The sequence below is a fragment of the Arachis ipaensis genome, chromosome B5 (assembly GCF_059453495.1).
Source record: "Arachis ipaensis isolate K30076 ecotype BB chromosome B5, ASM5945349v1, whole genome shotgun sequence".
In the NCBI taxonomy this organism is placed as follows: domain Eukaryota; kingdom Viridiplantae; phylum Streptophyta; class Magnoliopsida; order Fabales; family Fabaceae; genus Arachis; species Arachis ipaensis.
Window position 1 is genome coordinate 33,112,699 of NC_142440.1, and position 72,089 is coordinate 33,184,787.

At 32.6% G+C, this 72,089-nt stretch overlaps 2 protein-coding genes and 1 pseudogene across 2 annotated transcripts; 1 reads left to right on the forward strand and 2 right to left on the reverse strand.

Annotated features, from left to right (window-relative positions):
• Nucleotides 1-23,775: 23,775 nt before the first annotated feature.
• On the reverse strand, nucleotides 23,776-24,390 carry LOC107640443 (uncharacterized). Its single transcript, XM_016343966.1, has one exon. It carries the CDS (start codon nucleotides 24,388-24,390, stop codon nucleotides 23,776-23,778), a length of 615 nt encoding a protein of 204 aa, XP_016199452.1.
• A 6,809-nt stretch (nucleotides 24,391-31,199) lies between these two features.
• Nucleotides 31,200-35,327, forward strand: LOC107643430 (hydroxyproline O-galactosyltransferase GALT6). The gene is made up of 7 exons (XM_088488037.1): nucleotides 31,200-32,349; nucleotides 32,874-33,106; nucleotides 33,190-33,480; nucleotides 33,579-33,707; nucleotides 33,826-33,999; nucleotides 34,505-34,612; nucleotides 34,871-35,327. The coding sequence occupies exons 1-7, from the start codon at nucleotides 31,536-31,538 to the stop codon at nucleotides 35,078-35,080; spliced, it is 1,959 nt and encodes a 652-aa protein (XP_088344163.1). The 5' UTR covers nucleotides 31,200-31,535; the 3' UTR covers nucleotides 35,081-35,327.
• An 18,027-nt stretch (nucleotides 35,328-53,354) lies between these two features.
• On the reverse strand, nucleotides 53,355-56,130 carry LOC148563790 (protein FAR1-RELATED SEQUENCE 5-like; annotated as a pseudogene).
• Between the last annotated feature and the right edge of the window lie 15,959 nt (nucleotides 56,131-72,089).

Sequence of the window (72,089 nt, forward strand, 5' to 3'; positions counted from 1 at the left end):
TAATCTGTGTTTTCTGGGTTGAAAACTAGGTCAAAAACAGCCCCAGCGATTTCTGGTACGTACAGGTCACTGCAAAGTCACGCGTTAGCGTCGTCCACGCATTCGCGCGGATTGCATTTTTTCCAGGTCACGCGTCCGCGTGATCCACGCGTGTGCATCGCCTATCTTCGGAGCAGCTATGGCAAATTATATATCATTGCGAAGCCCCAGATGTTAGCCTTTCAACGCAACTAAGACCGCATCATTTGGACCTCTGTAGCTCAAGTTATGACCGTTTGAGTGCAAAGAGGTTAGGCTAGACAGCTTAGCAATTTCTTCAACTTCTTGTATTCCTTCCACTTTTGCATGCTTCCTTTCCATCCTCTAAGCCATTCCTACCCTATAATCCCTGAAATCACTTAACACACATATCAAGGCATCGAATGGTAATAAGATGGGATTAAACATAGGAAATTTAATGCCAAAGAAGCATGTTTTCAATCATAGCACAAAATCAAGAAGGAAAACGTAAAATCATGCAAATCATATGAATAAGTGGGTAAAGAATTGATGAAACCACTCAATTAAATACAAGATAAACCATAAAATAGTGGTTTATCAATCTCTCCACACTTAAACATTAGCATGTCCTCATGCTAAACTCAAGAGAAACTATAAGAGTGAAGAGAAATGGTAGAATGTATGAAATGCAACCTATCTATATGAATGCAACTACATGCAGAATGCTTTTTCCTACTTGGTTAAAAGTATACAAATCTTTTTAGAACAAATATAAACTGGATTTCACTAATTCAAATCACAAAATAAAGTACAAGTAAACTTGCAGAAGAAAAATAGCTCATGAAAGCCGGGAACAAGGAATCGAGCATCGAACCCTCACTGGAAGTGTATGCACTCTAATCGCTCAGGTGTTTAAGGTTCGATCTCTCAATTCTCTACTAATCTTGCTTTCTAGGGCTTGCTTTTCTTCTACCAATCAACAAAGAATTAATGCATAGATACACATATCAAGAGGTCTTTTAAGGGTTGTAATGGGGTTAAGGTCAAGGTAGGATTGTATTTGGCCAAGTGGACTAAAATCTGAATCCTTAATTAACTTAAACTTTTCCCACCTAACTTAAGACAATCCATGTAATCACAATACAAAACCTAACTATCCATTAACCATGTTTTCCACATATTCATGCATCTTAATTTCGAGTACAGTACATATGCATTGCTTTCACCTCTTACTTTGGGGCATTTTGTCCCCTTTTTACTTATTTGCTCTTTTTCTTTTCTTTTTCTCTTTTTCTTCTTTTTTGCTCTTCTTTTTTTTAATATATATATTTTTCCTTTTATTTTTCTCAATGCATATGATTAAGTTATTGAATGCATGAACATGTCCTAAACATTTCTTTCACATTTTCAGAAAATTCTAACATACTCAATTCTCAAACCAAATGTTTCCAAACCCAATTTCCCCACACTTAAATCATAAATACTCTCACTAGTCTAGGCTAAACCAAGGATTCAAATTAAGGACATTATTGTTTTCTGCTTAGAGTTAATGATGAGCTAAAGTAAAGAATAAAAGGGGTAAAATAGGCTTAAATTAGTTTGCAAATGATAATGAAAGGTTAAGGCCATATGGGTATGTAAGCTTAGTGAAACAAGGCCTCAATCACATAAGTGCATGCATACATTAAACAATGGAAATATAGAATCAAGTAAGACAAAAATCACAATTTTAGAGAGAACAACACACACCAAAAATAAAATATTGGTTGATAAAATGCAACCAATTCAAATAGGCTCAAAATCTCACAGGTTTAGTGTGTTCGAGCTCTAAACCATGTTCCAGTATAATATTTCTTCAAACAAGTTCAATAAAAATTTTAATTCAAATTAATGAAATGCTATAAAAAGTTTCTTGAAAAAAAATTCGTTACTTCAACCAAGCAGTGGTAGAATATGCACAAAATCAAACAAATATGCAATCAAACATGCAAATACAACAATGAACAAACAAAGAAGATAGAATATTGGTGTTGAGAAGAAAATAACTAACCCATGGAGATCGGTATCGACCTCCCCACACTTAAAGATTGCACCGTCCTCGGTGCATGCTAAGATGTGCAAGTGGACAGGTTGCTTCAACTGATACTTTTTCTCCAAAGATTGTGTGGCAGACTTGTCTGTCGCCCCTATTGAAAAGCTTCTCGTTTCCCTTCTCAGTGGCCATCCTGAAAGAAGAGGAAAGAGAAGAAAAGTAACCCAGAAATAAAAATAAGAAAATAAATAAAGTATGGGTGGGTTAATGCCGAATAATGAGGGTCTCAATTACATGGTAGCTACAACATGCAAGTGAAAAAATAGTAGAAGCAAATGGCATATCAATAGTGCAAAAGTTACAACAATGGGGGAGAGAGTGTGGGTAATGCAAGATAGTATAAGTGCATATCAATGCAAATGGAATGCAAGTATCATAAAAGAATAGCATTGTCTTATGAATAATAATACCCAATCAGAATAAAACAAGTCATGAAGCACCAGAATAATTCAAGAAAAGATGTAATAGTTGAATAAGAAAATTTAACACCAATGGAAAAATAATAAATTTAGAAAATAAAATAAAAATATGCACAAAATTAAAATGCAATAAATGAAAGCGTGCAAATAAATTAAGTAAAATAGAATGAAAGAGAATAAGGATGAGAAGTTAAAGAGATGAAGAAGAAGAAAGTAAGAAAGGAAGAAGAAAAAAAAGGAGAAATGAGAAAGAAGGAAGAATGATAATAGAAAGATAATTGGGATTGGGAAAGAAAAGATAAGAATTCTGGCACAGATCTAGTTAAACTGTGCGTCGCATACGATGCAGACGCGTGGTTGGCACTATTTTTAGGTGACGCTGACGCATGGGTGACGTGGACGCGTGACCCGATTTGTGCTATTGGTGCGAGTGCAGCCTCGCGTACGCACAACTCTCTGTTTTATACGCATTTTGCCAAAAATTTGGGTGACGCGTGCGCGTGGGTGACGCGCACGCGTGAATGGCCATATTTTGAAAAACGACGCGGCCGCATGGGGCACGCGTTCGCGTGGTAGGTCTTGTGCTTCCAGCACCATTCCAGCCCCATTCCATCATAATTTTCTGCCATACACCATTTTACGTCGATTTTGCAGGGTCACGCGTGTGCATGGGCGATGCGCACACGTGGGAGGCTGATTTTTGCAAACGACGCGGACGCGTCAGGGACACGTTCGCGTGGGCGTGTTTGTGCCTAAGGCACGCCTCCAGCCACGCTCCCGCGTGACTCTCTGCTTCTTTACTTCTTGGTTTGAAAGCACATATGACGCGGACGCGTCAGCGACGCTTGCGCGTCGCATGCATTTTTTTTTAATGCAGTATGCAGATGAATATGCAGGAATTATGAATGAACACTAATAAAAATAAAATAAAATAAAAATAAGCAATAAACAAATTAAAATAAAACTAAGACTGAAAAAGAACGATCATACCATGGTGGGTTGTCTCCCACCTAGCACTTTTAGTTAGAGTCGTTAAGTTGGACATTTGGTGAGCTCCTTGTTATGGAGGCTTGTGTTTGAACTCGTCTTGAAACTTCCACCAATGCTTGGACTTCCAATAAGCTCTATCAATACCAGGTAAATTCCTCAAGCTTTGATGGAGTTCTTCACAAGCTTTGAGCTCCCAAAATTGATCCTCGTGTATGCCCGGATCCCAAATCTTGTTTCTGCACCCGTCTTCAAGTGGAACATGATGATTCCATCCGGGTGGTAAGCAATCTAAATTCTCACTAAGGCATCCAAACAGCTTCCTAGACCCATTCATTCGAGCTCTACACCAACCCTTGCATTTAGACTTTGATCTCCCAACCACAACGAACCTAGGATTGTGTTGCCAACCACTAACCATCTCCCTCTTACTCTTAAAGCCACAAAGAGCTCTAAGCTGACCATCTGTCTCAAGTAAACCATATTCAAGTGGGATGAGAAAGCTAAGGGATATGAATTTTACCCACTTGAATGTTGTATTGGATGGTAATGGCATTGGGGGAGAGGTCTCCAACAGCTTTGGGAAGGTGATTTCAAGCTCCATTCCCTTGTGCTCTCCCTTGATAACTTCCACCTCTTTGCAAGCTTCTTCAGTTTCAATCTCTTCCTCTTGGTAGCTTTCTTCCAATCCAATATCTTCTTCATTACTCACCAAGGGCATGGGAGGTTGTGCTTCTTCTTCTTTAATCTCCATCTCTTGATCAACCTCTTCAAAGTCTTTAGCCATGATATGCCTTGGAGGTTGTACACCCTCTTCAACATCAAATTCAAACTCCTTAGAAGGGGGTTCTATGACTGGGCTTTCTCATGGACGTTTAGCATCTCCTAAGTCTCCAACCACTTCTTCTTCTTCAATAATTACTGCTTTGTCCAGTTATTTTAGTATAAAATTATACTCATCCTTGATGATTTTCTTTCCATGATGACTCCTTTCAACTATTCCTTCATCTTCAAGGGTCTCTTCTATCTCCACATTTTGGGCCTCCTCTTGCTCTAAGACAAAATCAGACTCCTCCTTGATGTCTTCCTTCACTAATTCTTCAACCACTCCTTCGACTTCAAGGGTCTCCACTACCTTCATCTGTAGGGCCTCCTCTAGCTTCTTATAAAGTATGGATTCGCGAAGATGATTCCTTCTTTCTTGTTCCATATCAATAGCATAACTGGGATCATCTTGCTCTTGGATTGATGGATGTGGGTGCTCTTCCATGGAGGGTAGTGATGGGATGGGAAGATTATTATGTGGTTGAAAAGGAAGCGCACTGAAGCTTGATGGTTGAATATTGGAGTGTAGAGGTGAGACCAATGATATTAGAGATGAGTGTGTTGTTATCCAATGGAGGTTGTGGTAGATAGGAGGGTTCAATTATTGGGAGAGAGGTCTCATAATACGGAGGTGGTTCTTCTTGATAAGGATATGGAAATGGTAAATATTGAGGTGGTGGTTCAAAGGTATGTTGGGGAGGCGGTTCATAAGCATATGGCGGGGCTTGTTGATAACTACAAGGGGTCCACCATATTCATCATCTTGGTATGCTCCCTAGAATGGCTCTTGACCATAGTAATTTGGTGGAGGTGGTTTGTCACTAAAGGGTCCACCATAACTATTGTCTTGGCATGCATTGTAAGATGGTCGTTGTCCATGGTATCTTGGAAGGTGTTGTTGCCGAAAGGGTTGATCAGATCCTCGTGGTTCCTTCCAACTTTGATTGTTCCGACCTTGATGCATGTTCCTGTTATAGCTTCAATTCCTTCCAACAACATTAGAACCAAACTCAAAGCGACGGGGGTGAGAACTCATAGTAGCTAATAAAAATTAAAAACAAAAATAAAAATAAATAAACAAGCAAAATAAAATATTTATAATAACCAATAATAAGGCACACAGTTGCAATTCCCCGGCAACGGCGCCATTTTGACGAACTGATTTCTGTCGGTAAAGAATTTTATAAAAATAATCGCGTTGTAAGTATAGTTTCTAAACCAACCGAGAATCCTTTCATACAAAAGTTTGGTTGTCACAAGTAACAAACCCCTAATAAAATTGATAACCGAGTATTTAAACCTCGGGTCGTATTCTCAAGGAATTGCAGGGAAGTATGATTTATTATTGGTTATGGAAAAGGGTATCGTTTGGGTTTTTTGATATAGAGAACAAGAATTTAAATGGCAAGAAAAATAAATTAATGATTAGAAAAACTCTTGGCAAGGTATGAGAACAAGAAATCCCATCCTAGTTATCTTTATCAGGTGTGATGAGAATTGTTTATTGCTCCCACTTAGTTAACCCTTACTAAATAAAGGAAAGTCAAGTGGACTAATTAACTTGATTCCTCAAGTCCTAATCAACTTCTATGGAAAGACTAGCTTTAGAGGGATCCAAATCAACCAGCAAGAATTCCAATTTTCAATCAACAGCTGAGTTTGACAACTCAAGTGTCATCAATTACTCAACCAAATCTAAAAGGGGAAGAAAATCTACTCAAATAAAAATGCCTTAAATTGGAAGCATCAATAACATAAATAAAAGAAAGCAATCTTATATCTAAAATACCTTAAATTATATTAAATAGAATATTCAAATCTTAACATGAAGAGTTCATAAGCCAATTTGGCAACACAAGTAATTAACAAGTAAAAGCATTAGAGTAAATAAAAGTAGGAGAGAAACATAAAGTAAAGGAACATTGAACCTGGAATGAAGAAGCAATCCTAAAATTAAAAGAAATCCTAAATCCTAAATCCTAAGAGAGAGGAGAGAGCCTCTCTCTCTCTCTAAAACTACATCTAAATCCTAAAATAGTGAATATGAAAGTTGTATATGTTGTCTGAATGGATTAATTGATTCCCCCACTTTATAGCCTCTAATCTATGTTTTCTGGGCTGAAAATTGGGTCAAAAACAGCCCAGAAATCGCCCCCAGCGATTTCTGGTACGTACAGGTCGCTGCAAAGTCACGCGTCAGCATCGTCCACGCATTCGCGCGGATTACATTTTTTCTAGGTCACGCGTCCGCGTGATTCACGCGTGCGTGTCACCTATCTTCAGAACAGCTATAAAAAATTATATATCGTTGCAAAGCTCCGGATGTTAGCTTTCCAACGCAACTAAAACCGCATCATTTGGATCTCTGTAGCTCAAGTTATGACCGTTTGAGTGCGAAGAGGTCAGGGTGGACAGCTTAGCAATTTCTTCAACTTCTTGTATTCCTTCCACTTTTGCATGCTTCCTTTCCATCCTCTAAGCTATTCCTACCCTATAATCCCTGAAATCACTTAACACACAAATTAAGGCATCGAATGGTAATAAGAGGGATTAAACATAGGAAAATTAAGGCCAAAGAAGCATGTTTTCAATCATAGCACAAAATCAGGAAGGAAAACGTAAAATCATGCAAATCATATGAATAAGTGGGTAAAGAATTGATGAAACCACTCAATTAAACACAAGATAAACCATAAAATAGTGGTTTATCAGCCAACCCCACCAGCATCGTTATCACCAATGCTTTTTTTGCCTTCGTACTACTCCATTCTTTCTCCTGTTTTGATTGCTATTACTACTTGCCTACTTCAATATGTCTTTATTTTGTCAAAATTGCTACTTGTTACTCTATCTCTGCTCACTCCTTTGATCTCCACTAAGTCACTGACATCTTTAGCTATTTCTTTGTCGACGTATTTGTTTGTCATTGTTGGTGGTTTGACGTAAAAGAGACTAATATGAGGCATGCTGAAGCAAATAGAGGAAGAAGAGAATAACGAAAGAAAAGGAAAGATAAAGTGATTTGGGAAGAAGAAAAAGGAGAGTGGCAAGAAAAAGTGAGAGGGTGGCACAACTCAGTGAATAGATTAGGATTTATGATATTTTTTTTTAGGTTAAAGAGTATTATAAGATTCTAAATATAGTTAATTGTGTTGAATTTGAAATTTTATTGGTGTAAAGTAGATATATTAGAAATATGGAATCTTTAAGTTCATTGTATTGAATTATTAGGATTTTAAATATATTTATTGTTTTGCTTTATTTTTGTTCGACTTCGGTACAAGTGTCGATCAAGCTTGTATCAATAATCTCAATTTAGGAAATAGATACGACTCCTCTAAAGAAGTAAACTTGATTCAGGACTTATCGATTTTAGTATCAATATTAACTTTCTAAAGAGTAAATATCTATGTTAATCTAGTAACCTTGATTATAGTAGTGCATATTATTTGATCTTGGAATAGAAGTAAGATTAGGACTCATTTCATATCTACAATTCTATTTATCCAACTCCCAACACTCATCAAAGACTCCAAGAATCCCCACCTATACAAATAGTTTATCAAATCAATTGAAAACACAAAAAACTTTGGATTGCTAAATAAGCAAGAAGAAAAATTATTTACCTTAACTTTCTCGTAAAACTTCTTATCCCAAACCAGGAGCTGCTTCAACATAGAAGAAGGGAAATTTTATTAGGAAGTCAATGAGTTTGTAGGTTGTGTAGCACATCTCTTCATCCAGAAGACAACTCAATCACCACCAGCAAAAAAAAAATCATCAAAATATATACATCAGTATAACTTAGAGAAATGGCTTAATCAATTGTACTACTCAAATAAAATCGTGTTAATAAGTTACAACATAAATCATTTTAATTAGAAGAAAAATATAAAAAGCTATAAAACTTCATTGTAAGTCATCATGCACCACTATATCAACAAAGAACACTCAAGCAGTAGGCTGACATCACCTTTTTTCTACGCATAGCTGAATATAGGATTTAGGGTATATGGAGCAAAAAAAAATTCAAACACAAAAGATATTGGGAAATAGGAAAAAATAGGATTTATAGATGTATGGAGAAAGAACTAGTTTCTACTCCAGTAATCGAAAAAAACTCTACTCCAAAACAGGAAAGAAGATGCTGTGAAGTAAAGAGAAATATGATTTACAGATATGGGTAAGAATCTGGATAATAGAATACTTGTGAAATAGACAAATATATGGTTTGATCTAGAAGATATGAAACAAGTTTCGAACTTCAATAAAAATTTGTACCTACCCGCATAAAGGGGAAGAGTGGGCTTGAAAAGAAATCACCCTTTCGGCACCGACGAAAAAAAAAAGAAAGAGATAAAAGATGAAGATGCGTGACCCTATAATGTAGAATAAAAAAGTGATAAAATTTTAAAAAATAAAAAATAAAAAGATCAAACATTTTAGAAAAAAAAAAGAAACAAAATATGTTTTTATAAAATAAATACTCAAGAAAATAAAAATTACCAAAGCAGAAAGTGAGAGAAAGAACAAAATAAAGAATTATAAAAAAACACATCAAAACTTTTCAAAATATAAATTACAGACATCAACAATTGAAATTGCACCTATAAATGCATGACTTGTTTGAAATGAATGACATGTGGATCTCAATAATTAAAAATTATTAAACTGCTTACCTGTTAATAAAATTTGCATGAAGAGTCATGTCTAATTTGACACTGTGTGCAAAGATATGATAGAAATAAATAATTATTCACTGGAAATAAGTTAAAAAATAAATAAAGAAATAAAAAAGACAAAAACAAAACAAAAGAACATTAAAAAGAATAAGAAAATCATTGGGCATGCATTGTGGTGCGAAATTTTAAACCACAACTTACCGATAAGTACATTAGGTCGTACCAAATAATAAACTCGCGGTGAGTGAATGTCGATCCCACGATAATTAATGGACTAAGCAAGCAATAATTGATTAATTGTTCTAGTTAGACAGGTTGAATTGAGAGTTTTGAATGTCAAATAGTATAAAAGACAGTAAATTAAGAAAAGCAAACAGTAAATGGTTGAAAAAATAGTATGAGAGTGAAGTTAAGGCTTTAAAGATGTTTAAATTTCTAAATTAACATTCAATGTCAACTACCTTGATCATGCAAAGATTGAGTTTATAACAAATTCTAAGTGATTGGATCCTATTCCTATGCAATTCAATCTCCTCTAACCCAACCAACCGTCAATTCCTTGATCAATCAATTGTATTAGAGGGTTAAGTTCAAATTCTGATTTATAAGCCACACAAACCCTAATAACTCAAAAATAGTGTAATTATATGTCACATATCACATTAAATCCAGATAATTAAGGAGTTGTGAGAAGATGGTTTCAAGTTGTAATTCCAGTTACATAACTTTTTCAAGATTCAAAAGAATTCAATTTAGAGTAGAGTTATTTTCCAATACACACTAATCCATAGGATGAAGAACGAAACCAATTCTTAAACATAAATCAATGCATTAACCAAGAGTAGAAGAACAAATACTTATCAATCCATCAAAGTAACAGAGCTTTTAACCTTAACAATGGAGGTTTAGTGGCTCATAGTGCAGAGAAAAACCTAGGAGTGAAAAGTGTAAATTGCGAAATGGGGAATAGCCGACGAGAAGTCCCCGCGTGGGCAAATCTCTATCCTATTTATGGTCCTAATTGTAGTTGACTTAAAACTTAAATAAAAACCTAAATATATCTTTTCTAATTGTGTTTTGATGAAAAAAAAATCAAATCTTCAAGCCTTCCGTTGATTTGTTTCATGTGTGTGGTCCCCATTCTAATTCACGCTCTCGGCGCTAAACGCCGGTGAGTGGGCGTTTACCACCACCCATACAGCAACCTTACACGCATGTCAAAGGCCCTGGCGCTAAACACCAGTGAGGTGGCATTTAGCGCCAACTGTCCAGAAAGTTTTGCACATTTTACGAAGCCCTCGGCACTAAACGTTGAGTCGTGGCATTTAGCGCCACCTTTCCAGAATTGAAATTGAAGTTTTAAGGTTCCGGCGCTAGACGCCATTAAGGTGGCGTTTAGCACCAAAGTGGCAGCAACGTCTTCTCTTGTTCCTCTTCTTTCTGAACTCTGTCAAATCTCACTTGAAGGCTACCTGTAATCAATAGAATGCAACAACAACTCAAAGTAGCATCTACTAGGGTAAAGTTCACTGAAATCCTCTAACAAATCAACGGAATACTCCATAAATCATATAGAAAAGATACTAATGATTCTCACACATCACAATACCAAACTTAAAGTGTTGTTTGTCCTCAAGCAACTTAAACACTAAAAACTAAAGTGGGTTTGATTAAAAGTTGGAGTTCTATTGAAGCTCATGCTTGTCTTATGAGTGGGGCTTGGTCATGAATGTTTCCTTTCTTCTCATTGTTCCTTGAAAACCTGGGAAAGTCAAACCTTAAAAGAACTAAAACCTGGATGACGTTATGAAATCTCACTCTCATTAAGTTATGATTGATCCTTGAATCCCTTTCTTTGAACCTAGAGTGAACTCTTCTGTTGACAACTCTAAATGTTCTGTCTCAAGGCGGCTCTTAATAGTGAGCGTTTCATCGGTAATCCCAATCTAGTTGGTCCAAGTTACTGGGTGATAAGGCACCCCGCATATCTAGTTACTCAAACTTCTCCTTGACACGGTTGCACCACAAGCATATAGCTGAGGTTTTGATCCCAAACATCGATGTCCAGAGCCACTTTGGACAGCTAAGTGTCTTGTCTTAAGGTGGCTTGTGTAACGGGTTTTCAATCAATAATCCCGGATCAGTTGATCCAAGTTGTCGAGTGATGAAGCACCCCTCGGATCTAATCACCCAAGCCGTCCTTGGACAATAGACACCACAAGCACATATTTGGGTCTCTGCCATTGATGCTCAGAGCTTTACAACCATTCTTTCTTTTTGATATTTTTATCATTATTTTTGTTTTTCATACTATTTCTTCTTCTCTCTTTTTCTTATTTTTCTTGTCAATTCTTTTGATTTAAGGGTCAACCTTCTGCTTATTTTCGGAGGTTTATAACACTTTTCTAAGTTTCTATTCCTCAAGATTCAACATTCTTTTTGTTCAAGGAATTTTACACATCATTCTCTTAATTCAATCACAATCACAAATATATACCACCACATGCAATGTGATAAAATAATTGTAAAATAAACTCAACTTATAACATAAAACACCACTTTTTTCTTTTTTTTTTTTGAACACTTTTTGAGAACCTTACATGAGGCATCAGTGAAAAGAAAAATAGCAAACTAGGCATCAGTGAAAAGAAAAATAGCAAACTAAAAACAGACTAAAAACCAAAGAAAACAGGAAACTAGATGTCATGCACTAAACAGTAAAGATAAAAAAATTGGAAATAGGAAAATAACATAAGCAATGCAAAAAGAAAAATAGGATGAAAGAAAACTCAACCACCTCAGTCATCATAGTGGCCATCTCCTTTCTCAGACTGTGCTCCACGTGGTCCTCTCAGCCGCCCTATATCTTGCCTCACTTTGAGGAGCTCATGGTGCTGAGTCTCTTGCTCTGTGATAAACCATTATTTTATGGTTTATCTTGTGCTCAATTAAGTGGATTTTATCAACTCTTTACCCACTTATTCATAATATTTGCATGGTTTTATATTTCCTTCCTAATTTTATTCTATAATTGGAAACTTGCTTCCCGAGCCTTTTAATTACCAAAAATTAATTTTCCCTTATCACCATTAGATGCTTTGATATGTGTGTTAAGTGTTTTCAGGGATTACAGGGCAGGAATGGCTCAGAGGATGGAAAGGAAGCATGTAAAAGTGGAAGGAATACAAGAAGTTGGAGAAATTGCTAAGCTGTCAGCCTGACCTCTTCGCACTCAAATAACTATAACTTGAGCTATAGAGGTCCAAACGACGCGGTTTCAGTTGCGTTGGAAAGCTAACGTCCGGAGCTTCGATTTGATATATAATATGCCATAGTTTCCCTGACGCTAGGTGACACGATCACGTCATTCATGCAGACGCATCGCAGTGACGAAAATTCAGCATGTTTGAATTCGCAACCAACGAATTCTGTGCTGTTTCTTACCCAGTTTGCGGCCCGGAAAACACAGATTAGAGGCTATAAAATGGGGGAATACATCCATTCATAAACATACGCTTTCATATTCACAATTTTAGGATTTAGATGTAGTTTTTAGAGAGAGAGGTTCTCTCCTCTCTCTTAGGATTAGGATTTAGGATTCCTCTTAGTTTTAGGAGTGACTCTCAATCCCAGGTTCAATATTCTTTTTATTTATTTTCTCAATTTAATTTATGAACTCTTCCATGTTACATTTGATATCTTTATTAGTGCTAATTGAAGTATTTCAGAATTACGATTGCTCTCTTTAATTTATGTATTCAAATTATTTTCATTCAAGTAGATTCTCTTCTCTTTTGACTTTGGTTGAGTCATTGGAGACACTTGAGTTATCAAACTCATTGTTGATTGAAAATTGGAATTTTTCAAGAATTAATTCGAGTTCCAATAACTCTAGCCTTTCCCAAGGAAAGACTAGGACCTGAGGAATAAAAATTAATTCATCCACTTAACTTACCTTCATAGTTAGAGGTTAACAAAGTGGGAGAAAAATCCAATTCTCATTACAATTGATAAGGATAACCAGGATAGAACTTCCGGTCCTTATACCTTGCCAAGAGTTTATTTTACAGTTATTATTATTTTATTTTACTTGTCATTCAACATACTTTTTACCTTGATCCAAAACCCCAATTTACAACTCATAACCAATAATAAGAACATACCTCCCTGCAATTCCTTGAGAAGACGACCCGATGTTTAAATACTTCGGTTATCATTTTATTTAGGGGTTTGTTACTTGTGACAACCAAAACATTTGTACGAAGGGATTTCTGTTGGTTTAGAGACTATATCTACAACGCGACTGTTTTTATAAAATTCTTTACTGGCAAAAATCCTGACGTCAAAATGGCGCCGTTGCCGGGGAATTGCAAACGTATGCCTTATTATTGGTTATTGTAAATATTTTTCCTTTTACTTGTTTTTTTATTTTTATTTTTATTTTTATTTTTACTTTTTCATAAATTAAGAGGTTATTGGTTTTTTATTTAGTTATTAAAAATTTTTCAAAAATTTATTCTTCATGTTCATCTTGACCTTCAAGTTGTTCTTAGTTGTTTTCTTCGTTTTGATCTAAAAATTTTAAGTTTGGTGTCATTTTATTGTTTTTCTCTTTCCTCATTAAATTCAAAAATCCAAAATTTTAAAAAAAAAATTCAAATTCAAATTTCAAAATTTCAAATTTTAATTTTCAAAATTCAAATTTAAAAAATTTCAAAATTCAAATTTTTTTCAAAAAATCATATCTTTTTCAAAAATCTTATCTTATCTTATTTCAAAAATCAAATTTCAAAATTCAAATTTTAAATTTCATAATTTAATTTTCAAATTCAAAATTTAAATAACCTTTTAATTTAAATTTGTTTTTACTTTTGTTTTTAATTTTTATTTACTACTATGAACTCTCACCCCTTTGGCTATGAGTCTGGTTACAATTATGTTGCAGGAAGAAGAAATTACAACGAGAACAGGCATCAAGGTTGGAACAATCAAAGATGGGAGGAGCCACAAGGATTTGATAAACCCTCATGGCAACAACCACCTCCAATGGACTATCAACAACCACCACCATATGCCTATGAACCCTTTCCTCAACATGACTTTGGACCACCATACTCACAAGCCCCTTTCTGCCATTCACCTCCATACGACCCTAACCCACATCCACCATACCAACCACCCTATGAACCGAATGAGCTGTACATAGATCCACCCCAACCTCCATTGGATAACAATACACTGCTCTCTAACATCATTGGTCTCACCTCTACACTCCAAAATCTTATATCCCGCATGAACCAACCCTCTACCTCCAATATTCAATCCTCAAGCTCTAATGCACTTCCTTTTCACCCACAGAATGATCTCTCCATCCCATCACCACCATCCATGGAAGAGCACCCACATCCATCAATCCAAGAGCAAGATGATCCCAATTATGCTATTGATATGGAACAGGAAAGAAGAAATCATCTTCGCGAATCCATACTTCATAAAGAGCTAGAGGAGGCCCTACGGGTAAAGGTAGGAGAGATCCTTGAAGATGAAAGAATAGTTGAAAGGAGTTGTCATGAAAAGAAAATCATCGAGAATGAGTACGATTTTATACTTAAACAACTGGACAAAGCAGCAATTATTAAAAAGGAAGAAGTGGTTGCAGACTTAAGAGATGTTGTACCTCCATTGGAAAGTCCAGTCACAGAGCCTCCTTCCATGCCCTTGGTGAGCAATGAAAAAGAGATTGAATTGGAAGAAAGCTACCAAGAGGAAGAGGTTAATATTGAAGAAATTTGCAAAGAGGTGGAAGTTGTCAAAGAGCAGAAGGGAGTGGAGCTTGAAATCACCTTGCCAAAGTTATTAGAGACCCCTCCCCCTAAGTTGCCATCATCCTTCACAACATTCAAGTGGGTAAAATTCATATCCCTTAGCTTTCTAATCCCACTTGAATATGGGCTACCGGAGACGGATGGTCAACTTAGAGCTCTTTGTGGCATAAAGAGTAAGAGGAAGATGGTCAGTGGTAAGAATTGTTCTGCAAGGTTCATTATGGTTGGAAGCTTTAAGTTTAAACGCAAAGGTTGGTGTAGAGCTCAACTGCATGGGTCTAGGAAGTTGTTTGGCCGCTTTAGTGAGAATTCAGATTGCTTGCTACCCGGATGGAATAATAATGATCAACAAGAAGACGGGTGCAAAAGCAAGATTTGGGACCCCGGAATTCAATCTAGAAATCAGCACTCTTGGGGCCTTGTCACTTGCTTTAACTTACTTGAAGGCTTTCTGCGCCTAGTTTGGGATCTCGAAGGATATTGGAATCACAAACATTGGTGAAGATTCCTGAATGAGTTCAAGCACAAGCCACCATAACAGGAATCTCACCAAATGTCCAACTTAAGGACTTTAACTAAAAGTGATAGGTGGGAGACAACCCACCATGGTATGATCATTCCTTTTTCATTCTTATTTAGTTTTATTTGTTTTCGAGTTTTATTTTATTTTATTATATTGAACCTGGAGTTTTGCATCACATTCATATTAACACTGCATTCTGCATTTTTTTCAAATTAAAAAAAAAAGAAGCATGCACGCGACGCGACAGCGTCGCTGACGCGTCCGCGTCACCAGTGCAATGGGAAGGAAAGAAAACAAACAGAAAGTCACGCGAGAGCGTGGCTGGAGGCGTGCCAATGACACAAATTGTCCCACGCGACCGCGTTGCTAACGCGACCATGTCATATGGGAATATTGGCCTCCCACGCGACCACGTGCCCCACGCGGCCGCGTGACCTGAAAATCGACGTCAACAGGGTGCATGGCCGAAAGATGAGCTGGAGTATCACAAGCGGCGCACAGAATAACCAGATCAGCCAATTTCCTTATCTTTTCTTCTCTAATCCTAATTTTTCTATCTTTTCTAATTTCTTTCTTCTTCTTTCATCTTTCTTTCTCTTCTTCTCCCCCTCTACTCTTCTATCCCTTTAGATTAATGCATTTTTTTGTTCCTTCCTTTTGATTTCTTTTTCAATTCTTTTTCATGCATTTTTATGTTGGTGTTGGAGTTTTATTTAAATAGTACCTTATTTCATTTGAGCATGAGGCTATTCTGAGGAGAAATTTGACAATTGACATTTACTTATGGCTCTCATATACATTTGGATTACATTATTTTCATCCCTATTTTAATTTGCACACCCAATGTATTTGGGATTATCATTCACAATTGTCATCATTACACATGCTCTTTAATTTGGCACATTTATTACTTGATGCTTGAGCTATGCTTCTCATGTCTATTATTTGCATGTTTTTACCCTCTTGCATCTAATTATTTTGAATTGCCCTTTTTAATCTTTATTGTTGTCTTCCCTACATGTTGTAGCTACCATGTAGATGGACTATCATCTTTCCTTTGGCATTCCTTATCACTTGGAATTTCCTCCCTTCCGGTCTTAGTTTTCTATATTTCACACTCTTCCTTTTTCTTCTTCCTTAGGCATGGGTACCAAGAAAGGAAAAAAGAGAAGGCCACTGACAAGACACCAGCAAGGAAAGGAACCAAGAGATCTCCAACTAAGGCACCTCCATCTACAAGCGTCAGTTGGAGCAACCCGTCCACCTGCACATCTCAGCATGCACTGAGGACGGTGCAATCTTTAAGTGTGGGGAGGTCGATACCGATCTCCATGGGGTAGTTATTTCCTGACTCAATACCAAATTTTTTATTTTATTTGTTTGTTCATTGTTGCATTTGCATGTTTGATTGCATATTTGTTTAATTTTGTGCATATTTTACCACTTAGTTGAAGAAATATTTTCTTTTTCAATAAATTTTTTATAGCATTTCACTAATTTGAATAAAATTTTTGTTACACTTGTTTGAAGAGATATTATTTTGAAACATGGTTTAGAGCTCGAACACACAAAACCTGTGAGATTTTTGAGCCTATTTGAATTGGTTGCATTTTATCAACCAATATTTTATTTTTTTTAGTGTGTATTTTTCTCTCTAAAATTGTGATCTTTGTCTTGCTTAATTCTATATTTCCATGGTTTGATGTATGCATACACTTACATGATTGAGGCCTTTGTTTCAATGAGCTTACATACCCATATGGCCTTACCCTTTCATTATTCTTTGCAAATCAATGTTGAGCCTATTATACCCCTTTGTTCTTTACTTTAGCACATCATTAACTCTAAGCGGAAAACAATAATGTCCTTAATTTGAATTCTTAGTTAGCTTAGACTAGTGAGAGTGCTCATGAATTAAGTATGAAAAAAGTTGAATTTGGAAACATTTGGTTTGAGAATTGAGTATGTTAGAATTTTCTGAAAATGTGAAAAAAAAATGTTTAGGACATGATTCATGCATCCAATAATCTAATCATATGCATTGAGAAAAATAAAAAGAAAAGAAAAAAATAATATAATATAAAAAAAAAAAGAGAAAGGAGAAAAAAAAAGAAGAAAAAGAAGAGAAAATGAGCAAATAAGTAAAACGGGACAAAATGCCCCAAAGTAAGTGGTGAAAATAATGCATATGTACTGTACTTGAAATTAGAATGCATGAATATGTGGAAAATATGGTTGATGGATAGTTAGCTTTTGTATTGTGATTACCTGGATTGTCTAAAGTTAGGTGGAAAGTTTAAGTTAATTAAGGATTCAGATTTTAGTCCACTTGGCCAAATACAATCCTACCTTGACCATAACCCCATTACAACCATTAAAAGACCTCTTGATATGTGTATCTGTACATTAAATTTTTGTTGATTGTTAGATGAAGAGCAAGCCTTAGAAAGCAAGGTTAGTAGAGAATTGAGAGAATCGAACCTAAAACACTTGAATGATTAGAGTGTATATACTTCCAGTGAGGGTTCGATGCTCGATTCTTTGTTCCCGGCTTTCATGAGCTATCTTCTTCTTACAAGTCTATTTGTACTTCATTTTTATGATTTGAATTAGTGAAATTCAGTTCATGTTTGTTCTTAAAAGATTTGTTTACTTTTAACCAAGTAGGTAGAAACATTTTGCATGTAGTTGCATTCATATAGATAGGTTACATTTCATACATTCTACCATTCTTCTTCATCTTTATAGCTTCTCTTGAACTTAGCATGAGGACATGCTAATGTTTAAGTGTGGAGAGGTTGATAAACCACTATTTTATGGTTTATATTGTGCTCAATTGAGTTGATTTTATCAACTCTTTACCCACTTATTCATAATATTTGCATGGTTTTATATTTCCTTCCTAATTTTATGGGTAAAAAACCCAAATGAGCCAAGGGGAGCTCATTTTTACCCAAATCCGCCAAAACAAATTTTAATACATCAATCCACCAGAACACATTTTTATATAATTCGAATCAATAGGATTCGAATTAGCTTTGCACATAATTCGAATTATGACCAAATACTCTTCCCACGTAGTTCGAATCAATTAGATTCGAATTAGGCATGCAAGGTTCGAATTATATCAATTCGAATTACATAGAGCACGTGGCTTAGGGGAGTTCGAGTCGAGTTGATTCGAATTACTTTCATATTGTAATTCAAAGTAATTATCCTTTGTGGCATATACAGTGATTATTGATAAATTATCTTTCAACCAGAGTTTCAAAGTTCGAATGAGATCGTCAAATTTAATTGATATCTCTAATACGGTCGCTAGAAAATCCTAAAAACGAGAGAGCTCAAAAACTGATAGAAATTTGTGATATATTAGTTAAAAATGATAGTAATTGGTGTGTGAAAAGAGACACCAAGGTACTTTATTTTATTTTTTATCTTTAATTGCTCTTAAATTATTTTTCAATTATTATTCAGATAATAAAAATTCTAAGATGATAATTATTGACTCATTGTTTTTATGATTAACTAATATTTTGGTTTGTTTTTGTTATATAGTTATAAAAGGGTACGAGGGTTGGTTATCTGAAGAGGAATATCATTGTTGATCTGACTGAATTTTAAGAAAAATACTAGGAAGAAAATCTTAAGAAGAAGAGAGCTGAAAAATTAATAGATGTGCTCGTTGAAATGAGAGATTGAAAGCATACGAACAAATTCAAAATTCTAACCTAATTTATTGGAAATGGTGATTGGATTTGAGAGGAATTATGGTTTTAAAATTGGAGAAGAAGAGGTGTATTTGGTGCAGATTATGAAAATGACACTACTATCAAGTTTCAAGAGAAACATCGCATCAATTGAAAAAAAAGAGAAGATAATGTAAATCTTGGAACTCTGGTAGAAGAATAATTTATGATAATTTATGAATAATCACGGTATATGTCACAAGGGGTAATTTACCCTTTATTTTAGAAATGGTAGAGTAAAATTCACCTATTTTTTATTATGTAATAAATTTATGTATTAATTATTTAGCTTACTAATATTTTTTACTAAACCAATTTAATATTATACTCTCGAGTCTTTGTATTTTTTAAATTAGATTTTATATAATTACCACTATATCTATTTTTTAAAAATCATTTATTTTTTAATATTAACATATTTAATATTTATATTATTATATAAAATAATAATAATGACTTACGTAACTATGTTTTAGTAATTACATTCTGCATTTTAAATTTTTTAATAAAAAATACTTATTTTTTTAATTTATATTTTTAAAATTTTTTTATAAAAATATTTTTTAAAGACTTTGATACATTTCGAATTATTTTGAATTGCAATATGAAAGTAATTCGAATAAACTCGATTCGAACTCCCCTAAACCACGTGCTCTATGTAATTCGAATTGATATAATTCGAACCTTGCATGCTTAATTCGAATCTAATTTATTCGAACTACGTGGAAAGAGTATTTGGTGATAATTCGAATTGATTCAATTCGAATTATGTGCAAAGCTAATTCGAATCCTATTGATTCGAATTATATAAAAATGTGTTCTGGTGGATTGATGTATCAAAATTTGTTTTGGCGGATTTGAGTAAAAATGAGCTCTCCTTGGCTCATTTGGGTTTTTTACCCTAATTTTATTCTATAATTGGAAACTTGCTTCCCGAGCCTTTTAATTACCAAAAATTAATTTCCCCTTATCACCATTAGATGCCTAGATATGTGTGTTAAGTGTTTTCAGGGATTACAGGGCAGGAATGGCTCAGAGGATGGAAAAGAAGCATGAAAAAGTGGAAGGAATACAAGAAGTTGGAGAAATTGCTAAGCTGTCAGCCTGACCTCTTCGCACTCAAACGGCTATAACTTGAGCTACAAAGGTTCAAACGATGCAGTTCCAGTTGCGTTGGAAAGCTAACGTCCGGGGCTTCGATTCGATATATAATATGTCATAGTTTCCCTGACGCTAGGTAATGCGATTGCGTCATTCATGCGGACGCATCGCAGTGACAAAAATTCAGCATATTTGAATTCGCAACCAGCGAATTCTGGACTATTTTTGACCCAGTTTGCGTCCTGAAAAACACAGATTAGAGGCTATAAAGTGGGGGAATACATCCATTCATAAACATATGGTTTCATATTCACAATTTTAGGATTTAGATGTAGTTTTTAGAGAGAGAGGTTCTCTCCTCTCTCTTAGGATTAGGATTTAGGATTCCTCTTAGTTTTAGGAGTGACACTCAATCCCAGGTTCAATGTTCTTTTTATTTATTTTCTTAATTTAATTTATGAACTCTTTCATGTTACATTTGATATCTTTATTAGTGCTAATTGAAGTATTTCAGAATTACGATTGCTCTCTTTAATTTATGTATTCAAATTATTTTCATTCAAGTAGATTCTCTTCTCTTTTGACTTTGGTTGAGTCATTAGAGACACTTGAGTTATCAAACTCATTGTTGACTAAAAATTGGAATTTTTCAAGAATTAATTCGAGTTTCAATAACTCTAGCCTTTCCCAAGGAAAGACTAGGACCTGAGGAATAAAAATTAATTCATCCACTTAACTTACCTTCATAGTTAGAGGTTAACAAAGTGGGAGAAAAATCCAATTCTCATTACAATTGATAAGGATAACCAGGATAGAACTTCCAGTCCTTATACCTTGCCAAGAGTTTATTTTACAGTTATTATTATTTTATTTTACTTGTCATTCAACATATTTTTTACCTTGATCCAAAACCCCAATTTACAACTCATAACCAATAATAAGAACATACCTCCCTGCAATTCCTTGAGAAGACGACCCGAGGTTTAAATACTTCGGTTATCAATTTATTTAGGGGTTTGTTACTTGTGACAACCAAAACGTTTGTACGAAGGTATTTCTGTTGGTTTAGAGACTATATCTACAACGCGACTGTTTTTATAAAATTCTTTACTGGCAAAAATCCTAACGTCACTCTGCCATAATCTGATGGATGAGGATGTCGTGGCTATCTTAGGTCACTCTCAATGAAGGAGGTCAGCTGCTGCCAATACTCCTGAGGTAAAAAGTAGTGCCCTTGAGGGATGAGAGGCGGTGGAAGAGCTTGCTGTGCTTCTTCTTTGACCTGGCCTTCCCTTAGGACCTTTGCATACTCCCTTGCATGCTCCATTGTCTTCTTAGAGATCGGCTACTCAATAGGAATGAAAAAATCGTTTTCCAAATTCACCCCTGCGGCCTCACAAAGGCGATAAATAAGATGAGGGAAGGCTAATTTCGCATGCATAGAGGAGTTGGAGGCGATGCTATATATTTATTGTGGAATGATGTCATCCATCTTCACCTCATACCCAATCATGATACAGTGGATCATGATGGCTCTATTCATAGTGCACTCAGAGCAGTTGCTAGTTGGAATAACGGATCGTTTGATGAATTTCAACCATCCCGTAGCAACCGGCTTGAGGTCATGCCGCCCAAATTGGTTTGGCTGCCCATCTGCACTCCTTCTCTACTGAGCTCTCGGAAGACAAATGTCTGCAAATACCTGATCATATCTCCATTCCCAGCTCATCCTCTCACTGTAAGTGTCCAAACCATGACTCAGAGGAGGCAGTCAAAGAGCCCCCCTAACCATCCTTGGATTAAAGTCCAAGACTTTTCCCCGCACAAAAGTTTGGTAGTTCTTCTCATTCACCCCACGAGCAATGTCTTTGTAAGTAATCCATGCATTACCGTAAAATTCTTGGACCTTCAACTGGCCCACATCGGTATGCAGATTTCTCAACAGTTGTCAACCTCTTCTTTCTATTTGTTGTCGAATCTCTGGATATTCATCCAGCTTGAGGTCAAACTTAACTTTCGGGATTACCTTTTTTTTGCTCGTGATCTCAATAAGGTGTTTCTCATGCAACTTAGAGGAGAACCTATTTGAGTCAAAATTGCCATTTGAGGTTCCTTCTCTTTTCTCTCCTGTGAAGAAGATTCTCCTCCCTTTGCTGCCATTGAAACAAAAATTAGATAAAAAGTGGCACGGCAACACCAAACTTCAAGGTTTACGTGTCCCCAAACAAAATAAAAGAGAGCAACGAGGGAGAGAGAAAGGTACGGTTGGGGCGTGTAAAAAGAGGGAAAAGAAAAAGATTTAAGACGAAGAAGAAGATGGAATGGAGGTTGGGTATAGTAGAAGAGGGGGTGGTTGTGGTGGGGGGAAAGAGATGAAATAAGGAAGAAAAGGAGAGAAAGAGTGAGGGGCAGTTTGGGGGGAAGAAGAAGAATGAGAAGATAAAGGAGGATGTAGTGTTATTGTGGGTGGAGTTGGGTAAAGGGTAAAAGGTATTTATAGGGAAGGGAGGGAAAGAAATAAGGAAGAGGGGAAGGGAGTTACGGGTGGTGGGGTTATTGTCGGGGGTTGGTGCTTGTTATGGGAAAGGGGAGAGAATATTGGGGAAGGAGGGTGATGGGATTGTGAGAAGATCATGGAAAAGAGGGATTGTGCAGAGGAAAAAGGGAGTGGGTCCCAAAAGATTTGAATTCAAAATAAGAGAGGGAGGTTCATCGCACTCGGCGTTAAACACCGGGTTGGTGGTGTTTAGCACCAACCCTCCCGAAACAAATTTATGCTTTGTAATGCACTCAGCATTAAATATCTGTATAGTGGCGTTTAGCGCCAACCCTTTCTTTCTTTTTTTTTGTTTTTGCGTCGACCTGGGCGCTAAATGCCCAGGATCGCGCCAAATTTTAGGGGTCCAGAATCAAATTCTTCAAAATTCTACCCCTAGTGCTAGACACCCAGCAATGGCGCTAGACGCCAGGGTGCCAGTGGGTCCTTCTCGTGTTGCGTGCCTCCTGGCGCCAAATGCCCAGGTCGCAGCGTTTAGCTCCAGGGCACCAGAAGCAAATTCCTCCTCTTAAGAGTTCTCTAGACCACTCCAAGCGCACCTGTTCCTGTGTTACTAAAAATGCATGACTCAATTGAAGTGAAAAATAAGGAAAACTATGAGCTTAAAAAAAAGAAATAGAATGTAAATAAAGGATACTAAGAACATTAGGTTGCCTCCCAACAAGTTCTTCTTTCACGTCACTAGCTTGACGGTTCATTGTTGTTAAGGAGGAGGTTGTTCATATTGCTTCAATTCCTCCCCTCTTACTGTGAATCTTCTCCGTATATCCTCATGGAGTAACTCAACATGTTCAAGAGAGAGGATTCTCTTCACTGTATAAGGCAATGTTAGATGGTGAGTTAACACCACTTTCAATCCTGGTGAGAAATCTTCAGTGGAGATTTTCTTGTTCCTCCAATCCTTTGGCACTTTTTTTCTGTGAGCTTCCTCTTGAATTGATGTAGCATATACAACACCAAACTTAGGTTTGATGTTAGGGGAAATTGTATTGGTTTCCACTATAGAAGGCTTGGACTACAACTTCTGTTTTATACCATCAGGTGATGCTTGGAGGATTTGATCAGTGGGCTCAATATCCATACAATACTCCTCTTCACTTGAGGGATATGTGGCTTTGAAGACATGAAAGACTAAGTGCTCATCATGTACTCTTAATATCAATTCACCTTTTTCCAAATCAATGAGAGATCTCCCAGTGGCTAAGAACGATCTTCCTAGAATAATGGAAAAATTTTCATCTTTCTCCATATCAAGAATCACAAAATCTGTTGGGAGGAAGAACTTTTCCACCTTGACCAAAACATTCTCAACCACCCCATGTGCCTGTCTTATAGATTTGTCCGCCAATTGAAGAGCTATTCTTGTGGGGTGCACCTCTTGAATTTGTAGCTTTGTCATCACAGAGAGCGGCATCAAATTGATACTTGCCCCTAAATCACATAGCGCTCCTGTAAAGGTGGTGTTTCTAATGGTACATGGGATTTGGAAACTTCCAGGATCTGACTTCTTACTTGGCATATTTCTTTGAATGATCACACTACACTCTTTTGTTAGCACCACTGTTTGGCCTCCCTTTAAAGATCTTTTCTCAGACAATAATTCCTTCACAAAGTTAACATACATCGACATTTATTCAGGAACTTCTATGAATGACTTGTTGATGTGTAGTGTCTTGAATACCTCCAAGAGTTTATAGGCTTGCTTGTACTCAGACACCGAAGTCTTCACCTTAGGTGGCTCGATCTTGGCATCTGCAGAATGAGAGAGATCGTGCCCCTCAAGGTCCATGGCTTCCGTCATAGCTTTTTCAGCTTGCCCCTCATCACCAGAGGATTGAGTATCCACCATTCTTCTACTTATCACACATATGGTCTTACATTCCTCCCTCGAATTTGGAACTGTATCACTGGGAAAGGTATTAGGAAGCCTCTCAGCAACTTGCTTGCTCAACTGCCCTATCTGGACCTCTAAGTTTTTAAGTGCAGCTTTAGTTTCCTACATGAAACTATTATTATTTTTAGAGAGTTCTGCCAGGGCTGCTTCCAATGCTGAGGTATTCTGAGAAGCTAGGGGTGGATTGTCTAATTGAGAAGGCTGATGTTGCTGGTTGAAATTATTTTGGTGGGAGTTATTGTTGTTGAAATTTGGTTGCCTCTGATTCTGTTTTCCCCAACCAAATTTTGGGTGATTTCTCCATCTCAAATTGTATGTCATAGAAAATGGATCGTTATTAGGTGATCTTAAAGAATTATCCATATATTTAACCTGTTCATCCGGAGGTTGCTCATAGCCATAGCTTCTAAATTGAGATACTCTACCACTCATGTCATAAGAAGTATCTTGGGTAGCAACAGATGAGACTTGCATACCTCCCAAGTGTTGAGTGATGGCATTAATCTACTGAGACATAGCTTTGTTCTGAGCAAGAATAGCATCTAGGGTATCCAACACCATGACACCTTTTCTCATGATTTTTTCTAAAGAATACGAGTACTGATTATTGGCTACCATCTCTATCAGATCCAAGGCCTCATCAGTCGTCTTCATGTCCAAAGAACCTCCTGTAGAATTATCCAAAGAAAGTCTCGAAGTCGGAGTGATACCATCATAGAAAATATGTAATTGTACCTAGTCTGCAAACATGTCCGGAGGGCACTTTCTTACCATAGCCTTGTATCTCTCCCAAACTTCGTAGAAAGAGTCTCCTTCAAGCTTTCTGAATGTCTGAAGGTCAGTCCTCAGCTTAGTCAACCTCTGAGGCAGAAAGAATTTAGTTAAGAACTTACTAACCAAATCTTTCCAGGTTGATATACTTTCTTTGGGTTGTGTCTCAAGTCACTAACTAGCTCGGTCCCTCACAGCAAAAGGGAATAACAGCAACCTATAGACATCACCAGAACCCCATTGGTCTTGACTGTATCATAAATTCTCAAAAAATTAGAGATGAATAAGTTGGGGTCCTCCTATGGACTTTTATTAAACTGACAATTTTACTGGACCAAAGTGATGAGTTGAGACTTCAACTCGAAGTTGTTAGCATGCACAACCGGTGGTACTATACTTCCAACACAATTTTTGGGATTGGGGTTAGTATACAATCCCAGAGTTCTTCTAACTGGCGGGACATTGTTGGAGTTATTGACCACAAGATTTTCAGTATTATCAGTCGTACTAAATTCAGCTTCCTCTTCAGACTCATCTCCAAAGATTTCTTGAACTTCCTGAGCTCTAGCTTGTTTCCTTTGTCTTTAAAGAGTTCTCTTAATCTCAGGATCGTACAAAAGAGGTTCTTGATTTCTGTTTCTCTGTATAAACAACTAGAAACAAGAAAAATTAGGATTCTCAAAGTCAAAGTGAAGAGAATCCCTATAAAGCACTCGAAAATTAAAGAAAAGGACTAAAGTAAATAAGAACTAAGTGGCGAAAATAAAGGGGGAAAAATAAAAACAAAAACAAAAATAAAACAAGAAAAAAGTCTAATATATGCAATTAATCAACTGGTAGTTGTTAATCACAGTTAATCCTCGGCAATGGGGCCAAAAATTTTGGTGCAGAATTTCAAACCACAACTTATCGGCAAGTGCACCAGGTCGTACTAAGTAATAAACTCACTGTGAGTGAGTATCGATTCCACGAGGATTAATGGACTAAGCAAGTAATAATTAATTAATTGTTCTAGTTAGATAGGTTAAAATGAGAGTTTTGAATGTCAAATAGCATAAAAGAGAGTAAATTAAAAAAAGTAAATAGTGAATGGTTGAGAAAATACTATGAGAGTGGAGTTAAGGCTTTGGAGATATTTAAATTTCTAGATTAACATTCAATGTCAACTACCTTGATCATGCAAAGATTGAATTTATGGAAAATTGTAAGTGATTGGATTCCTATTCCTAGGCAATTCAATATCCTCTAATCCAACCAACCGTGAATACCTTGATCAATCAATTGTATTAGAGGGTTAAATTCAAATTCTGATTTATAAGCCACACAAATCCTAAGAACCTAAAAATGATGCAATTATATGTCACGTATCATATTAAATCCAGATAGTTAAGGAGTTGTGAGAAGATGATTTCAAGTTGTAATTCTAGTGATACAACTTTTTCATTATTCAAAAGAATTCAATTTAGATTAGAGTTATTTTCCAATGCACATTAATCCATAGGATGAAGAACAAAACCACTTCTTAAACATAAATCAATGCATTAACCAAGTGTAGAAGAACAAATAATTATCAATCCATTAAAGTAACAGAGCTCCTAACCTTAACAATGGACGTTTAGTGGCTTATAGTGCAGAGAAAAACCTAGGAGTGAAAAGTGTAAATTGCGGAATGAAGAATAGCCGATGAGAAGTCCCCGCGAGGTCAGATATCTATCCTATTTATAGTCCTAATTGTAGTTGATTTAAAACTTAAATAAAAACCTAAATATATCTTTTTTAATTGTGTTTTGATAAAAAAATCCAATCTCCAAGCCTTCCGTTGATTTGTTGCACGCGTGTGGTCCCCATTCTAATTCACGCTCTCGGCACTAAACACCGGTGAGTGGGCGTTTAGCGCCACCCATACAGCAACCCTTGCACGCGTGTCAATGGCTCCGGCGCTAAACACCGGTGAGGCGGCGTTTAGCGCCAAACTGTCCAGAAAACTTTGCACATTTACGAGGCTCTCGGTGCTAAATGCCGAGTCGTGGCATTTAACGCCACTTTTCCAGAATTGAAATTGAAGTTCTAAGGTTCCGGCGCTAGACATTGGTGAGGTAGTGTTTAGTGCCAAAGTGGCAGTATCGTCTTCTCTTGTTCCTCTTCTTTCTAAACTCTGCCAAATCTCACTTGAATGCTACCTGTAATCAATATAATACCACAACAACTCAAAGTAGCATCTGTTGGGATAAAGTTCACTGAAATCCTCTAACAAATCAACGAAATACTCCATAAATCATATAGAAAAGACACTAATGATGCTCACACATCACATTGTTACTTAGTTTCTCTAAAAGGAATTGAAACAAACCATTAGAACTCTGATAAATGCATTCTCAAAATATAAGGACCTACAACATGCACCATATCGAGAAACTGTTTCTTTCCTACTCTCTTTTCTAACAAACAAAACTAAATATTGCAAATCATAAAAAAAAAAATATAGTATCTAAAATCAAACATACTTACAAAAATATCATTTTTCTTTGAGAAATTAGACTTTGATGATAATTTTTTTAAAGATAAAATTCTTGAACTATTTCCTAGGCTTCTTTATTTTTCTGTCAAAGTAAACATTAATGCTTTACAGAACAGAAAGCAAGCATAAAAATCCGCAAGAAGTCAAGAAGCATATATAACTTAGCCTCATTCACATGAAAAATAGCAGCACTTAAACTATATCAAATTAAAAAATACAAATAAAAAAGACTAATTTTCTTAAATCACCAAATAAGAAAAAGAGACATAAATTATAAATTATTATTTGACATTTTAATACTTATTTTCAGAACAGTAATTCAATCATAGAAGGGATAGTCATTTGTAACAATGCATAATTTAAGATGATTTAATTTAAGAAAAATATATAGTAGAAAAAATAATTTAAGAAATAACTACAAAAAATTATTTAATTACCTTAATGTATGGACAACAAGTTTTGAGGTGAACAACATTAAGTGGAAAGAGAATAGCACATTGACAATTAAATGAAAACGAAGAAAGTACTCAGTGGCCTCTATAATTTCTTAGAGTCTTTGACACCTTTTTTCTTGTCGGTTTTCTTGTTGCCTTTGGCGACCGTCATTCTTTTCTTATTCACGGCAAGTCTGACAACACTACATAAAAATCACGTATTAAAGCACAGAACACCTAAACCCAAATATCCAACATCTTAAAATTTAGATAAACTCGTTATATTTACCGAAATAGAGACCAAGCCAGCAAGACCGAGAATGTAACCCAAAGAAGAAGAGCGCAAACCAATGAGAGATAAAATCTAGTTTGGAGAAAGAAAGAGAGCAGACCAATATTGGAAGAATAGCCAAACTTAAAGAGAAACACAAACTAAAGGAAAGAAATCGGAGTTGAAGGATTAGGGTTTAAGAGTAAGAATAACATAGCGAAAATGAGAGAAAAAGAGAAAAAGTGTCATGCAGTTAATGGTATAAGGCAAGAAAGAATCGAAAAATTTATTTTTTTCTTGTTTTTCTTTTTTTTAAATTAAAAATAACTTTTTATACAAATAAAAGATGAAAAATAAAAAAATCAGACACTGTTCAAATTAGATTAAAAAATAAATAACAATACGAAATATAAAAAAACACAAATTCATTAAACTATATTTTAGATCTGGTTGGACCGAATCTTGTCTAACCCTTACCATACAACTGAAAAAGAATTTGGGCCATAATTTAATTTAGTTACATTCCTTCCTTCTTTCCTTGTTATTATTATTATTAGTATTTTCAGAAAAGAATTTACATTCCATACTTAATTCCTTTAACGCACTGTTTGGATCAATGGAAAATGCAAGGAAGAAAAATGCAAGGAAGGAAAATTGATGGAAAACTTCATTTTTCTTTGATTGGATGACAATAGAAATTGGAAAGAAAGAAAAAATACTGGCGTGGGACTCACTCCAAATTTTTCTCTCAAACTTGCGATGAAAATAGATGATGATTTTAAAATGAAAGTCAAATTACTAATATATCCATAGTATTAAAAAAAGTAAAAGAAAAATGAAAAGTATTAATGTAATTTTATTTGGTAATAATTTTTTTTCTATCCTTCTTTCCACTCATTTTCTCTTCATCCAAACAATATAAAAAAAATAAAAGCAATGCTAGGGAACCAAAAGGGTATTAGCAAAAAACCAGCCAAAATACTTTTGGTGAATCCGAAATTTCTACGAGTTAATATATATGGATGTTTCTTTTGTTAAGTATCAAAATGTTTCTTTTTCATACTAAATGGATGTTCTTTTATATATTTTTCGAATTTTTTTTGTATTGCAAATGTGAATGTCTCTATTTTTTTAAGAATTTCATAATTTTTTTAAATTTTATAGATATTTAATTATTTTTGTTAAAATATAACTGAATGTTTCTTTTGTTAAGTATTAGGATGTTTTTTTTTTCATATTAAATGAATATTTTTTTATATTTCTGTAATTGTTGAATGACTCCTTTAATAATTGCCTTTGACCTCCACACTACCCTCACCGAGTTACTCCAAGCTTCTTCCCTGGCATAAAGCAAACTTGGGCCAACAAGAATTGTAACCGTTCTGGGCCAAGAAATGCTGCTGGGCCAAGACTTTTTTGGGAGACAGCAACAAGGAGCGATGGGGCTGCCAGCAAAGGTGAATCGGGTCAGGAGAACTCAGGTTGCTGCAAGCGGAGCACCCTAAGGGTCTGCAGCCCGGTTCTTCGCACAACGCCAATAGCAAGGATCCATGGAGCTCGCGGCGCTGCTTCTTCCCTGGTCACACGAGAACGACGAGCTGGAGACATACGATCAGCCTGTGCGAGCCATGGACTTGAGGACGAATTGCGATAGGGATGGTTGACGGGTCCGAGGATGAGAGTTCGAACATAAGGTTCACGAGCTCCCGATCTGGTAAAGACAGTTCCGACTGGAAGCAGAAGCGATCGGAGGAGTGGGTCGCGGTGGGGAGGCGGAGAGGGGCTGACGGTGAGAGAAAGAGAGGTTTATGTGTGTGATTGTTAGGATGATTGACGGGTCCGAGGGTGAGAGTCTGAACATAAGGTTCACGAGCTCTCGATCTGGTAAAGACAATTCTGACTGAAAACAGAAGCGATCGGAGGAGTGGGTCGCGGTGGGGAGGCGGAGAGAGACAAACGGTGAAAGAGAGAGAGGTCTGTGTGTGATTGTTAGAGGTGAGTAGATTAATGTGAGAAAGAAGAAGAATGTTTTTATAGGTTTTAATTAAGTTTAGTTAATCAATTTTAAATTTTTTAAATTTTAAATTTTAAAAATTTAAAATCAATTATTAATATAAATTAATGTAGTTTTGTTTAGTTTTTGGCCGATAACCTTTTAGTTTTATATACTTTTTCAAAAAATAAACTTTTTCTCTTGTTTTCTTTCTTCTTATTTTTTTTTCTTTTATTTTCCATCTTCCACCCAAACAAAGCATAAATTTAGTTAAATTCAAGTGTAAAAGATTCTGATTATTTTTATTTTAATTTAGATTAAAGATTCCGAGTTTCTGAATCGTGGGTTGTGGCTATGATATCTATGTGTGGCGCATAACATTTAGTTCATGTGGTCCCCACTACTTCTGACGGCGTCGTTTTCATGTCCCAAAAATTGAATCAAGAATAAATAAATACTTAAATAGCATCAAACCGCAATGGAATTTTTAAGTCATGCATCCAAATTAAATTCTTCAAAGTTATATTTTATATAGTAAACAATTTAAAAAGAATTTTCAAAGCAGTAAACAAATCTCAAACTTTATATAAAGATCGCACAGCACAACAAACAAAGCTTTCATTCGCTTTCTCTCTGTTTGCTGCAATAACTTTCATGTGATTAGAACAAGGAGAAGAAGCAGCAAACGAGCTTTCTTTTCTATTTTTTTCCCCAACTTCTTCTTCGAATTCCTTTGTCCGCTCCAAAAGTGCATTCTTTTCTCTAGGGTTAACAATCTTCCAAAACCGCTGAACAAACACCCGGAAAAAAAAAGACAAATAGAACCCCAATTATTAAAAAAGAAAAAACCAAAATCAAAACCCCAACACAGAAAAGTTTCAAACTTTAACCACCATGAATAGGGGGAAGCTACTGGACCCACTGCCACCGCTCCTTCTTCCCAACAGGCTCACCTTGCTCCAAGTTTTCATGGCGGTGATGCTCATCTACCTCCTCTTCATGACCTTCGAAATCCCACTCGCATTCAGAGCCGCCACCGTCTCCTCCACCGAAAGAGCCACCACCTTCGTCTTCCTCAGCGACGCATTCCCAGTCCCACTCGCAGAACCCGAATACCAGCCGACTCGACCCGAATTCCAACCCAAAAACAGAACTTTCTTCCCTTCCCCCAAAGTGTCCACATTGAGCTTCAATGACAGCTTCAACGGCGAGTTCTCTGAGCTTCACAAGGTCGCAAAGCAAGCCTGGGTCGCCGGCAGGAGGTTGTGGGAGGATCTTGAATCGGGGAAAGTGGAATCCGCTGCTCGTAGGTTCCGGGTCGAAAACGGGTCGGACAAGTGCCCGAATTCGGTTTCGGTTTCTGGGCCGGAATTCAAGAAGGGTGTGATGGTATTGCCGTGCGGGATGACGCTGTGGTCGCACGTGACGGTGGTTGGGACGCCGAGGTGGGCACATGCGGAGAGGGACCCGAAGATAGCGGTGGTGAAGGAAGGGGATGAAGCGGTTATGGTTTCGCAGTTCATGATGGAGCTTCAGGGTTTGAAGGCCGTTGAGAACGAGGAACCGCCGAGGATCTTGCATTTCAATCCGAGGGTCAAGGGGGACTGGAGCGGCAAGCCTGTGATCGAGATGAACACGTGCTATAGAATGCAATGGGGGAATGCTCAGAGGTGCGAGGGATGGAAGTCACGTGCCGATGAGGAAACTGGTGAGTGCGTGTTTTTGTTTTGTTCTTGTTGGCGGTTTGGTTTTCATGTGGTTTTTGAGAATGGCTGGTAGTTAGGGTGTTTTTTATTTCTTTTTTGGATCGAATGTTTGCCAAAATGGTAAATTTGTGTTTCGTTTGGTTTAGTTTGATTTGGGTGGGCAGTGAGTCCCTTTTTTTTTTGGGTTGTTTGAAATGTGACTGAATTTTTGTGGACTAAATTTGAAGATATGTGATGAATCTAGTAGTTTTGGTAAATGGAGATGGTTTGTATATTTCCAAATTCACTTTATTTATGGTCTGTGGTGTGAGTTAGAAGTTTAGAACAAAGAAGGGAAAAAAAAAAAAAAAGAATCTACTCAATCATGAATCGTGATATGCTGAATCATTTCAGTAGTTTTGATTGTCCTAGATCCTGACTAGAAAGTCTAAGTTAATTCAAACCTTCAATTTTTTTTTTTTTGGGGGGGGGGGGTGTCATTTTCATTTTTTCCTTTTTTTAACTGATTTTTCTGGATTATGTGAAGTTGATGGACTAGTGAAGTGTGAAAAGTGGATTCGGGATGATGACAGCCACTCGGAAGAGTGGAAGGCAACATGGTGGTTGAACAGACTCATAGGGCGAAAGAAGGAGGTGACTGTTGACTGGCCATATCCTTTTGCAGAGGGGAAACTGTTTGTTCTTACCATAAGTGCCGGCTTGGAAGGTTATCATATTAGTGTCGATGGGAGGCATGTGACGTCCTTTCCCTATCGCACAGTAAGTACATTAATCTTATATCTTTCTACTATGTGTTTTTGGTGTTGTCTTAAGTAGTATAATGTGATATTCACATTTTGCAGGGCTTTGCTCTCGAGGATGCTACTGGACTATCCATAAATGGGGACATTGATGTGCACTCCATATTTGCCGCTTCTTTGCCTACGTCGCATCCTAGCTTTGCTCCACAGATGCATCTTGAAGTTATTCCTCAGTGGAAAGCTCCTCCTCTTCTCAATACGAATGTGGAGCTCTTCATTGGCATCCTTTCTGCTGGCAACCATTTTGCCGAACGGATGGCCGTGAGGAAGTCCTGGATGCAACACAAACTAATCAAATCTTCGCATGTTGTGGCTCGGTTTTTTGTCGCATTGGTAAGAGTAAATGGAACCCTCTGCGCCCAAATAATGATAAAATGTCAACATGTGTGTAAATTTTTGATGTTACAAATTTTCCATTTCTCGTTTGATAGCACGGAAGGAAGGATACAAATCTGGATATAAAGAAAGAAGCAGAGTATTTTGGCGATATTATTATAGTTCCCTACATGGATCATTATGACCTTGTTGTGTTGAAGACTATAGCTATCTGTGAATACGGGGTGAGTGATGGGAGCAGAACAAAGTGTTGCTGTATATATACATTTTTTTTCCCGTTATTTGTACCCAGTCATTTTGCTTGCTACATTGTTGGTCGTTATTGAACATACTTCTTTGCAGATTCGTACAGTGGCTGCTAAGTATATCATGAAGTGTGATGATGACACATTTGTTAGAGTAGATTCTGTTATAAGCGAAGCAAGAAAAGTTCAAAGTGATAGAAGTCTCTACATGGGAAATATGAATTACCACCACAGGCCTCTTCGCCATGGCAAATGGGCTGTAACGTATGAGGTATAACTTTCCTATTTTTGCAAAACTATGGCATTTAACTTTTCTTTTGATTTCTCTGTTTTTTAGTTTTTACTTATTATATAGTAGTGTACGGTTATAAATCATTATTTGATTCTGTATTGGCGGTTGTTAAATCCCTATGACTTCACCGTTTCCATTATCTTTGCTTTACTGTCACAGTTTTTACTTTTTAGGTTTTATTATTTCTGTTTGAGAATTTGGAGAAATGAAATAGATACCACCTTCATTATGGACTTGCTGAGTAATGCTTGTGCGACATTTTTTCATACAATTGAAACATTTGGGTTTATAGTTCATAAGCTGTTCCTGAATTTGATTTGTCTGAATATGAATAAGCTGAAGTTCCCTGTTTTGGAGATCTTATGCAATGACATTATAAAATTTTATACTCTTGATTTCTTTTGTGTTTCTGGCTCTGCATTCTCATCTTCTCTATATAGAAGCATTACTAACTCTTATTTTTTTGTTTTTACATATCTTGCAGGAATGGCTAGAGGAAGAGTATCCTACGTATGCTAATGGACCCGGTTACATAGTCTCATCTGACATTGCCCACTTCATTGTTTCCGACTTCGAGAAGCGTAGGCTAAAAGTATGTTCCCACCTTTATCCCCGAGAGATATGTTATTTGTTTTTACTCTATCCGGGTATACAAGTCGACATAACGTACATTCTTGTACCATTAGATAGGATGTATACGTTTGTCGGCTTAGTATAGGGATAAAATGTATTATGTATAAAAACATTTTTATTTATTCCCCCCACCCCAATCAACAAATAATCTTTTGTGCATGTTAGTATTACTGTGCCCTAGTTTACACACATATTCATGTTCATTGATACGTTACAGTTATTTAAAATGGAGGACGTGAGCATGGGAACGTGGGTAGAGCAATTCAACAGCACAAGGCCGGTAGAGTACATACACAGCTTGAAGTTCTGCCAGTTCGGCTGCATCGACGACTACTACACGGCACACTACCAATCACCGCGGCAAATGACTTGTATGTGGGATAAGTTGCAACAGCAAGGAAAACCACTCTGCTGCAACATGAGATGACAAAGGTAATGGAGAAGAAAATACAAAGGGAGGCAAGTACCTGTGATGTAAATATGCACTTTTTGGGGATCCTTTGATGTTATTGTCCCCTTTTTGATGCACCCCCCAAAACCTAAAAAGAATAGATGAGTTACGTACATAATACTATAAAGTTGGATCTCACAATAGTAGTTGGCTTGTAAATTTGGGATGTAGAGAAAAAAAAGGTACGGAAGAAAATAAAATTAATTTTCTATTACTAACTTCATTTTAGGATAATTTCTTGCTTCTTTCTATGGTGGAAATCATGTTTATTTTTCTACCCTCTCAACAATTCCTGGTTCACCATCAATCTCTATTAGTTCCATTATTTGTTTCATCAACCGAAAGCATTCAAATCACAAGATTTATATGGAGGATCTAGGAATTTTTCTCCATCATGGATGGTCTAAGAATTTTGCCTATTATTTATTTATTTAATTTATTCTGTTGTTTTCATGTATTTAAGTTGGTGGTTGTGACAACTGTCTTGGTAATTGTTACTAGCCTCTATTTGAGTACCAAATTTAAGATTCTTAGTTGCAATTCTAATAATGTACCATTATTTATTATATATCACAATTCCAATTTGGATGTTTAAGTGGACCACTAAAATTAATATTAAAACTATTTGATACATTATGGGTTCAAGATGAGTGAACCCTAAATCAGAAAATGAGGTCACATATTATTAACAATTTATTGTGGGTTGAAATATTATTACCAACAATTTATTGTGGGATTGAAATGACTACATATTTATGAACAATTTCAACAAAGCAATTAAACAAAATGAATAGTTTCTTACTTTTTTTAGAATTTTATATTGTGTGGTAACAACTAACAAGTAGCTTTCTCTTTAGAATAAGTAAATAAAAACGTAAACTAGAAAAGGAGAGGTATTTTGAAATACCTCATTTGGTGATTTTGCTTTCTTTGCTTCCTCTGTGTGCCAGTTTCGATCCAAGGACCTTATGGTTAAGAGCAATGCTAATAACCCTCAAGTTACTTGGGAAACTGGCGACAATTAGGCCTAAATTTACCAAACATATGGTACGAAATACGAATTAGTCCTTGAAAAATATCATGAATAATAAAAAAAGTTTAGTCTAAATTAAATAAAAATCACGCACACCAATCGCGTATTTTTTTTCTTCGTGTTTGTTTTTCTGTGTGTGTTTTTTTCTCTTCTTTCTATTGTTGAGGTTGTTGTTGTATTTTTGTTTTTATTATTTCTCCTTTTTCTAGTGTTATTATAATATATATTTTTTTTTGTTTAATTTTGTTTTAAGAGGATGAAATAAAAAAAATTATGAGAGAATAAAAAAAGGAGAAGGAGAGAAAAGAGGACGAGAGTTTGAAAAAACTTAAAATAGAATAATAGCACAGAAATCTTTTAACCATAACATAGAAAATTTATTAATCGTTACTCGAAAATTTTTTTAACCAACTAAAAATTATTAGAAACAAAAATAACACTAAAATATTAATCGTGACAAAGGAATCACAATAGGATGACACATAATGCAAAAAATAAATCTCTAGTGGTCAAAATTCATAAACAACATACAAATTTCTTTATTATAACACAATATCTAGACAAAATATGTATGTATTTGTTTTTCGTAGTTTATTTATCTTTTATTTTATTAAATTTCTTAATTGTTTTTTTAATTTTTTTCTAATCTTCTTATTGGTTTTTTTTTTAGAGAAAGAAACTGGAAAAAAAAAAGATAAACAGAACAAAGAAGTGGAAGATGCATAATGATATTGCAAAAGAAGATAAAGGAGGAAGAAGACAGAGGAAAGAAAAGGAAGAAAAAGAAGACGCAATAAAAAAAGAAGTTAAAGACGACGCAGATAAATAATTAGGTATAAAAAAGAAGACGTAGAAAAAGAGTGAGCGTACATAAACTTATTATTACAAAAAGAAAATGAGGTCGCATATTGTTACAATAATTTATTGTCGGTTGAAATATAAATTAAATTTTCAATGCAATTTATTGTGGGATTGAAATCATTACATAATTACGTATCTATCGGCAATTTCAACATAGCAATTATGCAAAATGGATAGTTTCTTCGGTTTTAGCAAGGTTGCGAGAACCGGACTGATTAATAAATTGGTGAGACAACTGGTTTATTGGTTCAGTAGTTTGATCGAAGTTTAACTGACTTTAATCGGTTTAATTAAATATTAAATAAAATTATTAAAAATTTAATATATAATTTTATATATTTAAATTCATTAATTTTTAAATAAAAAATTTTTAATAAAATTTAAGATATAATAAAAATTGAAGATGAAAAGTTCATTGATAATATTCAGATTGAGTTAAATTTATTGACGACTTTAAAACAACTAACTGAGGCAGAATCTCCACTCAAACTGCAAAAAATTAAAGATCTTGCAGGCTACATTCTCAAGGCAAGGCTAATTATTCAACGTCAATTCTCTTATACAATTCAATTATCCCTTTTTGGGCTGTTAATATACAATTCAATTGAATAACACATTGATGAAATCTCTTATTGTGCAACAAGCCTCTTATAACTAACCAAACCCTAACTAGGTTCAACAAATTCAATGCTTTTCAACAACAAAAACTCAGAATACAGACAACTCAACCTCCAAATCCAGAAACAGAAAAACTAGGTGAAACAATCCAAACTAAATTCAGAATCCCATTAAGCAACAACCCAACTCAGAGCACAATCCCAATTCAGAATCTAGTACAAAAAATCAACTCAGAAGCCAGAATCTTAGAAATCGAAACTAAAGAAGCATCGGCTTACTGGAGACACGGCGAGAGAGGAACGATGGTGACAGTGAGCTCAAAAGAGGAAACGACAATGCAGCATTTCAAATCACTCAAACACAATGAGAATTTCACCTAACAACCATATGAGCAAAAATGCATACATATATACACAAAATTGAATCAGAGAAAACAGATCTAGAAAGAAAAAAAGGAACCGAATGAAGCCATTATGGACAAGGAAGTTGAAGGTGTGGTTGTCGCAGTTGTAGGTGAACTTGTTGTTGGAGGAAGGAAGCTTCTGGAGGCACTAGAATGACGGCGAGGAGAACAAGCACGTTTGCGACGGCGAGAAGAACAGGGCTGAGTAGACGTTCGCGATGCCAAAAGCTTCAGAGTTCAGAGTTCAAGACGATGACGCCGCTGGCAGCTGCTTCGATCCGCTGACAGAAGCTCCGATTCGGCGTCGATTGTGGTAGTGACAGTGGAGTTTGTTGGAGGAAGCTAGAAGAGGAAATCAGGGTTGAGGAGGTGAGGTGAGTGGTGACTAGAGAAGGTGGCTGCTAGGGTTTGTTTCAATTCGTTTATGAGGAAGGAAAGGGGTGAGGAGGGTGTTGCGTCGTTTTGGGCTTTCCATTTTTTTTCTACAGTGTTGATGTTTTATGTTAAACAGCGAACCGGGCCTTAAAAAAATTGGTCCGGTTCATCCGGTTCACCGGTTATCTACCGGTTTGTCTAGTTTTTTTATCGGTTTTTTGCAGGCTGGTTTTTGAGGATGATCGGACCCGTCAGAGGACCGATTATCGGTTAATCCGGTCGAACCGATCGGTTCGATCCGATTTTCAGAACCTTGAGTTTTAGATTGTGTGGTAACAAGTAACTTACCTTTGTTTAGAATAAGTAAAAAATATTGTTGGATGACTAGTAAATATTATTATTTTTTGTCAATATTTAGTCAGTAATAATTTGTATTTATTTTTATAGATATTTTATACATAAAAATGTATAATTTATATTTATACTTACTAAAATTTTATACACATAAATTAATACAGTTTGTAATCATATTTTTCAGAATTTGTACGCATAAATTAGTAAAATTTATTTATTAAAAATAATTTAATATTTATACAAATTAAATAACGACAAAAAACACTAAAAATTGTTAGCTCCAAAAGTTTTTCTAAGTAAAATCATAAACTAGAAAAGGTGAGGTATTTTGAAATATCTCATTTGGTGGTATGTCGACTATATTCAGAGACGGATGTATTCATTCAGGAGCGGGGGTAGTTGTCCCCAGTAAAATTTCAAAAATTACTGAATAGTTCTTTTTGACTCCATCCTAAATCAAATCCTTAACCCTTCTTTTTCTCCCTCAATTTTCTTCATCTACTCCAGCCTCCGCAATCCGCCCTCCTGTCTTCGAAGACCAGAGCCATTGCTGGCTTGCTGCCGCGTGCCGCCACTCCGCGTCTCAGCTAGTGTCATGGCTCTCTCCACTGACGTCTCTGCCCTCCTGTCTCCAGAGTCACTGCAGAGTCTTCACCAGTTTCATTGGCTCACTGGCTCTTGGCTCTGTCGATTTCTCCTTGCAGCGCCGCGATTCTCCCGCCGTCCCGCATGGCTCCGTCGGTTTCTCTTTGTATCACCGCCGCGCCGCGTCTGGTGGAATGGTGGTTTTGCCTTCTTCTGCGTAAGTGTAAATGAATTCCCCTTCTTCATCAGCGATCGGTTCTTCCTTCTTCTTCTGCAAAGACAAGCTGTGATCTTCTTCTCTCTTCGGTCTTTAGCAGAAAATGCCTTCGTTCTGTTGTCTGCTGCCACTAGGCGCCGTACCGCTACTGGGTTCTGCCTCCTAGAGTTTAACTGTTTAGATTCAGTTTTGGATTACTCTTGGTACATTCATGAATCATGATTCACCAAAACCGATATCTGCTTGCTTCGTTGCTTATTCACTTATTTGCTTCATTGTTGTTTGATAATTGATATAGTTGGTTTGTTAATTGTGATTGAATTTGTTCTGATGATGTAATTGCAAATTTAGTTTCATTAATTTTTTGTTAATTATTTTTGTGTATTGACTTATTTTGAATTAAGAATTTGGGATATTATTAGTTGTTGTTGTTGGAAATTAATTTGAATGACATATGTTTATCAATTTTGTATTTTTAATTTTATACTGTAATTTTTAATTTGTGTAGAATTGTGAATTTTTTTATTAATTAATTAACTTAGATTTATAATTTTATCCTATTAGTAATAGAGAAATATTTCAAAAGAACCTCATCATTGGAGATTGGATCCCAAAACAATTCATCGACCTCTTCTAATAAAAGCAGATTTTCAGAATTTGAAGTAGAGAGTTTTATAGTAGATCCAGGACAACGACCAAAGATTTCAAGTTATCACCCGAATGACAGAGACAAAGTTAGATGTGCATATTTACAAAAAGGTCCTTGTCAACCAAGGACTCATGATTTTCCGCAAACTGCTTGTGGTTCTTCTTTTTGAAGATTTAATCATAATTGGTTTGATGACTATGGCAACTGGTTAGAGTATAATATATCAAAAGATGTTTTTTGTCTTTGTTGTTATCTTATGAAACCCGAGACTGAAGCTGGTGATGTTTTTGTAACTAATGACTTTTTAAATTGGAAAAAAGAGAGACTACAAATTCATGTTGAAATTCATGATAGCGCTCATAATCAAGTTTGGAGAAAATGTGAAGCACTAATGAGACTAAAACAACACATCACTGCTGCTATTGAAAAAAAATCTGAGTAAGATAAAAAGAATTATCAAATTTACTTGACAGCAATAATTGATTGTATTAGATTTTTTTTGCGACAAGGATTGGCCTTTCGTGGTAATGATAAGACAGATGATTTTGTTAACCAAAAAATTTTTTTGGAACTTCTAAACTTTCTTGCGCAACATAATGAAGAGATTGGTCGTACTTTCAAAAATGCTCGTGGGAATCTTAAACTAATAGCACCCTCAATCCAAAATGACATTGTAAGAGCTACTGCAAGGGAAACAACAAAATTATTGTTGATGATCATGGGATGAATTATTTACTGTTTTGGTTGATGAAGCCCACGACATTTCTATTAAGGAGCAAATGTCAGTTTGCTAAGGTATGAATAAAGAAGGACAAGTTAGGGAGCATTTTCTTGGTCTTTTTCATATTTCTAATACTAATGCTTTATCTCTAAAATTAGCATTGGAGTCATTATTAGAAACATGCAATTTAAGTTTATCAAGAGTACGTGGACAAGGATATGATGGTGCAAGTAACATGTATGGAGAATTTAATAGTTTGAAAACTTTGATATTGAAAGAAAATTCTTATGCTTTCTATGTACATTGCTTTGCCCACCAACTTCAGTTAGTTCTCGTAACGGTTGCAAAGAAATAAGTTGAAATTGCTTTACTTTTTAATTTGTTAACCAATCTGTGCAATGTTATTGGAGTTTCGTGTAAATTAAGAGATATGCTTCGTGATAGTCAGATGATTAAGACAATTGAAGCTTTAAAAAGTGGAGAAATTTTTAGTGGGTATGGTTTGAATCAAGAAACATCTTTAAAAAGAGTTGGGACACTAGATGGGATTCACACTATGGAACTATACTTAGATTAATTTTTTATTTCCTTCCGTGGTTAATGTTCTTGAATATGTTGAGGAAGATGGAAATAATTCAAAACAAAGAGCTGAATCATGTCATTTATTGAATGTCATTCAATTCTTTGAATTCATTTTCAACTTGCACTTGATGAAAAATATCTTGGGAGTTACTAATGAGTTATCTCAAGCATTACAAATGAATGATCAAGACATTGTAAATCATATGGCATTAGTCAAAGTGTCTAAGCAACGGTTGCAAAATATAAGAGATAATGGTTGGTCACTTTTACTTGACGAAGTCTCACTGTTTTGTGACAAACATAATATTTCTGTTCCAATCATAGATGATATATTTGTGTCACAAAGAAGATCAAGACGCGAAGCTCAAAATATCAAATTTGCATCATTTTCAAGTTGAGATATTCTATCAAGTAGTTAATAGACAATTTCAAGAACTCAATAATCATTTTACAGAGGTGAATACTAAATTGCTTCTTTGCATAGCTTATTTGAATCAAAGACACTCATTTTTTGCATTGATAAGGAAAAGTTGATCTAGTTAAATTAATTCTATCCATTAGAATTTTCTTCCACTCAACTTTTGGCACTTGACAGTCAACTTGTGACTTCATACTAAATATGCGTTCTGATGATAAATTTTTAGATTTAAATGGAATTGTGCTATTTCTTGATTGAGACTCGAAAAAATATTGTTTATCCATTAGTGTTTCTTCTTTTGAAATTAGTTTTAGTTTTGCCCGTAACAACTGCATCAGTTGAAAGAACTTTTTCTACTATGAACATCATAAAGAATCGACTTCGTAATTGTACTGTATGGAAGATGAATTTTTAAATAATTATTTAGTGACATACATAAAAAAAGATATTTAATTGTATTGACAATTCAATCTTTTTAAAATATAAAACTTAAAAAAATAAAATTTTAAATTATTTGTTATTATTTTAAATTATTATTTTATTATTTTAATTTATTAATTAAATAATTTAAAAAATAATCATATTTTATAATATTATAATATAATTATAAAAATTATTATTATATTATATATATTTTGTCCTTGATAAAATTTTTAAATTTATTTGTCAGTGACTGTGTTTATCTTTCTTAGCTTCTGCTTGCTATGGTTAAAAGCAAATGCTAATGAGTAATGACCATTATGCTACTTGGGAACCTCGCAAGAGGGATTTGGATCCTCTAAAGTTTGAATTTCACTTTAGAGAGTAAAGTGTGATCTTTTATCATTAATTTTATAGGTGGGACCAATAATAAATATGAAAGAGAAACTATTCAAGGGTAGAAGATCACACTTTACTCTCTAAAGTAAAATTCTAAAGTAAAATTCAAACTTTAGAAGATCCAAATCCTCGCAAGAGTGTGAAAGATGGGCAACAAATTCATTATTTTAGGCCTCATTTTGATAACAACCATAGGTTACGAATTACGATGGGAAAGATGCACCCTCTTCGTATATAAAATAGACAACGTGGGATTAATAAAGGGCCGGAACTTGTGATATTAAGGGTTTGCGATGAGTTTTTAAGAAATTTTTTTTAAATATGTTAGAAAAATAAAAATAATTTTATATTTAAATATTTTATATAAAAAAATATTTTTATGTATGAATTATATTTAGATATAATAATATAAAAATATTTTTTTATTTATTTATTATGTTAATAATATTTGTTAAATAAAAAATATTTTAAAAAAATATAAATTATAATTTCTAAATTTTTTTGTTAATTATTTTTATTTTTACTATTAAAAATTTATCAAATACACTAAAAAATAATTTTTTTTTATAATTTAATAATGAGACGTAAACAAACTCTAAATATCTTAATTCCATAATCAACGATCTTGAGTATGAACTAAGAGATTTTTATTAGAGAATCGTTGTGTTTTGTGTGATTTTTTTATTAGAGTACAAAATGCTTACAACTTGTCAAATAACACCCATTATGACACAATCAGATAAAGAAAGATCTTATGACCCAAAGTATGCATAAGTAGTAAGTAGAATAACATCTAGTTGCCATCAAGATAATAAGATATTATGGAACTTTAAATCATGTTTGGTCAAATTAATGGCATTAATTAAAATCTAAATTATAATGCTTCACGTGGGGTAAATTAGATTTGGAATTATTTATTGTTCATTTCTTTTGAAGGAGATATTTATAAGTTATTCTATTTAAGATTCTATACCAATCAATAAAACGGCAACTCTCATACACAAAAATATCGAATGTTTGTTGAGCTATGATTATATGCATCAAACTGTCAATAATGTCATTAGTGTGATTTTATTTAGGGAGAATAGAAAAACCCCATCTAATAGATACAGAGGCGGAGCTTAATTCACATAAGGGCCATGGCCTCCCAAATTTTTATTAAAAAAATTAGTAATACTTTTTAAAAAATAAAAAATAGTTTGGTTAGTTTAAATATTTTATTATGACTTAAAATACTAAAGTTTAATCTTTATCTCTTACTTTTATTGCACAATAATTTTTAGTTTTAAACATTTAAAATATGTTGGATTTGGACTGAATTGAGTGTATTTGTATTTCACAGCTCTCTATTCAATAAGCAACACTCATTCTACCTTTGAGTTTAAATATAAAAAATTAGATATTTTTTATTTATGTAATTTAATATTATTTTATATTTTATTATTTATTTAATTTAATTTTTTATATGATAAAAACTATTAGAATATTCAATAAGTATTGATATTATTGTATTTGTATAAATTGATAAAAAAATTTAATAAATATTATAAATTTTAATATTTATCCTTCTAACTTTTTTTTTACATATTTTACTGGATATATATTCAAATTTTTATATAAAATAATTATAAAAAATCAAAGAATTGATGCATTTTTTAAGAGGAATGCTAATATTTAAGAAGGAGAACATATAACTTTTACAATATTAACACATGTAAATAGTTCTTCTACTTTAATGAATCACGAAGAAATCGAGATACAACCTTCAAAAGTTTAAAGAGTTGCATATGATGAATTTGACCTTAATTCTTTGGAACGAGACTCTGGAAAACGACTTTAAATTTGACAATATCACCAAAATCAGAGAGATAAGGTTAGACGAACCTATCTTAAATGAGTCCATATCAAAAATATCTTGACAATTATTCTATCTGGCTCCCCCAAAATTTTATTTCAAGTTTCGCTACTGAATAGATGCATCTTCTATTTTTATTATATAAATAGGATATGTATGAGAGTAGTTTAGTGTCTAACTTTTTTTCTTTTCGAAATATCCTTCATTAAGTATAGTTTATTAAAAAAATTATTTGATTATTTTCATGACTTAAACTCAAAATCTTTTAACAAGTTATAAACAGCTTGCTATACCAATTATTTTTATTTTTATTATTTTTTGGCATATATTTAATATATAAAAGGGATAAGTATTGTTTTGCTCCCTCACGTTGAGGGTCAGAATTGAAACCGTCCCCAACGTAATTTTCGATTTAGAATCATACTTAACGTTTTTTTTCGTATTAAAATCGTCCTTTTAATTTTTTTGGACAAAAATACCCTCACCATTACCAACACAATTACCTCCTCCACCAGCACCAGCACCAACACCAACACCACCACCACAACCACCACTAGCACCACCACTAACACCAACACCAACACCAACACCACAACCACAACCACAATCACAACCACAACCACAACCACAACCACCACCAAGACCACCACCAAGAAAGCAGAAAACAACACCACAACCACAACCACAACCAAAACCACAACCACAACCACAACCACAACCACAACCACAACCACCACCAACCACCACCATCACCAAGACCACCACCAAGAAAGCAGGAAACAACACCAAACAGAAACAAAAAACAAGAAAGCAGAAGCAAGGCGTGAGGCGGCAGAAGCGAGGCGTAGGCGGCGAGGCGTGAGGTGGCAGAAGCAAGGCGGAGGCGGCGACGCAGAGGCGACGAGGCGTGAGGCGGCAGAAGCGAGGCGGACTCCAACGGCAGTGGCTCGCCGTCCCCCTCTCCCCTTCCCCCCACCCCCACCCCCACCCCCACTCCCACCCCGCGTCCTTTCCCCCTTCCCCCCTTCGCCGCCGCCGTCCCTCTCCCCCCTTTCCTCTCTTCCCACCCCAAACCCGCGTCCCCTTCATTTTCTTCCTCTTCTTCTCCGGCTTCTTCCACTTCCCCTCCTCCCTCTCTTTGCCGCCGGCGCCGTCCCCCGTCCCCCCCTTCCCCTTCCCCCTTCCCTCTTTTCCTCCCCTCCTCCTTCGTATACCTTTTTTTTCCCCCAACCAACACATTTTCTTTTTTTTTTTTTTAATTTTATAATTTTTTTTATTATAGGGGTAGTTTAGGAATAAATTAAAAAATTTTATTAGAAAGGACGATTTTAAATTCAAATACAACTTTAAGGATGATTTTAAATCAAAATATACACCAGGAATGAATTCGATTCCAACCCTTAATGTGAGGGACCAAAACAATACTTATCTCTATATAAAAAGTAGATCAATAGGCACGACACTAATATATATAACTGAATCAAATATAGATTAAGTGTCTGATTTTTTTTTTTTTTAAATCTTCTATGAAGTCTATTGTTTGCAAATTATTGGCATAAGTGGGCCAGTAAAATTAATATTAAACTATTTGATACATAATGGGTTCAAAATGAGTAAACCCTAAATCAGAAAGCGAGGTCGCATATTATTATTACAAACAATTTATTGTGGGTTGAAATATAAACTAAATTCTCAATGCAATTTATTGTGGGATGGAAATGACTACATATTTTTCGGCAATTTCAACATAGCAATTATACAAAATGAATAGTTTCTTCAGAGTTTTATATTGTGCGGTAACAGGTAGCTTTTTCTTTAGAATGATTAAAAAGTAAATTAGAAAAGTAGGGTATTTTGAAATACTTCATTGGTGTTGTAGTGATAAAAATCGGACCGAATTGGTAGATTTGACTAAAAAACTAGTGACTCATATCTCTAATCGGTTCGGTCTAATTTAAAGATCGATTAAAGATAAAAACTAATAAAAATTGGTTAAAATTAGTAAAAGTTAGTCCAACCGAATCGATTGAGAGAAAATTTTAAAATTAATAAAAATGTAGTTTGAATTTAAGTTCTCTTTATACTACATGCTTCTCCTTCTCATTAAACTATATTATATTTTGTTATTTTATATGCTACTTATTAATTATATAGTAAAATTACACAATAATTTTTTTAAATATTATTTTAATTTTATACTCACTTATATTTAAATTAATTATATTTTTATTATTCATAATTATTAATATAAATGTTGTTAAACTTGCATAAATAAAAATATCAAATATTTTTATTAATTAAAATATAATTATTTTTTTATGATTATATTATATAATATTTATTAATATTATTTTTCAATAAATACATATCATATATAACAATATAATAAATATAAAAATATTTTAATATAAAAATAAAATTTAAAATATTTATTATGTAAAAAATATTAAAATTTCGTATACTTAATAATAATTGAATTATAATTTATTAATTATAATATAATTTATTGATTATAATTTATTAAAATTTAATTATTTTTAAAATATTAATAAAAATATATACTTTAAATTTTAATTTTAAATTTTAAATTATTTTTTATTTTTTATTTATATAAGATTAATTTTATCGATTTAAATAATAACTCATCAATCAAATCAATAAATTAGTAAATCAGTACAGGATTCTGACAACTACGGTGTTAAGATTCTGCTTTGCCTGCTTTTGAGTGCCAGTTTCGATCCAAGGACCTTATGGGTTAAAAGCAATGCTAATAAGCCTTAAACTACTTGGGAATAAGCGAAAAATGGGCCTAAACTTTTTAAACATCTTGGATGGTAGCCTTGCGTGGGCAACAAATTTATTATTTTAGGACTCATTTTGGTAAAGCCTACAGGATATGGTGGAAAAGATGCACCCTCTTTTTTTTACTATTTTTGAGCCAGGTTGAAATGGACATCCCTTAACAGACCTTACAATATCGTAATATTTACACATATTACATACTCACACATATCTCAAACCCGAATACATCTATTACGAGACACAAAAATCTTACCACTAAACCAAAATCTTGTGTGCACATGCACCTTCATCATAATGTAAATTAGATAACATAGCTAAGCCAAAATTATTGAGATTAAATAAAGTTTTACCGATTAATTTATTTTCTGTTCATATATAGCCCAGCCCAAAAAAATTGGCTTAGGTTCATAATTTGCAAAAATAAACTTCATAACAATTGACCAGAAATTGACAAAAAAAATTATAAAAAAAGATTTTTTTTTAAAATTTGGTTCAATTGTCTATTAGACCGAGTTTTTTCGGCTTTTACTAAGTAAAATCAATACTAACGATATATAATAGCTTGACACAATCTCACTCGAGTTTTGATCATAACCAAGACGGATTCAGAAATATTATTATGAAGAGGCTAATAATAACATATATAATATTAAAAATTATATAAAAAATTATATAATGTAATATATTTACAAAAATATATCGATAGAAAATATATTTTAAAGTGCAAAAAATATGTGTGTACTTTTTACTAACGAAGTTGTCATTCTTCATATCTAAAATTCATCGATAATAGAATTTGTGTCAAATTTTTTAGCAGTTTTCTTTTCAATATAATTAAAAGACAATTAACAAGAAATTCATCTTTTATTTTGTTTCTGAGTCATTATTCCTATTATTCATAGCTGAAAAAAAATTTTAGTTGTAGTAGTTGAAACAAAGAGAATTAATATAAAATGAATCAAAAAAGATCGTCATAAGATGAAAAAAAACCTATTTTATGGAATTTTAAAAAATTATTTATTATTTAATTAAAAAATATTAATAATAAAACTTTTTCAGATTTTTTTAATATTATTACCTAGTTTTTAAATATTAGAAATCATTAATATCTAGGTTGAAATAAATTTTTATTTATACTAAATTAAATATTAAATAAATTTTAAAAAATTAAATCATATTTAATAACTTACTATTATTAATTTTTTTTAAAAAAAAAGTTGAGACCAAGCCTCCACTCGTTCCTCTTGTGTCCGTTCCTAATCATAGCTCAACAAATATTTATGATTTATCCTTAGTAAAAGACATTTTAAACATATCTACGTGAGTTGTCACCTTAAAATAATAGATGAATTAGTGTATAAAAAATTAACAATATCTTGTTCAATAATATAAAGCAAGTTACTCAGATGGGTGAGCTCCTTGCCAGTTTTTGCTAACACAGGGCCTTAACAATTCATTCAATATACTAGCGAAATGTCAAAATATAAACTGAAACAATAACCTGAAGATATATCTTTTATCTTTTACTAATCAATATATATAGAAGGCCACGGATTCTTTACTTCATATTTTATGTGGGAGTATCATTAACCTATTTAAAAATAATTATAAGTTGAATCTTTTTTTTTTTTTAAAATTAATAATTAAAAATTAATTTCTATGTTTATTTTTTCTACACTTTTTTCCTTTTTTATTTTGATCTCAAATTTAAAGTATTGAAATATTTATTCTGTTAAAATTTTTGTTCTTTTTTTAATTACTGTTGTTATTCTCTCTTCCGCTCCCTCTGCCATCTCTTTTGTCCGCTTATTTTTATCGCGCAGCCCGCTTTCATAGTTGCCGCACAAGCCGTTTCGCCATGCAATCCGCTTCTCCGCCACCGCAACCTAATTTTTTATTAGGTGTCGTTTTCACCATATCTCTTAGGTAGCGTTTGTTTTGAGGTACTGAGACAGAGACTGAGAGACTGAGACTCAGTATCATGTTTGTTGGTTTAGAGACTGGTACTAAAATTTCTGTCTCTGTCTCCAAAATTTCAGTATTTCAGTACCTTCAAAAAGTGGGGACACATGGGACTAAAATTTTTAGAGTTGGAGACTGAAACTTTAATAACATTTTATACCTAAAATACCCTCATTTTAATTAATTAATTCCAATTTTATCCTTTGTACAAATTAAATTAGAGTTTTATTCTTGTTTCAATTTTTGTCTCTCATTTTGCACCAAACAGAATACTGAGATTTATTTCAATCTCTGTCTCTTAGTCTCTGTCTCTCAGTATCAGTCTTTATGTCTCTGTCTCTCCACCAAACGCTACCTTATATATGATATATTTTATTACTTCTTTCCAAACTCAAGTTCTATTTTACTTTATTTTGTTTTATTATTTTTTCTATGGCAATTTTTTTTGTAAATTTGAATGAAATTTAATTTCAATTTGTACTTGATATATATATGTTAGAGAAAATTTTGTTCCAATTGTGTATCAGTTATTCCATTTTTCTTCTATTTTTCTGGTTCATAAGTGTTGTTTATTCTTATAATGGAACTATAGTTATATATCAAAACAATTCTGAGTTATCACTCCAGATGTATTGGTGTTATGAAAATGCATATACCAAAAGGACCATAGTATTGTCCAGAATGTAAGATGAATATAATTGAGCCAACAGTTGCAAAAAGAACACCACTTAGTGCATGTTTGGGCGCCATTATTTTGTTAAAAAAAGATCTTTTTTCAATGAAAAAAGATCTTTTTTTATTTTTTAACGTGTTTGGCAAATTTCTAGTAGTAAAAGTAAAAGCACTAGTAAAATCAAAAAAAGATCTTTTTTGAGAAGCTGTAATTTACATCTTTTTTTAAAAGATCTTTTTTCCTTAAAAAAAAGATGTTTTTCATGTAATAAATAAACAAAAAAGTACTTTTATATTGTTATACCCAAACATAATTGATTGATAAAAAGACCTTTTTACATGAGATATCCAAACATAAAATTACTTTTACTTCTCTATAAGATCTTTTAAAAAAAGATAACTCGAAAAAAGATCTTTTTTAAAAAGCTCACCCAAACAAGCCCTTAGAGGTGCTGAAATATTTGGGATGGATTTGTTCAGGCAACTTCTCATGAGTTCTTGCAACTACTTATTGGTGTATGTTCAACATCATTTTGTGTTATTTTTCTTACTTTTATTTGTTATATCTCTACTGGTGCCTCAGTTTTATTTTCTTGTCCTTGACTTGAAATTTGTGCTTTAGTCCTTCTCCCACATTTGCTATCCTACTCACAGTAGATGTACTCATGATCTTCTTTAAAAAAAAAATGGATAATTGCAAGCCCAATGTCAACAATGATAAATTATGTCTTAAATATTACAACCAGAGTGACATTTCTAATTTTATCTAAGTGCTTTGCGGATCCTTGCAGCATAGACTAATATACTATGATATTTGCTGGGCAGTAATGCAATATTGGAATATTTCTGAAAGAGTCTTGCCTCTTTCTTCTCCCTCAAGTGAACATGGTTATAAGCCTGTTAGTTTAGTGAATGGAGAATATTCTCACACTTTGAGCTTGATTTATAGTGGCAATGTAGTCCCTTCACATGATACCTCAACAACTAACACTGTAAATCATGGTCCTGAAAGCAGTGGTAATGAGCTCCCTACCACAAATATGAAGCTTTCTAAGAAAACTAGGATGGTGTCAGTAATGTCAAATAATTCTGGGTCTGTTTCTGTTAATAATCAGTCTGAGTTAAACTACCAAAGTTCTGGCAACGGGTTCACTGTGGTGGCCTATTCACGTTCTTTGATAAACAGCCAATATAGTAATAATGCCCATTCAAATGATATTGTATTGCTAGTGAACTTTTCTCTGGAAACCAAAGAGAGCGCCCGAGTTGATTTTGAAAAAGTGGAACACAAAACAATTAACAATGTTGGGTCCATGGATTTGTCCTATAAACCTTTGTCATATGTATGAAATAAGTTTATTCATAATTGTTTTATGAACTTGAAGCTAACTGACACATAATGACTTTTACTATATTGGTCGAATAAAATTAGAAGTGGTCGAAATGCTCTAGGCATTGAAGTAGAAGGAGAAGGTAAAATTAGTTCTCAAAAATTAGAATAATATCCATAATAATTGTGTGACTTTATTTTATGATTAATATTGTACTTTATAACTTTATATGATTATTTGTATGATATACCAGTAGCATCTTTACGGAGATTAGGAACAATTAATTATGTCTTTTTTTTTTAAACTTAATAGGATAAACAAAAATTTTTATTATGCATTTTTTATTTCTCTCATTGTAAATCATTTTTTTCATTATTCTAAAAGGAACTTACTCATAATTTTGATTAAACCTCAAAATTATCAATGTTATTTATTCCATTTTTTTAATGATGAGCTCTTTTTTATTAAAATAAAAAAACAAATTGTATAGTATATATTTTACAACTATAAAAACAAAATTACTTAGGACTTGGATAATAATGATCCATTCACTAATCATACTAATTAGATGATCCTTATTATTATTATTATTATTATTATTATTATTATTATTATTATTATTATTATTATTATTATTATTATAACAAGATATAGCTTATTAGACTACTTTAAAATATAATTTTAAAATACATTTTATATTATTATATCTGTATAAATTATATACTTTCTGGTCTCTAGTCCAAATTTTATTAAACTTTTATCTAACATTAAACGACAATCTTTAGAAAGAAGCAACTTGTTAGTGTAACATCTGATCTTAAGACAAGGATTTGTATATTGAGAATCAACATGTATTGCATATGCTAGACAATAATAATCAGTGAAATGAGTATTCTTTTACATAGACTTTGGCTCTTCTCCCCATGATCTAAATAAGCCACATAAAAGAAGAAAATCTTCATTAAAAGACTTGACATTCTGTGAAGAACAGAACTACAAAAGTTACATTATCCTTCTTTTTTATTGCTCAAATGCACACAATCCGATCTCCATTCTGCTCAAGAGTCTTCACAAAACCTCCATCAAAGCTTAATTCTATGTATTTTTTACATCAAGTAAAATCAAATACGAATATTTTTAAATCTACCCAAACATAAAACTACGTTAATACGGGTCTCTTTTTATCTCAAATTGTGCAAGTGTGCATAATTTCATATTTCAAAAGCTTCAAAGCATAGCTGAGAAGCACAATGCCTCGGATATAGCAGATTAATAATAGTAAAAGACTAAACACGCTTTCTTAGCTACCAAACTTGTTCCAATTTCCAAATCCAAATTAGGGATCCCAAATAAAAGAAAAACTTAGCCAAGATTTTACCCAATTATCTCTCCGAACTATTCTTTCTCTCTCTCAATATTCAGCAACAAAATCCACTAATGAAAAAACAAATCACATGCTTACAACAAAATACATTATCACGGCTTGTCTCTCTTGTTGATTCAGAATCACTTTCTTGACTAGGCTTTCTGAAATAAAATAAAATTGAGAAGAACATTATGTTAATGACACACTAAACAAGTGGTTAGTTAATCAACTTCAGTTGAAAAAGTAAATTGGCCTCCTATAAAAGGACCAGGTTCTAGGCTACATTCATTTCGAAATAAGACAGAGAAGATGTTAAAATCTTGCCTTATATGGTTTCAACATAAATGGGGAAGACTTGTAGAGGCCCTCCTAATAAGAAGTGTTAAAATAATAGTTCGACATATAAAAATCTTGGTCTTGGCCTATTCACCAGCAGCAACAGTCATGCATTAATCAACATAACTTTATAAAATTATGTACTATCACACTTAATTATTGTAAGTTCTACTAAGAGGAGGCTAAGCATCAAGCTAAGCTACTAAAGCGCATCTTAGTGCGATTGCTGTTTAGATACATAATCCTAATTTGTATGTCTTCTTTTGTAACATAGGATTACAAGTACAACCCTCAACTGAATAATAACAAACTGAAAAAGAACAAAATAAGGAAAATTACATCAAAATATATTAAATAATCAGAAATTGGCCAATCATTTGAGTTCTACATTTAGAACTAGTTATATTGCAGTGGCACACTAATCTTAACCGTGAAGAAGATTTTGATGGGTCAATGTAGAGCTGAATGGTAGACAAGGAAATATTGTAATACTGCATCACAGATTCACTCCCATTCAACATCAGAGGTACACCCGCCCCATATGCATTCCATTCCTTAACAGATTTCCGCAAGTCCTCAAGCATTCTCATCGTATACCTACAATATAACCAATATAATATCATTAGTACCAGCTAATAAAAAGCAATTAAAACATTGTCGTAACTCATTGACATATATACTTACTACTTGATCATCTTCAATGTTCACCTAATCATCCAAGTCATCCTCAAATATGTCAATTTCACGGCCTTCTAACCGATCAATGCCTCAGCAAACATGACAAGTTGTTCGATTGTGGCCCTCCATGCCACACTGTCTATATCGATGTTTTTTTTATTGGACTGTGCAGTACTTCCTTTTGTCCTACATATTCTTGGGTCCCTTGGCATGCCATGTCCCATATCATTGGTTCCAAGGCCAGCTCCAGAAGCATTCACTTGCACATAATCTCTTGCACTATCTACATCATTAGCCAACTCTTTTTGTGTAGCATCTTTCTCCTTAAATTGTTTCAACAAATTCATAGCCTTTTTTTGTATAAATATAAATATCTCATTATCTTGGCAAGCAATATTAGCTAGTTGTCTAAACCAATCCATCAAACAACTGTATTGACTTAGCGTCAAAGAATTCCACCTAAATCCAGACGCGTTTTGCAAACTTACTTTGGCAGTATTGGTCCACTTAGACAAGACTAATGACCTTGGCAACTCATCTATATCTTCATGCACCAAGATGCAAACTATATATTCACAAGGTATGCTAAATGATTCCATTTTCATGCATGAACAATTGAACTCCATCTCAATGTTACAAAAGATATACGCCACATCTCATTTGGCGTTCGGTTCAAACTGACAGAGTAAATCACATAAGAACCAGTTTGCCTCATATTTATTACCTCCATTGATGCAGCTCGTACAAGGATTGAAACATATAAAATATTGATAGGGTGTAAACATTGGCAGCACTCCTCTCTAACTGTTCAAAACACATTTGCATACTGAATTTTCTATTCACAGATGTGAGGTTAGCCTGGACCTCTTTCCACCGAATATGGTCAACACATCGATTAAAGTGTTGAATAAACTCAACTAGATTGTACCTTGAATTGACATACTTTGCAATGATCGATTTTAATCTCTCGCACCGAGAAGTAGTCCAAAAACCAGCAAAAAACTTCTCTCTTATATGTGCAGTGCCCATGAATGTCTCTTCTTATACATATCTAGAATCCAATTCTTGTTTTCGACACCAAATTCCTCAACCATTTCAAACCATTTTTTATGAAATACATCAATTTCATAGTTACCTAACTTACACTTTTTAAACATGGAGGTGAATTGGGACTTGCCAATATTACTTATTGCATTGCGAATTAGATGCCATGCACATAGCCTATGATGTGCATTAGGAAACTCTTTCTCAATGACAAACTTCATTGATGGATCACCATCCATGATAACCAAAACATGTGCTTTCTCATTCATTGCCACCTTCAATTATTGTAACAACCACCTATATGTGTCTTTTTCCTCATCACAAATTAAAGCAACGACAAAAATAATTGTTTAGTTGTGATGATTGACACCAGAAAATACCACCAATGGACATATATTTATTCCTCTTATAGGTAGCATCAAAAGCCAACACATCGCCAAATAATGAGTAATCTGTCCTGCTGAGACCATTGCACCAAAATAAATTACGCAAAGTACCATCAACATCTATGTGATGATTAAAGTATAGAGAAGGGTCATTTATTGCTTGATCTTCCAGATACTTCAAAGCTGCATATACATCACCCGGTAATTGACGCCTCTGCTTTGCTATTTTATTATACATGTCCCTTTGCGTGAAAGAGAGATACTCATAGCCACCTGCCTGATTTGCTAATGCCTGATATATCTGCCCAACACTAATCTCACCCTTTTTCATGTTAATCATGTGGCCAATATCAGCTTCGGATATGAATCTATGCCCACGAAGCAATCCAGTCAACTGAGGATCCAGAAGCAGATGATTGTGTTCATCATAAAAATAAGAAATAAACCAACGATCACCAGGTGCATCTAAACGAATCTCCATCATTGCACTGCAACCACACCTTGTCTTTGGCGTGGGTTTCTTCTTACAGTTTCCAATGCCAAAATTATTTTGTGGTCTAAATCCTTCACGATGACATACAAAATGTTTTAACTTAAGTAAAATTTTTTAACTAAAGTACGCCCGCACGACTCTTCCTAGTCATGTTCTTCCGAGCACTAAAGCCTCTTGTCCTTGCATATCTATTATAAAACTCAAATGCAATGTCGACATCAGAAAATTGAAAGTGACATACGTCTTTGTCTCTGATGTTCCAAAATTTAATCATCCCAATGTCTTCGAGTGAATCAATGTTATATCCTTCATCAAAGCCGTGATCATCAAACATTGGTTTCACATTTGTGTCATCCTCATCCATATACTCTCTGTCAACTTTCTCTTGTTTTTCTTTGTTCTGCTCGTACTGGTCATATGATATATGCTTACGGTTAATCTCTTTATGAGAAAATTCTTGACCCATTACTTTCTGAACACTAATACACAATTCAAAATAAGTTTATATATAAGCTACCAAAAATGATAAGAACAAATATTTTTAAAATAGAAATCAAATTCCTTAAATATCATGCACACATTTATGCTTGAACTACCATGTAAACTAAAGGAAAAAATCATTACTCTTAACACTTTTTTTTCTTTCATCATGAATAGCTCAAGTTTCTTAATAATTTTCCAAGAGAAAAAGAATTTTTAAATCATATTCTGGTTAGTTCTTAAAATCTAATCCATGAAAAAAAGTTTGAGTGGAGTATAAATAACTAAATAATTTGCACATAAAGTGGTGAGGAGTGTGTTAAGTACTAATTCGGCTATATCAATGTGTGAATAACAAAGTTGAACATATTAACAAGATACTAACAAGTTGAGAAAAATTATTTTATTTTTGAAAGAATTGATAATTAGATATTTTCAACAATATAAAAGTATGTACGGAAATATAACCCCAAGCTACAGTGAATTCCTCGCTGAAGTCAAGCACCTTATTTTTTGTTTGGGGAATATTAGGTAAACAATGACTATCTTGAACAACATGAACAATCACCAATCAAATAAAAATAGTAAAATACACTACACCCTAATTTAATGCTATTAATTAAATTTATTCTTTTAACCCTATTAATTCATATTATTCACACATTGATCGAAAAAGTTATTGGCTACCTATACTTTTCCTTTTTATTTTCATTTGCTTGAATAAACTATATTATAAGAGATATTGAATGAAGACAAAGTACCAGTGCCACTTCGAGCCCTCACAAGGAACTCTTCCTTCTAACTTCTAACCTTATCTTACTCTTTCTATTTTCTAAACAATAAAAAAAGACAACAAAGCTTCTTAAACAAAACAGAATTTTCCAACAGGGGAGAGAAGAGAAAAGGGAAGACCAATGGGAATAAGAACTAACACTTTTATTATCAAATGGATAAATTTTATCACCATGGTATGTATGCAAATGCAATGCTCTTTTATCTATTCTCTATTTCAAGTTCTTTATCAGTTTTAAGCTGCATTTTCAAAAGCATGATGCCCTTTTGATGTCTTGTCAAATCTGTTGTTTCCGGTTTTTTATGTTGCATATTTATCTTCTCGAGCTCATGTTTTTAATGTCTTTGTTCTTGCATGTTCCCCTTTAATAATTCAAAGCTCCATATTTATTTCAGCTCCTTAATATAAAATGTCACATGCTATTTCAAGACTTATGCTGATAATTGAATAGCTAAGCTATAATCCAGAATCCAAGCATTTTCTTTGGCAATAGCAGTTATAGTATTTGGGATGTGGATGAGCAATCATCATAATGGATGCAGAAAGTCTCTTACTGTTCCTATGATCGGCCTTGGAGCATTCATTTTCTTCATGTCAGCCTCACCTGAGCATTCTTTCTTATTTTCTTTTGCTTTATTTGAATCTTTTTTTGCTAATCTATAATCCTTTAAGAAGCAATGTTTTTATGTTTTTAAAGATCTGTGATTGGCTTCATAGGCGCTCTGAAAAGAAGCTCCATATTGTTATGGATTGTATCCTTAATTACCAGATTCCTACTTAATATGGCTACTTAAATTCAAAGCAGTAAGAAATTTTGAATTGTTATCAGAATTGTCTTTGCAGCTTTAATATCAATTGTGTGTGCATGCTAGACCCGTCGAATCTTTCATTTCTCACATAAAATTGATACAAGTTTATTCATAATCCATAACAAGATGACTTCAAAGAGAATTGAAAATGACTGTATAATCTTAAGAAAGATAAATAAGCGAGACTTTGAAAAACAAAATCAAAAGTTTAAAGGACAGCTGTACATTTGAATTAAACAAAGAGTATGAAAGTAATTAACATAGATTAAAACACATAAAGGGACAATTAACAATAAAATATATCATATACAAGAGATAGGGTAAAAATGACACCTAATAGAAAATTAAGTTGCGGCGGCGGGAGAAGCGGGTTGCGCGACGGCTGCACGGAAGTGGGTTGTGATAGCTTGGAAGCATTGTGCGGCAAAAATAAGCGGACGAGAGAGACGGCAATGGGAGAGGAAGAGAAAATAGCATGGGGGTAAAAATCTTAACAGAACAAATGTCTCACTACTTTGAATTTGGGATCAAAAAGAAAAAAAGAAAAAATATAAAAAGAATAATATAGAGGTCAATTTTTAATTATTAATTTTTTGAAAAAATAAAAAAAATAGAATTTAATTTATAATTATTTTTAAGTAAGTTAATGATACTCCTATATAAAATATGAGGAAAAAAATCCATGGCCTATATAGAAAGACTAATTTTGAAGAATTATGAATGCTCTAGGACTAAGTAATGAGAAATAAGACTTTTGTTCTGTATTAGATTAGATTAGATGTGAAATGTGACAATTAGATCAAATGATAAGATACGTTTTTAATGATTTTTAGAACATAATAGCTCCACTACTTGTTTTATCAATTAGATCAGTCAGTCTATTGCGGAACTGAAATTACCCTACATTTATCATTCACCATTTCGATATTGCAATGATACACACAATATGAATGCTATTTGCAAATTTTTAATTTTTATTTTTACTGAAACTATAATAGTTCTTTTAAGAAACTGGGATTTAGTTTATAGGTCTTGCTAGTTAACGATATTAAAAGCAGAAAGCTTTAACAAAAATTGTAAGTGAAATTTAATCTTTTAATATTATAAAAAAGATTTCTATTTTGATTCTCTTAACCAATACTGTTATCCCCGTAATAAAAAAAAAAAAAACCAGTACTGTTGTCCCTTAAGACATTTTTAACTAAATTCTCAATTGATTTATCCAAAACTTAATTCTCCAAGATCATTACACATTATTTTAAGAATATAATTCTAACAAAAGTTCGAGCTCCCTAATACCGTTTTTATTATACACTGTTGTGTGGATGTGAAGCAGCAATACAGTGTGTTTGGTAAATACGTTGGAAGTACAAGAAGTGTATTTAATTTTTTTTTAACGTTGTAATTTTTGTTTGGCTAATTTTTTTTTTTTTTTTTCTGAAAGCAAACATAATTCTGGATTTAAACTTCCTAATCACCAGAAGCAACAAATTATAACTTTTGCGTTTAACTTCTGTGTTCACTTCATAAATTTAAAAATTAATTGACATTCTACCAATTTTGTTATTCAATTTCATCTACAATAAAAAATACTAAAAATAATTATCAGAGTTCTTGAATTTTTTTCATAACTATGCTTTACAAACAAATATTTTTAATATTATTATTAGTACTCTTTTGTTAAGTTTTAATTTTTATCAATTTTTTATTTTTTTATTAATAGTATGAATATTTTTTTTTAAAATTTTGTTATGTTCACTTATGTATATCATTGTATTTTTTTAATAGAATTTTTAGTATTCATTGTTCATGTCTTTTTTTAATTATTTTTATTAATATGTATTTTTTTATTGAATTTTATTTTTTTATTTGATTTTGTATATCTTTTACTATGTATTCTTAGATTAGTATATATTTTATTTATTATTATTAATTTTTTAATATAAAATTTATTAAAAGATATAATTAAATACAAAAAATGTACTAAAAAAGAGTATTAAAAAATTATAACAAAAGAGTACTAATTTTCAATACATAAATCTAAATTCTTTTCAAAAGTAATTATAGTCAAAAGTGTTAAAATAATATAAATTTAAATGATATAAATTTATGTCCTTTTTAGTAATTTTTGTCTAAACGTAATTTTGAATAATGTAATCCAAACAACATTCATTTTATTATAATCCATTTTGATACAAATTACCAAATATTAATCATGTTAACACCAACTCACTTCTTATTAAAATCAAGTTGTAAAATAAATTTTATACAAAATCTTTTTAACATTCTTCATGTTAAATCGTTTTATTTTCAACACAAAATTTGAATACTTGATAGCAAAAAAAAAAAAGGAGAGGTATTTTGAAATACCTCATTTGTTCTTTTTTCCCTTTCTTTTGCCAAGTTTCGACCCAACATAACTCAGATTAAGAGTACTAGACTATTACCATAAAGCTAGTTGGGAAGCTGGCAACAACTGAGTATAACAAATATAATTTAAGCTTAGCCGTTTTTGGCAAGAAACAACATGCCTGTTGGGTACAAAGTATAATTCTCTGGGACTAATAAATTTAATTGGATTAAATAAAAATATATTATGTTTAAATCTAATTGAATTTTTTTTTAAATCTATAACTTCATCTAATTTTAAAACCTTAGTTCAAATTATAGGCTATGATCCAAAAAAGTTAGAATTAATATTTTTATAAGCAACATTTTATTGGACAAAAAAGAAAGAAATAAATAAAAGGAAAGCTTTCTTCTAAAGTGTACACTTAAGTGTATAAAAAAGAGTTGAGCAAGTATTATTTTGGTTAAAATATTATTTGTCATTTTTAAATTTTCAAAGTATTTATTTATAAATTTATAAGTATATGAGCTAATATTTTCATCAATAACTCAAGAGTATTACTAAAATAAAGATCCTAAGTTAGAATTATTTGCCTCCTTAAAGGATTATATAGGGGAATTTTCTAGAAATAAAAAGGTGTAGTAACCACGATTTATTAGATGTTAATAAATTAAATGACGTTTTTAATGAATTTTTAAAAATAATTAAAATTTTTTTTAATTTTGTGTTCTTGAATCTTTGAACTTTATTTTTTTATATTTTATTTAAATTTAAAAAATTTATATTTTAGTACTCAAATTAGTTTTTTTTTTTTGTGACTACTCAAATTAGTTTATGAAATTTGTTTTGAACTTTAATTAAATTGACCTTTGAAATTTTAATTGTCTTAATTTGGACCCTAAAATAACATTTGATCATGTGAAATGAAGTAATGACCGCTTGTTAGAGACATGTGACATGACATAAATAGTAGTGTTATGTGTCATATACCATGATTTTTGTCCATGTATTAGTTATATGTCACATGTTACAACATGATTTGTCTACTTGTTATTAATATATTATCATTTTAAATAATTTAAATTAATTCCTGAATTTTTACTCATAACTCATTTTAACCTTTAAAATTAAAAAACATAAATCAAATTAATTTCTAAAATAATTTTTTCAATTTTATTTCAAAATTCAAAATTATTAATATTATTTGAATCCATAAATTTTTTTTTTTAGTTTTTGCATTTCGCATAAACACAAAACTTCTTATGAATGTTTTCAAATTTTTAGTTTAGAACTTTAGATCATAAATATTAATAAATTTTATAATATTTAATTATTCTATTTCAATAAGATAAATATATGATTGACTAAAATGCAACTTTTTTGTTATTTTGGTCTAAATTATGTCTATTACAATTAACACTAATTAATTATTGACAAGATCCACTCTTATGAAAATTATCATAAAATGATTTGTTTGAAAAATATATAAAGTAAATAAATTAAATTGATCTTTTATATAGATATTAATAATTTTTTACTTTTTTTTATTCTCTCTCTTTTAAATTTATCATCAAACAAAACAAATAAAATAAAGAAATGCTTAATCATATTTCATCATCAACGCCTAATTTTATATTTTAAGTTTTGCTGGATTTAATTGATGATTACGTAGTATATTTTATTAAAGAAGTAGTACTAGATTTACATATGAGAAATGAGAATTGTCCAATAAATATAGAAGTTATGTATTTATTGTTTTTATAAAATAATTTGTTGTATCATAAGTTTATTTAAATACTTTTTCTTATTATGTAACAAGAATTTTGTTTAACTTACTTAAAAATAGATAAAAAATTAAAAAATTTAAAAGATATTAATAATTTTAAATTTATAAAATTAAAAAATGAGAAAAATTATTGTATGGAATAATTTGATTTATGTTTTTTAATTTTAGATGTTAAAATTAGTCATGAATAAAAATTTAACGGCTAATCTAAATCATTTAAAATAATATATATATTGGTAATATGTGAACAAATTATATTATAACAAGTGGCACATAATAACACATAAATAAATTGTAAATATGATATATAACATTATTATTTATGTCAATATACTACATATTGTTAGCAGTCACGTTATTATTTTATTTTACATGGTCAAATATTGTTCTAGTACGTGAAATTGACTGTTTATGTAACATAATATTAAAGAAAATTATTTCAAAAATGAATGTGAGTTGTAAAATAAAATTCAAAGTTTAATTTGAGATAATTAAAATTTAAAAATTAATTTAAAATGAGATAAATTTAAGAAAATTTAAATATCAACTCCACTAAAAGCAAATGAATTTATTACCTATGATATACCAACACTAATATGAACATTGGACACAATTTGATACGGGACACGCTGATACGTGAATTTTAAAATTTTATAAGATATGGGACACATATACATATAAAATATAAAATTTTTTTAGATAAATCATAATGATGTTTTAATATTTTATTGATACCAAAATATAAATTAATTTATTAATACTTTTTAATGTCTTATTTTAATTATATTAAATATTTAAAATATTTTTATTTTAATAAATAATATATACTATATCTAAATTTATTTTAAGAATATATGTTAAAAATAAAATTAAACACGCTGATACGTAATAGTATTTAAGTTGTTTAATCGTATCCAGAAGAAGAATTTTTATTTTTATTATGACGCAATTGGACATAACAAACAGGCATATCGGATAACTATCGATGAGTGTCGTATCTAAAATGTATCCGACACATTTAACTAAATATCTGTGCTTCATAGTGTCAGACTTATTTTTCAACGAATACAAAACGGTGAATTATAGATTTTTGAGTTTTTAATTTAAACATATTGAATTTGATCCTTGAATTTTATAACAATAACTCAATTTTTCTTTTATTGCCAATCTAGTTAACAAGTAGCTAGGCGTGTAGTTAGCTTTAATTGTGGCAATTTAATAGATTTTTCATAGTATCTTTCGGCCCTACTAAAAATATATTATTTATTTTGGCCTTTTAATTGATTAAATTAAATCATTTACATCTATAAAATTGAGCTCAACATCCTCCCTTTTTTTTTTTACTTTTTTTTATGAGTGAGTTCAACATCTTTAATATTATCTAAATTAGCTAATAAATTGTTATAATGGTAACTATGTATATATGAGTGACTGTTCATCGGAACTCTTATAGTTTGAATACCCATAAGTCCGATACCATTTATCTCCATTATATATATGAAAGCATTTTGCTTACTAAGTTGACCTTTATTTCAGGAAATGACCCAAATTAATTATTAGGTAAAAATTTCAAAATTGATTATTGGATGAAAAATCTAAAACCAAATTGAGCCTTTATAACCCTTTCGATATATGCATAGTTGGAAAAATATTAAATAACATCTTTTAATATTTAAATCAACAAAATAAATTGTTCTATATCTATATCTTGTTAATAAGAAGTAAATAATAATTAACTACCCAAAAAAAAGAAGTAAATAATAATTTAACTATATTAAGTATACATCAAAATCAACTATTAAAATTATAAAAATATAAAATATATAATAAAAATAAATTTAATAATTAATTTTATCGATAAATTTTAATATATAAATGATATTTTTAATAATAATTAGGTAGCTATGCTCTTCACCATGAAAAGAAAAAATAGAACGAGAACAACAAAAAGCTCAATATAAAAAAGGTATTTTAGAATACCTCATTTTCCTCTTCTTCTCTCTTCTCCTCCTTCTGCCTTGCTTCGAACCGAGACCATTTTGGATAGAATACATGACTCTAGCCACTAGGCACTCAGTGAGTTGGCAATTCTAATGTTTGAACAAACCATTCTATATAGTATTGTTATATAAGCGAATTTTTTTCCTCCACGACCACGTTAGGATCTTATATGAATTTAAAAATAATAATAGAATAATATATAACATTCTTTTACTAGCTCTTATGTTATAGGAAATATTTCAGGTGTACCGGGAGTACCGGTACTCCAATTGTTTTAACCGTTGATCTGAATTATAAAAAATATATATAATATATATTAATTGAAATCAACGGTTAAAACAACTGGTGCATCGGTACTCCTCGATGTACTTGAAATATTTTCTATGTTATAAACTATAGAACACTTTACTGTAATTATATTAAAAAAAAGTTATCAACTATCAAAACAGCCATAGAGGTTAACTGTCATATTTTAAGTGAATGAACTGTAACTCAAATGACATAATTTTTTATATTTATTTAAAAATTATAAATTTAAAATTTTCTATTTTTAGTAAAAAAAATACCATACCTTAATAATACATAATGGCATTGTCATAAGCCAAAAAAAAAAAAAGAATTTAGACCTAATAAATCCATAAAATTTTGACAATAAAAACAAAATATATATAATATGACAATAATTTTTATAATTATATTAATTATATTAAAATATAATTAATATTTAAATTATTTAATCAACAAATTAAATTACTAAAATTTTAATAAAATTCAAATAGTTTAAAAATTTACGATTGGATTTTTATGTTAAATGAAAAATTGTAATTAAATTTTGATTAATTATTTTTTAAAAAAATACAAAATACTAGAATATTTATTTTTAGAATATTTTTTTAATATATTTTACATCAAATACCAAAATATATTTTTTAACAAAAAGTACTTTGAAGAAATCTAATTTATAATTTTTATCTAATATAAATATTTAATTATAAATTTTTAAATTATAAAAATTTAATTAAAAATTTAACAAAATTATAAAAACAAACAAAATAACTAAACCACACAAAAATTTAAAGTTAAAAATATTGTAAATATTTTAAAAAATTAAGAGTAATTATAAATTAAAATTTTGGTTCCTGATATTGAATTTTCGGTTCTGCCATTGATGGTGGTTTTTACCATCGAATTTACCAGCGATAAAAGAATAAAATATATTAGGTCAAAAGATTATTGGCGGATTTAATTATTTTTTCGATGGTAAAATTGGCAGTAATTTTGGGTGGGAAAAATAAAATAGTAAGAGCCAAAACAAGGGGCGGATTTACCAGCGAATAAACTCCCTGATAATCAACTTTAGTAGAGCGCTGTGTTTTGATGTTGTCGAATACATTACCACCGGCCGATAAATCCAACAGTAACGGTGCCATAAATTCAAAACGTGTCGCTCTCCTCCTCTATTTCGGAAATTCTATTCTTCCTCCACCACTCTCTTCTCTCTCTACTTCTAGCAGCGCCTCTGGCCACCCTCTACCAGCGCTGGCCATTTGCAATATTCTCCAAAAACTTTGTGAACTCATGTAGATCATGTCTCATTACCTGAAACAAAACTGCTTTCTCTGTCTCCACCATCGTTTATATCGCTGTTACCATTGCTCCCTCTGTCGTTGAAACTGCGTGTCTCTTCCCTCATCTAGGTAGGTTGCACAACTCCCTCGTTTCTCTTTGCCGTTGCTCCCCTTTTTTATTTCTTTCTTAATAAAAAAAATTCTAATCCTGTTTTTGAACCCGATTCAATTTGGATACCGTATCACCGCCGCTATCGCTGTGCCATCGTAGTTGCTACCACGCCAAGAAGGTATTGAAACTCTAATTTTTTGCTATATTATATATATATATATATATATATATATATATATATATATATATATATATATATATATATATATATATACTTGTTAATTTTAAAAATTTAAAAATCTTATGAATAATAATATATAACTGAATTCTCTTTTTGGGTAGTGCAAAAGAGATGAAAATTCTATTTTAGTAGAGATGAGTGGATTAGAGTTTAATTTTTTTTATCAAAAAAATACTTTTTGAATTTTAGTTACTTTAAGTTGTTTGCTGACCTAGTTTATTAATGCATTTTTTTGTTAGATTTTAATTTTTAAATTTTTTACTTTTGGATGGATGATTTAGAAATGAAAGAACATGACAAAATTTGTAAATTTTTTTTTTAAATATAAAATTGAGTTTTTTTTCTTAAGATTACCTTATATGTTGTGCAGACGATAACTACTTTACATATTAAGAACTCAATATTAAATTAAAATATTAATATTTAATATTTACTTAATTACATTTGAGAAAATATGCGTACATTTCTTTATTATTTTTATTTATTTAATAATTTTTACACTTTATTAACTTTATTTTTATTTTAGGATTTTTTTTGTTTGAACTTTATTTAGCTTTAATCGTGGGTTGTTCGTGCTGAGATATATACGTGGGTTGTTCGTGTAGTACACGTTGGTTTCTAATTTCTAACTTTAAATTTTATGTTGGACTTATTTTTTTTAAGATAGAGTTTTAGGATGGAAGTGAGAGAAGGTTCCCTAGTGGTGCCTTCTTAAAACCCTTGTTTACTGGAAATTATGGAGTAATAAGGGGTTACACACTAAAAGGCTAGGATTTGATATTTTATTAAATGTATGTTTGTTTTATTTATTCCTACAATTGTTTTTTTTTTTTGTGAAAATTGATAATTTTTTTTAGTGGATGTCTCTGAACTAAAGAAAAATTATACCAAATTTTTGTTAAAATTGTTTAAAAACATGTTTGGTTTGTGAGAAAATAAAAATTATATTTGGTTCAGAATTTTAACTATGGAAAAAACTCTATCAAAATTTTTGAAAAATTTAATAAGTTATGTTGTTGGTTGAATTCTAGGTTCTTTTTTGCAAAATGATTCTAAGTCACCATTTGTGGATATATTATAAGGATAATGGCAACGGGGAGAGGGGGTAAAAACCTGAATTCTTTGAGGGGGTAACGAGTTTGTTGTGTATGTCTTCAAGATGAAACTGTTTAGGTCTCAAGGGGTATCTAAGTGTTCGTGTTATAAGTGTTGGCTGACTAAGTGGTTAGGACCTTTGGAAATAACCCTTCACCTTTACCATAATGGGTTTAAGGATGGGTATTGAGTGTGGATAGAATACGGAGAAGTTAATGAGCACGATTCTATCAGTCTGCACTGAATTCCAATAGGTCTGAGGGTCAATCAAGGAGGGTTCGGGTGGTTAAAGAACTGAACATAGAAGAGGTGAACTGGGAGGGCAACCAAGAGAGATACAATGAGATGGTGTTTGATGCAATCGGTGTAAATGATATGGAAGATGTTAAACAAAAGGCTAATCTGGAGACAAAGAGATTTTATAATCTATAGAATCTGCCATGAAACTGTTGTTTGACGGGTGCATTCACTCAAAATTGTCTGCCTGTATTAAAATGATGAATATTATGTCTATGTCAAATCATATCCAATAGTCTTTTGATAAGTGGGCCACCATTTGTAATGAATTAGTGCCAACTAGGACTACTGGCATCTCCCGGAGCCATTATGAGGCAAAGAAGCTAGCTTAGAAATTAGGTCTAAATTTGCTGAAAATTAATTATTGTTTGAATGGTTATATACTGTATTACAAGGGGACGTAGATCTCAGTGCTTGTAAATTTTGCAATGCATCGAGGTATCAAGTAGAGAGAGAACGATAATGGACAACTTTTTTGGCATATGGTAGGGAGCATAATTCGACAGAACAAAGTATATTTTAGGAGTTGCCTTACTAAAAAGACAACCTAGTTCATCATTGTCTCGACGTGATACATATTGAAAAAAGTATGTTTGATAATGTCATGCACACGGTAATAGACGATGAGTGAACCAAGGATAACGATAAGGCAATGTTAGACTTGGTGAATATTTGCAAGTGATCAGATCTAAACTTAAAGAGACTTGACAATGGCTGGTGGCCTAAATCAAAGGCTGTATTCGCTCTAACGGAGGATCAAAGACAAAATATTTTTAGGTGAATTAGGAGATTGAGGTTTTCTAATGGTTACACTTTTAACTTGGGTAGGTGTGTAAACATATCACAGGATAAACTTGCTGGGTTGAAGAGTTATGATTGTCAAGTATTTATCAGAGAAATTCATACGGACATTTGAACATCACTCACAGAAATAAGTGAGTTCTTTAGGAAGTTATGTGCTACAAAATTTAGGATTGATGATCTCACTATCATGGAGAAGAACGATTTCATTATACTTTATAAGTTAGAGAGGATATTCCTTCTATGATTTTTTGATGTGATGGAACACTTAGCAATCTACCTGCCATATGAAGTAAGAGTATATGAATATATCCAATTTAGGTGGATGTACCCTTTTGAGAGGTTGATTGGTTCATTCAGCTGAACCATGAAGAATAGAGCTCGGATCGAGAGTAACATTCGCATTTTACTCCTTCTATTTTGAGCCTAATGTTGAGTCATGGAGAAAAAGAGTTGGAAAGAACGATGAGAGAGGAGAATCCTCGTCAGGTGGACCAACCTATCCAAAATTTGTTCTGGAAGGAGTTTCAATGAGCGCAAATAGTAAATATTAGTTAGAGTAGAAGAAAATCGATGCTGTACATCTGTATATATTGCTTAACTGTGGCAAGGATTCACCCTACGTAACCTGAGTTTTTTAAGTTTTCATCTATATTTTAATTAGTAAGATAATTTCTTCATCTAACCAAAACTTAAGTAATCTAAAATTTTCTTATTTTTGCTACTGCATCCTAGGTTATTCCAAAAAATAAATCCTCATATATTACTCAATAATTTTTCACACTGGTTCAGAGAATATGTCTGAGTAAATCTAACACAATAGAATGGGAACTAAAACTTAGTTGGGACCCAAAAATAAGAGCACAACTTCCCGAACTATAGTGTTAATGGATATAGGTTTCATTCTCTATAATAGTCAGTGAAAAAGAGAACAGATAACATGGGAGTCTGGATTCGTGGGAATGAAGGTAGTGGTCATTCTAATTGGTATGATGTGTTGCATAATATAATTCAATTAGAGTATTTTTGTCACACTACGTATAGTGTGTGTGTTTAAATGTGAATGGTATGATCCAAGTCCGCGACTAGAAATACGAAAGCACAAGGATTACAATATCACTGAAGCAAATGTACCCAGAAAATATAAATATTACGATTCTTTTATTTTACCTAAAAATAACCGACAAGTATATTGTTTGTCTTATCTGGGGTCATACAAGTCTAGTTAAGTGGTTGTGGTTAAGATTAAGTCAAGAGGTCGCATCAAGTTTGATGGGACAAAGGGTTAAAAATCTTACCAAATTGATAACCCAACTCATTCGAAGATGGTGTGGTTGATACTGGTGATTTGATCACCCTTTGGTCGGCTGTTATATATGAATGATGACATTATTGAAATTAGGGTAGATGACAAGATGCTACCAGTAAAGGACGACAATATTGAAGAAGAAGAAGGAGTGGATGGAGACGAAGAAGAAGAAGACGAGTTTGATGATCAGGAAATTACTTCGGAAGAGGAAGATAAACCAGAGAAAGAAGATAATAAATTCGAATAAGATTAACCTAAGTATAGTTTAACTAGCTTGTTATATGTTTAAACTTTAATTAGTAAGATTATATAATTACAATGCACGCTAGCTTAGTTCTATCTTATGTATTTCTTCATTAAACTTTAAATTTGATTATGATATAACTATATTCTTTTTTTAGGTACACATGACGAACGGTAGATGTATTCTGACTAGGGGGATAACGACAACGACGATTATCAGAATCCGTAGTCATTACATTTTTGTTTTGATTTGGTTGACAATATTTTATTTCTTTGAGTTTTTATTATATCTACTTGATATTTCACATTAAATATAGATCACCATTTTTAGATAAATTATTACTTGATTTTCACTAATTGAGATTTGACTATTAATTGTTGACTATCAGGTTCTATTAGGCTCATAAAAAAAAATAAAAAAAAATGAAAAAATCAAGTTTACCGTGAGATTTACTATTAGATGAATCCAATGGTAACATAGTTCTTGTCTAAAATCTTTCAACAATTCCTTAAACAAATCAAAACACAAGGAAGCTCCACAAAAACATTGATTAAAGCATACAAATCTCAATTAAAATAAAAAATCACTAACTTTGTTCAAAGAAAGAAACTCCAAGAAACATAGGTTACAACCATGAGAATCTTAATAAAAACAAGGAGATTACTAACTTTATTCAAAGAAATAATAACTAAAAATAACTAATGGTGCTCATGCATCACAACACCAAACTTAAATTTTGCTTGTCCCCAAGCAAGAAAAAAACTATGCACAAAGGAGTCCTCTAAGTTGGAGTGGGTTGAAGAATTGCTTGACATTTTAGTGAGTAAAATAATCAAGTGACAGTGGGTGAACACCGAATTGTGTGAGTATGTATGGATTTCAATGCTTACTAGGCTTACAATTGAAAGTCTTAGAGTTTAGAAATTTCATTCGGATGATACTATGGAGGTCTCCTTATATATTTTCACCTTGAAGACAACTTCTCCTTTTCTTTTCTTGGGTGCTTTGTACCTTGAACCTAGCCGTGACTCTAAATATTTTGTCTCAAACTTTACTCGATAAAGAAATACTATAAGCACTTAACTGGGAAACTCTTTGAGTCCGTGCTTCTTTTTTTCTTCCTAACTAGTTGTGCTAAAAAAATTTTTGACTTCTCTTTTATTTGCACTTGGCTTTGACTCTAAATGTTCTGTCTCAATATTTTTTCGACACAGTCACACTACAAGCACTTAACTATGAAAACAATAGGGGTGGCAATGGGTAGGGTAGGGTTTGGAGTCAACTCTAACCCTATCCGGGGGTTGAGAGTTTTATATAAACTCAACCCTACCCTACCTGCGAGTTGAGAATATCTCAAACCTAACCCTACCCGCTCTTAACCCGCGGGTACTCGACCCTACCTGCGGGTTACAAAAAAAATACAACGTTATTATATAACTTGATGATAATTTAAAATAGAACTTACTTTTATGTAAAAAAAGTTTATTAAATTATCAATTAATGATCTTCTTTTAATGACTAAGGATCTTTTGTATTTAGTGAGAAGTCTTTAGTTCAATATCCACTTAAAATATATTTTTATATAAGTATATAACATATACATATATAGGGTGCGGGTTGGTCGGGTAGGGTTGAAGCTCAACCCGCACCATACCCGACCCACACGAAAACCCTACCCGCACCCTACCCTACCCGCTGCGGATCGGGTTGGAAACCCTACTGACCGGGTGGGGTCGGGTTGGGTACCCGCGGGTAGGGTACATATTGCCACCCCTAGAAAACAACTCTTTGAGCTTTGGTTCCTTTTGACCTTCCTAGGCATTGGCGCTTAGAGCTTTAGGCCTTGTTTTTTGTTTTTCTTTTTTTTTTTCTTTTCTTGCAGCTTTTTGGTTTTATAGATTTTTTGAGAACCTTCATAATACTTCTCTAAACTTTATTTCATGTCTTAGAGCTCCCCATGCAAGTTTTCACAAACATGTAACCTCATGACACAATCATATCACTACAAGAAAAAGCAATATTTGTAACAAAAAAAATTGTTACAAAAAATCGAAATTTTGAAACAAAAGAATTTTGTAATAAAAAAAGGGGCTGTTGCAGTATGTCCCGTTACAAAAAGTTTTTGTAACAAAAAATGGAACTGTTACAATTCAAAGTAATATTTTGTAACAAATTTTTCTGATACAAAAAACCAAAAGTCATTACAAAAATGATAACAAATTTTGATCTTCAAAATGTTTTTCGTAACAATTTAAACTTGTGTCATAATATTTTGTTACAAAATACTACTTACTTTTGTAACATTTTTTATTCTTAGTTACAAAAATAGAAAATTCATTTTAAAAATTTAATTAAATAATTGATATATCAATTAATTTTCTAAACACGCTAACTTAACATTTATATAATATATAATCATATAGATAATTAGAATATCTTACATGTCATTAAGATTCTTTTACAATAAAATAAGTTCTACAAATTCAACTAAACACAACTTTTTCCTAACATAAAATTGTATCATATCGAATTTATAATT

Bases quoted from the DNA above. Each gene is read 5' to 3' on its own strand.
- LOC107643430 (XM_088488037.1), top strand. From the start codon at position 31,536: ATGAATAGGGGGAAGCTACTGGACCCACTGCCACCGCTCCTTCTTCCC. The intron at 33,107-33,189 runs GTAAGTACATTA...CACATTTTGCAG, and splicing joins CGTCCTTTCCCTATCGCACA to GGCTTTGCTCTCGAGGATGC. The intron at 34,613-34,870 runs GTATGTTCCCAC...GATACGTTACAG, and splicing joins TCGAGAAGCGTAGGCTAAAA to TTATTTAAAATGGAGGACGT.
- LOC107640443 (XM_016343966.1), bottom strand. From the start codon at position 24,390: ATGTCGATGTATGTTAACTTTGTGAAGGAATTATTGTCTGAGAAAAGA.